This window comes from Neofelis nebulosa, chromosome 3, assembly GCF_028018385.1.
Source record: "Neofelis nebulosa isolate mNeoNeb1 chromosome 3, mNeoNeb1.pri, whole genome shotgun sequence".
NCBI classification, from domain to species: Eukaryota; Metazoa; Chordata; class Mammalia; order Carnivora; family Felidae; genus Neofelis; species Neofelis nebulosa.
In genome coordinates, this window is record NC_080784.1 from 38,420,476 (window position 1) to 38,492,119 (window position 71,644).

Genomic DNA, 71,644 nt, shown 5'->3' on the forward strand with positions numbered 1-71,644 from the left:
AAGCCCCTTCCCCCTCCCAGCACTAGGCTTAGCCCTGCAGCAGTGGCAGCAGGGAACCTAACCACTGCAAGTTGAAACAGGACTCCCCGCCTCCCCTCTCAGCTTTAAATAGGATTAATGAGAGAGAACATGCTAAACACTGCTCTGAGAGGTTCCAGAACAGGCAGTCAGCTACTTCCTCTCAAGCTGCCATTTTGGACAGGGTCCCCTGGCTGCCTCCCCCTTAACTTCAAGCTAGCTCTTTTGTTCTTAGCATCCTAGCTCCGCTGGGAACCCAATTTTGGGATCTCAAGGACAAGATGAAGTCCCATTGCCCTCCCAGGTGACTCCTCTCCCCATGCTAGTGCCATAGAGTTCACTCTTGCCTCATTCATTAGACTATATTCTTTGATAAAATTCAAAGATTTTAGGAAAGGTGGTGGGCAGTGGAGCTAGGAAGGAAACAATATAAACCTATTGGTTTCAGCTTAGTGTGACATGCTCCACTGTATAGCAATCACAGTATCCCCAAGAATTTTAGTAAACATATTTTAATCTGCTTTATATTTGTGTGTGTGTGTGTGTGTGTGTGTGTGTGTGTCCCTCCCTGTGGAATTACATCATCAATACCACTCGAAAGTGCCAGAAACTGAGGATATGGGCAGGAGACTTGGCCAAAGTTTCCCAGCTGGGTTTCTGACAGGGGGAGAAGAGGTATCAAAGAAAATAATTAAAGGGGTTTCTGTATGACAGGTGTGGTGCTAAGCACTGTGAGATAGGTACTAGTACTAGGAAACCCCCAGCAAACTGATGCTATTTGACATTTTGCCTTGATTGTATCATGAAAACAAAACTTCTCAAAGTTTACTAAAAGCCTCTTCTGGATGGAATGCTCACCTGGCTGCTGCAACAATCCTTCTTTTTTGTTTCTAGCAAACTTAGCTAAAAAGAGTCAGAGAATGCTGAAAGTAACCTGAGAGAATACCTGGTACAGCTACCTACCACCTCCACTCCTCTGTCCCTTTCCGTAGCTCCTTTATTTTTTGCAGGCAATAAGATTGAAGCCTTCTCATGGTGACTGCAGTCAGTCTGGGAATAAAGCAAAATGTGTGGTCAACATCTAGAGAGGTTCACATATAAAGTATAGGCAGTGAGGTTAACCCCAGAAGACCTAAGGGGAGAATCACAATGCTTGTTGAGAGGTGCAATGACCTGGAGATTTCAATGAAAAAGTCAGGCAGGCCAGCAGTAGCTTCTCATCCCAGAAGACCAGTGTCTGATCCTACCAACTCTTAAGGTACAACATCAGCCTTTCTGTCTGGGACCCCCCCAATCCCAGCAGCTTCCTGAGAAATGACTAAGTGTGTGAATTAAATTTCAGCACACAGGGTCTAAAAAGCCTCTGTTATCCCCTCCACCCCCTCCCCCTTGGGGGAAGGAAATGATCATGCCAGCATTCCCCATAAGGGATCTAAATGTTTCCCAGAAGCCATGCTCTCATATGCTCTGTTTGTTTAAAAGAGTTCAGGGATATGAGTAAATGTGAGCCTGACAGGGTCCATTTGCCAAAGACCTCCCTCAGAACTGACAAAGGTCATGTCAATTTCTTCATCTGCATGCGGATCCTCAGCCCTAGGGAGAAATTAGCCCAAGGTCAATTAGTCTGTTAGTCACCACCCATATGCTCATCGGCAGGCTATTATTAGGGATATAGAAAAATAAGAGGTGGTCCCTGCCCTCATTTAGTCATTAAATATTTGTTGAGTGCCTATCAGGTGCCAGGCATTGGGCTGAGCACTTAAACATCTACCAGGAAAACAAGATGCATTCACCTGAAATAATAGAATATGAGTTACAAACTGCACAATAAATGAAAGAATAGCAGGACATAGGTGGGCTATTTGATAGGCTTCAGTGAAGTGGGGGTAGGGGACCCAGGAGGATTAAGTGAGGGCTTGGGGAGGGCCTTGAAAGACTTCTATTATGGTTTGAAGGAAAGCAAGGGAAAAGAGATGAATGTGGCTTTGATGAAGGTGGGGAGCAGTATAGAACCAAGGAGACATACATGCTGAGCAAGAGGGAGAAATCAAGGTGAATAGGTAAGGAAGGGGGCATACAGGGAGGTGTTGGAGATACTAGAAAGCTATTTTATCTCTTGTGCTTATAGTGGTTCCTGGAAGACTTCAATTCATTTCGGGGGTCTCCAGTCTTGGGTAGAGCTGAGAAGGGTCAACCTGGAAGTCAACTGGAAGAGATAGCCTGGAACAATAGAGAGAGGAGAAGCTTTTGATGAACTTGCATTCCAGTCCTTTTTCCTTCACTTACTAGTGGTGGGATTTGGCATACATTATTTAATTTACTCATTTGGAAAACAGAGATGGTGATTTCTGTGATTTTTAAGTAAGACGCTGTAGATAAAATGTCCAGCAAAGATGAGATACATCATAGGCAAGCAATGACTGTTCTTCTCCATGGCTTCCTCTTCCCCTTCCCCTTGTATACAAAGGTGAAATGTACAGGTATGTCCCAGTATATATTCCACCCCAACCAATTGGCCAAAGCCAATTATGGCATTCTCCTTGAGTATGCCAATGGTTGCTAGATGGTGTCTCCAATCCTATCCGGTGTCAGCTGAGAGCCTTCCAGGAAAGGTTTTCTTGATCTTAAGAAAGAGATGCAGGGAAAAAAAAAAAAGGTCCTTTATTTCTCAGCCCATCACTGGTTCTGGGTATGACAACTAGACTGGCATATCCAACCAAAGTCATGAAGCAAACATCCTGAGGGCAAAGCCCATACTCCAAGAATGGCAGAACAGAGAGATGCAAAGACCTCATCTATGAGGACACTGTGAAGCCAAGGTATGAACTAATCTGGAAGCTAATCTCTTAATGTATTAATTCATGAGATTTTTGTTACCTATTGTTTAGGCCAGTTTGATTTAGGCTTTTTGTTACTTATGAGTGGAAACATCCTCCTCATTCACAGTTTGAGACAAACTAGTCAAAACCACAGAAGAGATAGATTCCAAAACAGGTGATAGGCCAGACCAGAATTAGAAATAGCCTATTGCATCCCACTGAAAATGGTATTTGAGGTGAGGCAGGACATGTCAAATCATAATACTTCCTCCTTATTTCTCTGTAATCTAGTTCAACCCTGTATTTACATTGAAGGGTTTGCTAAAGGATTATCACATGAGCCTTGTCAGCTGATGGATGAACAAAGCCTATTTACACTAGAAGCTAGTTAGCACCATTTGAGCCCTGGTTTTGCATTAGCCAATGTGGCTGTTTCACTACTTTCTGCTCAGGGGAAGGCTGCCTGCCTTTGGTCTCCACTAACCAAACCAAACCACATTCAGGCACTGTATCAGTTACAAGGCTTCTGAGGCAGCAATAGGATACATGCCTCAAAACCTTGGGGTCCCAGCTCCAGTAAAGCTGGGTCAATTTCTCACCTTGCTCTTTGACTCAGTTTTCCTTTCAATGAAAGAGTCGGATGGACAAACTTCTTGAGATAACTTGAGCATGCAAGTGTAAATAAGTCTTCATTTGATAGGAATTCTAACATCAGCATGTTCTCCCTAGGGCTCCTAAAGGTGTTTGTTCCCTCTACAACTTCCCTGGTCTCTTGAATACAGATTAAGTACTCAGAATGAAGTTCTACATGATAATCCTCCTGATGATAATGATTAACAATTTCTTGGAGTCATTTAGTACTTTCTAGGAAAGGAAAAGCATTACTCGCATTTTATCCTATTTGTCTTCATAACACCCAGAGAAGTCAAGGAATAGATGTTCCTCCCAATGCAAATAAGAGTTTACTAAGGTTCAGGGATAAGAGGTACAAGGTGTCCAGGGACAAACAGGGAAGGAATGTAAATTCTGGTTATAAGAACTAAACATCTGGAAAATTCCAGGGGAACTGTTTCCCCCACCCCCCAATCATGGAAGGAGACAGGACACTGGTGGGGCATCCTTCCAGGTCAAGAGGCATTAGATTGGCTTTCAGAAAAATCAGCCTTCCTGTACTTTCCTGGGTAGCTTGGATATAGATGCAGTAGTGACTCAGTAATCTAGCACTATATTTTCTCATCTACTTTTGGAGATTACCCAACCTCAGTTAAATATAGTCAGCTCTTTTTTTTTTAAGATTTTTATTTTTTTAAAGTAATCTCCACACCTAACATAGGGCTCAAACTCACAACCCTGAGATCAAGAGTCACATGCTCCACCCACTGAGCCTACCAGGCGCCCCTATAGTCAGCTTTTCTTACTGTCTAACATAAGTATCTGGAGTTTTAGACTTGAAATAATATTAAACAACTATTTTACATGTTTTGCTTTTCTTTCCACCTTAAACTTCATTAATTCTTTTCATTTTTGCATCATTGCCACAAGACAGGTGAGGATAATGTTAATAAGCCCATTTTACCAATGAGCAAAACAGAGTCTCAGAAAGGCTTTAAGAAGACCACATATGTGAAGAAGTGGGACTAGATGTGATTCTTTTGTATTTGAGTCCATTTCTCTTTCTAAAATATCATCTTTCCCCCCTCTATAGACCTCATTCAAATATTTCTGAGTGCTTTCTGTATACCAACAATGTACTGGGCATTCAATGTTGAACAAGAAGGATATAGTCTTTTGAATGAGAAGTTTACAGAAGAATTGAACACACAGACAAGATGGACAATTATTTAAGTTGTAATAGGTGAAAGTACATTGAGAAAGGCAGAGGTGTATCTAGTCCAGAGAGGCTGTTAGATTAACTGGTCCATGGGCCTGGTCCTATGTGATCAGTCTGAGATCCTAAAGATAGAAGCCGGAATGGCAAACTACTTGAATCTTAGGTGGTGAACAGATGAGGAGGGTAGGGAATTTTTTACAAAAAAATGCTTTGTGACCCATCTTTCCAGACTAAGCTCAGGCAAAGGAGAGCCTGAAGGATGCAGAGGTCCAGATGGGACACCTGGGGCCCAGTTAGGGCAGTGCCCCTTCACCAGAAAAAGGAAGAGGAGCCACATCGAGAATCCCAACAGGGGTGTCAGGGGCAGACACAGCAAGTCATTGTGTTACCATACCCAACAGCTGAATCAGGGAGCTAATTATGGCTTTCTGCTTCTGGAGACCACATTCCTGAGGCTTTTAGGAACACACACACACACACACACACACACACACACACACTACCATGGCAGCTCTCCTCCCCTTATTCTGTTTCCTTACTTCCACCCCCACTTTCAATGCACCCCATTCTATCTTTGAAGCATCCCTTGCACAGAGCATTTCTGTTATTTCATACTGTATCCTGGTTCTACCAACACACCAACACACTGCCCATACCCTTTGCCTAACTCAGTCATTATAAGAGCGCTACACATCATGCTTTATATTCTCCCTAGAAGATCTCTATCAGAGAGTCACACTATGTCAGTGCTGGATGAATGCCCTTAAAGAGTCTCATCCAAACTACTACAGATGAAGAAACTGAGGACTAGTCAAGGATGTGGCTTATCCAAGAGCATTTAAGTAGTAACTGTAGGGCCAGAATGAGAAACAGACTTCCAGGACTTTTTTCCCCTTCCATGGAATTTCACATCTAAAAACACAAAAATTAGTTTGACTGAAGTCTGAAGCCAACCTGATCCCTTATTCTACCTTCCAAGATAATACCTTTTTTTTTTTAAGTGCTGAGATGTTTGGTCTATATTAAACCACTCAGCAAATGTTTCTGAGAAACTCCCACCTGTGAGGGAGCACACCAAGTCCCCGACTCTACATAGTTCATGGTCTAGAGAAAGACAGACCTGCAGTAACAGCCGCCATGCAAGCAAGCTTACATATGCTGTGTCAATGAATGGGACACAAGAAGCATGGAGCTTTAGAGAAAGGAACTGTCATTTTGACTGAGATGATAGAAGAAGGGATAAATAAGGATTGTGTTTTAGGTCTCAAATTCTGACAAGTAGAGAAAGACTTCTCAAACTGAGTGACAAGTATACACAGAGGTGAAAAAGAAGAGGTGATGTTTAGAGAAGGCTGAATAGCCTTTGGAGTTGATTCAAAAAAGTTGTAATGTTATTTGTAATAGCTACCATGTGTATGTACTTATCACATGCCAAGGATTCTTATTTAATCCTCATAGCAAACCTATGAACTAGGAATTGGTTCATTTAACAAGCAGTTATTGAATGACTACTATATGCTACCCAAGTTTTAGGTATTGAGGATACATCTGTAAACAGAGCAGACCAAAAGAACAAAAGAGAACAAGTCCCTGCCCTCAGAAAGTTTACATTCCAGGAATTGTTACCCCCATTTCATAAACGCAAAAAACAAAAAACAAAAAAAAAACAAAAACAAAAACAAAAAAAACTGAGATATAAGGAAGTTAATGCTCTAGCTCAGGGATGCAGAGAAGACAATTAGCAGAGCCTGTCTGTGCTCTTAAACTCTATGTTGTATTGCCTTCCAGGAAGCCTGGGATTGAGAGTAGGGGTTTTCAGAAGTAGTAAGGATCTCTTACAAAGTTTTGAGCAGTGGGGTGGCTGAAACAAAATGATGTTGCTTCTGTTAGGGCTGTCTTTCCCCACTCTACTTATAATCAGAGATTAGCCATCTCCATCTTCCCTCCTCCACACATACACACCTCTTTTGGCTGAAGATGGCATTCCCTGGGTAGAGCTATCCGTGGTTTTAGCGGATTAGCCTGGGTGAACTCTCAGGATCAGAGCTTCATGCCACACCCAGCACCCCATTTAACTGGTCTTTTGTCCTACCAAAGCTTGTAAATTGGGTTTCCTTCCTAGCTCAATTGCTAGAAGTTAAAAGTGGGAGTGGTAGAGAAAATGATAGCGTTAAAAATGCACTGGGTGAGAATTAAAGCTATAAACTTGAAATAGGCCTCAGCTATCACCTGAAACCGAGTCCCCGCGAGGAAGCTGAAAAAGTTTGCCTTTGAAATGTCTTAGGAGTGGGAGTGCCAGTGCTCCGGCCTCCAGTCTATAGTCCTAGCAGGGTGAAGCAATGCCCTTCACCAAAGCTGCGGGTCCCTCTTTGAACCTAGAAATCCAACCTTTTTGCGGGATTTGGGGGTTGCTGTAGGGAGACCGTGCTGGGGAAAGGAAACTGGCGAGTAACTAGAAGGGGTGATAAAGAAGGAGAGGAATACGGGAAAAAGGAGAAAGCGAAGGAATGGATAAAGGAAACCGGAAGGAATAAGAACGGAGTGCACACAATAAAAGGAAAAAAAAAAATGAAGGGAAAAGAACAATATAGAACAGTAGGAGAAAGGGAAGGGCGGGGTGGAGGGGTGGGTGGAGAGAAAGACTCAGGGCCGCCCGGCGGGGTCTGCTGGAAGTGAGAGCTGAGAGATGGGGGACGGCGGACGGCGGACGCCAAGGAGCCCAGAGGTCCAGAGCAGCCCCAGCTGTCAGCGGTGAACAAAGGCCGCCGAGCCGCAAGTGAGAGGCTGCAGGCCCCGCCCCAGCCAATGAGCGGTGCCGGCGCTGGCCCCGCCCCACTCCGCTCCGCCCCGCCCCGCCCCGCCTTCGGCTCCGGGACCCCGCGCGGTGGCCGGCGCGCGGAGAGCTGGCGGGCGGCGGACGCGCGGGGAGGCCGAAACTTTCTCTGCCCGCCTGGTCCAGCTAGCCAGAGCCGCTAGTTGTGGCGGCGCCACGGGACCCGCTTGGCCGGCAGCTCTGCTAAGACAACCGGGAACACACTGCGAAACACACTGAAAAAAAATTCTCAAGTCAGTCCGAGGCTCAACGGGGCAGGTAAGGTGCGGTGGACGAGGGGTCGCTCCTGAGAAGTGTCTGCAGCCGCGGCACCCGCACCAGGGCTCCCAGGGAAACTGCACTCCCCCCGGCGTGCCAGTGCGTCCGTGCGTCCGTCGGTCTTTGTCTATGTCAGATTCTGTCTAGGTGTCTTTGTCTCTGCATGTAACTGTCAGGGTCTCTCCCTCTGCCGGGGTGGGTGCTGCTGTTCTGGTCCCAGTCTGGAGAAAAGGATGCTGCGTCTGTCCTCTGTCTTTGTCTCGGTCTCCCGGAGACTGGTTTTATCTACTCCAAGCCCCGAATCTGATCTTGATGGATATTAAGTGATGTCTGAGATGAGGAAAAGGGGAGTGTGCGTGAGCCCTGAGGGGGCCAGGTCCTAGACAGAGGGTCTGACAGCTGGGGTCCGGTCACTGCACTTTGACTTCTGGAACTATGGAGATGGGCTGTGTCTGCACTCACAGGGTGGCAGGGATGCGATACAGTTAGGTTTGTAATGTTTCACTGAAGGAATATGTCACAGGGGCTCAGGTGGGTAGAGAGGGGGTTAATGAATGAAGGTAAGTGGCACCCTGGAGTTGTGGGTCACCAGGATCAGTCCTTGAGTTGCCATTTAGCCAAATTAACACACGCACAGTTCCACACCCACACATACTACATTCACTTCTTTTTTTCACCCACCATAGGCAGCCAGCCCCCCACTCTCTACACCCCCCACCACACCCTTCAACATACTTAACTCCATCTTTCAGAGCATACAACTCAGCAGCAACAGGCACCAAAACACCACAAGCCAGGTGAGCTTTCTCCTTCGTGCTCCGAGTGGAAAGGAGTAAACTGTGGAGAAAATGAGTGTTCTTCTCACCCACAAGTATGTCAGGCCTAGGAAAGTGCTTGAGACTTGTTAGCTTCAGAGCACTCAGTTCCCCAGGAACAAAGAGTGTTAGGGATCTAAGCATCTAAAGTTCCTGGGTCCCTCCTCTCCCATTCCATCCACACCCTCCTGCAACCATCAGCCCTGATCTTGGGTCTTGGATGCTGGCAAACTAGTGTGGAGGCATTGAGTTCTGGAGAGCTCTTGGCAAGAGCTGTACCAGATAAAGGGTCTCCTGCTCTGCTGGTAGTGCAGCCTAATTGCAGTCATGGGAGCTGAGCAGCCCAGCCACAGAGAGGTGAGCCGTCTGCTTGGCAATTCTTCCAGCACCAGGTACCCTTGAAGTGATTCTGTAGGTAGGAGCTAGAGTTTGTAACCTGAGCTTCCTCTAAGTTCAAAAATAATTTTCTGTGGGCATTCTGCAGAAAATACAGGTGTTGAAAGTGTGTATATATTTGTACATACATGAAAATGGGTATTTGAGACTGCATTTACAGGCAGGAAGGGTGTTTGTGTTCAAGGGTGGAGAAGAGCAGAGTGTGTGGGTGGAAATCTGTGGGCAGAGGCATACACACTAATCAGGTGTGGCATTTACACCTTATATTTATCCAGTGCCTTTCTTCTGAGGTGCTTTCTGCACATCACAGACGTTATCTCATTTGCTATCTCCTTTATCCTCACAATGTAACTACCAGGTTGGCATGAAGCATTGTTAATTCTCTGTTTTACCAGTGAAGAAACTGAGGCATGAGAGGGGCAGGGATTTCCCTGAGGTCCACTGCTAATGGGAGCAAAGTTAGGAAGTCAAAGGATAAACTCTCAGCTGAGAAGATGTGAGTGTGGACATTCACTCTTCATGAGGTGAGAAAAAACCCAGGTGGAGAAAAAAAGGTTGTCTCTCAAAAGTGTCTATGTGAGAGCAAGAAGGAGGATGGGACATTTGAGATGGTTGTTATTTAACATTTATGGCAGCCTCTGTGCACTTCATGAAGTAAAACCTGCTTTAACAATCCAGCATGTGCATTTGTGTCTGCAGGAGGAGCCTCCTGTCTGTGTGTGCCACAGTAGATGTGTGTGAAATAGTTGCTGTCAAAGGTGTGTTTTGGGAGACCCAATGCTTTGGGAGTATGTGAGGGAAAGATTTGCCATGCAGTCTTGAGAAGCCATGCGTTTGCCTATGTCTGTCTGTCTGGACAAAGAGGTAGATGGGCTCCAGCCATATAAAAAATGGCTTTCTAATCCTGAAAATTTATTTATATGCCTTTGTACTTATTCAGCATTCACTTAATAAATATTCATTGGATACCTACAAAATGCAAGGCTTTGGGCCAGGCAGTGAGGCTACGAAGATGAATAAGGTAATGAAGGCAAACCTATGGTTAACCAGCTTATAGTCGGTGTAATGGGCAATAGTTAACATTCACTGAGTATACTATGTGCACAGTACTTGTTATGCATTATCTCATTTAATCCTCAGCACAGCCCTGCAGGGTGTATGATTATTAGACCAGGAAATTAATAACGTAGCTAGGGTAGAAAATGGAGGAGCAAGGAATTGAACTCTGCTCAGCTCAGCCCTGGCTATTTTTTTTTTTACTTTTTTTTTAATGTTTGTTTATTTTTGAGACAGAGAGCATGAGTGGGGAAGGGGCAGAGAGAAAGGGAGATACAGAATCTGAAGGAGGCTCTAGGGTCTGAGCTGTCAGCACAGAGCACGACATGGGGCTTGAACTCACAGACCACAAGATCATGACCTGAGCCTCAGTCAGACGCTTAACCAACTGAGCCACTCAGGCACCCCTTCCCTGGCTCTTTCCATATTCTTCTGCTTTAAAAATAGAAATACATGTTTCCTCTCTGCAAAATATTCTTGCCCTGTCCCTCTCCCTCTACCTCCACCTAACAAGCTCCCACTTGCAATTCTGGTTTTAACCATGAGAATAAACACCTTCAAGAAAACTTCCCCTCTCCTTTCCCTGAGTTTTATTGGGTCACATGGCTTCCTCTGAGTTCTTCCATGCTATCCTGGCATTTACTCACTGGTCCTGAAGAGCCTGCTAAGTTCTTAGAGGCAGAGATAGTGTTGTGAATGCCTAACTCAGAGTATAGTTTGTGGCTACTTTGATTAGGCCCTTAATAAATGCTTGTTTAATAAAGTAATGGGAAGGAAAAGAACCGTCAGAGACCATTGGCAGGGAGCATTTTCCCAATAGCAGGTTACTGCATGGACACACTTCGTTGGTGTGGCCTCTGCTTTCCTGCCTTTATTATTGGGTCACCTCCTTCAGGGCCGCTGCCTAGACAGGGCTCCTCCATCTCAGTTCCTGACTCCAGTTTGGAAACCTAAGGAAAATCTAGCTCCCAGCCACCCTTCCAACATAGGCACTCTATGTCAGGTTCAGTCAACCCACAAATATATATAAGCGGGAGTTGCTAGGGTCTAGAATTGAGGTTTTAAAATTGTGCATTTGGAACCCCAGGAGGGCAGTGGTTCCAGGGCAATGATGGGGTGTTTCTAGGGGTTTGCCAACAAAGTAGTATCTAGCTGTCTGGGGAATCTTTAGGTAATTTAAGTGGTAGGACTCAGAGGTAGCTTTTGAATAGATCTTTATGCTGCTACAGTTTGAAAACCACTGATCTAAAATAGACACTCATAAGCTGCTGTTGGGAGTGTGAATTGCTACCATGTTTGGGGAAGTAATCTGGTCATGATTTGTCCAAGGTCACATGATTACAGTCTGGTGACTCCCTTCCCATACCCTTTACACAACCCTATTATTTCTCAAAGGTTGCCACATGCCTTCTCAGAGGTCTGAGATTATTTTAGTTTTCCTAAAACTGCATTTCACTATTTATTAAAGATTTTATCCATGCAAGGTACCAGGGAGTTGGGGGATTTTAAGAAATGTTTCAATAATGCCTTGAGAATAAAAATTGTGATGAAAATTGAAAAGAAGAACCAGAACACATGAATCAATGACAAGTACATTGAAAATTGGATTGTACTAACTTTGAACATGGCAGCTGCACAGCATGAGGGAGGTGATCTCAAAGACACCAGGGAAGAGGTGGTCATGAACTAAACCTTGAAGTTGAGCTTCAGGAATGTGTAAAAAGAGTAGACATAGCAGCAGCAAGGTTATAGTTTCAAGATGCAAGCTGAGACCTGAGGAGATGGAGCTTTTATTCCCAAGGGGAATCCTGGTGGGAGCCTGTTTCCTCCTTCCATGCAACTCAGGAAGACACTGAGAGCAGACAGAGCTGGGAAATGAAAGATATGAGGTAACTCACCTCTAACAACTGCCTTCAGCAAAATGAGTGTGCAGAATCACTTTGGATCCCCTTCTCCAAGTATTTAGAGAAGTGGGTGGGGATGTGTCAAAAATCAAGCATGGTCGCATTGAGCTTCAGGCTAACTGCCGTTTGGCAAAGCTGTCCCTGTGTCTGCAATCTCCATCCTGCTTCTGTTACTCTGTTGCTTCCTGACAGACATCAACTTCTACTTGACAGCCTATCATCATCCCTAGGCTTCCTATAATAATAATTTTAACAGCTCTTTTTATTTGTACAGGACTGTCCACTTGAAAAGGGATATTAATGTTGCTGGTGATGGTGTTGTTAGTATAATCATCATCAACCCTGTAAGAAGATATCTTCCACAGTTGGACATATGGGAAAACTCAATGAGCTGATCAGAGGTGAAGGAGCTCACCCAAAATTTTAAGTGGAATGCTGGGATTTGAACTCAGTTTTCCTGACCCCCAGTCCAAGGCTATTACCACCTTATCATTAGGCCTGATGGCAGACAGAATGTGAGGGTGTATGTGTGTTAGCTATCAGCTAAAACTAATTGTTCTAATCAATCCAGTAGAGTGGTGATTTTTCTTATTAAGTGACAGGCAAAATTGGTGTCTAAACAGACGTGATGTGGGTTTTGTCCAGTACCTGGAACAGAGGCAGTAAGGAGCTGCCCTATACAGATCACCTACAGAATTGCTTCCAAGTCAGTTAATCACTGTGGGAGAAGATAACTGCCTTAAGGATGACTGCTAGCAGGCAGACAGACACACACACACACACACACACACACACACACACACACACACCCCAAATTCATTCATTCGTCTCTCCCACTGAGACATGCTCTCCTCTGATATCCACACTCACAGTCACATCCCATAGCATGAATCCTCAGACATTCCCAGATGGCAGGACCTGGAAGATCCACACCTGTGTCTACTTGGGTTGGTCTCTCCATGGCATTATCTAAAGTGTACTTGGCAGCACCCCTCCTTGATGCCACAGAACCTCAATTTCTGCCATGCCCAGAGCAGTTTTTGAATTGCCATCAGCCCTTCAGAGCTGCAGAAGTTCCCAGGCCATAACATCCACCAGAAGAGGGATAAATCTAGGTGAGACTCTCAGACTAAGGGGTACATAAGGACACAGACCCCTCAAAAGTGTCAAAGTGGAGTTGAGATCAGGGGTGAAGATGGGCATTGTTCTGGAAATCAATTGATGTTGAAGGACAGACCCTGTCCTTTGCATGAATGTAACTGCAATGCATAGACTGCCAGGTGGCTGAGGCAATCCCTGCCTGAGGCACCAGGGTGGGGCTGTGCACTTGGCTCACTGGCCTGTTGGCTTTGGGGGCATCTTCACTCTCCTTGCAGTTGCAAAGCCATTTGCTGCTAAATCACCCTCCTCCTGGCATCCTGGACTGCTAAATTGGTCTCAACTTGCTGTACTTCCACCCACCACCTTAGTCATTATTCGCTGGCAGCATTCAGAGAGTGGGTGTAAAGCAGCTGAACATTATATTCCTGCTGAAGAGAGAATTGAGTATAGGCATGCAAGGGAAGGAGGCAAGAGAAAGCTAAGGAGGCAGTGAAACAAAGCTTGGGTTTGCCAGCACCTTTCCCCAGGAACTCCAATAACTCTAGATGGTGGGGTGGTGAGCAATAGGTGAGTGTGTCCTGGCTCAATAGGAGGAGACACGAGGGGTATGCTCACTACTGAGGGGCTGCACCTGCTTGGTCTAGAGGGAATAAAGGACATCAGCTATGGGAGAAAGACCGCCCCCCTATTGGCTCCCTTTTCCTTAAATTTGCAATATGTACTGTCACACCCATTGAGCATCTGTTCCCATGTATTAGTATTTAGCTTCTCTATCCTTCCTCCCTGCCTAGATTATAAATCCCTTGAAAGGAAAATATGCCATGCCTCACATGTAGAGCACCAGGTTCTGAATTCACTTAAGGTTCAGACTCAAATGGCTGAGGGTAATGGTAAGGCCTACAGTGGCCCTTCCTTCTCAGATCCTTCTCAGATCTCCCTGTGGTGCCCAAGGGCCACAGAGTTTGAAAACCCAGGCAGGCAAGAAAAGAAGGAATAACAGGGGAACTTTCAAGACTGGTTCTCTCTCAGCTTTCAAGGAAGCTTCAGGGAGAGAAAGGGTTATACCACACAGGAACCGACCAGCTAGGGAAGCAGAAACTTAAAGACTTTCTGTCCTGGTATAGCGAGACTCTACATGATCTCCAGCCAACAGAATTGTGCCCAGAATTGCACTGAGGCTGGTAGGAGGTGGAGAACAGAATCAGTTCTCATGTCAGACAGCAGAGATAGCATCAGGCAGAACAGGGTGACCTTGACAGAAGGTTCTCTGAGTCACTGATAACATACATTTGGTCTCCCAAGCAGAGGTTGGAAGGGGAATACAGTACCAACACAAGCTGGCCTGGAACCTGATGGATCCCCCAACCTTGGTTCCTTCCCTCCCACCCTCTTATCCATGAAGATAATGAAAAAAAACCCTGAGAACAGAAGCCACCACACAGCTAGGGAGGCAGAAACAATGGGGAATTAACTGAGCTTGTCAAGGGATGGAAGTCTGGGGGAATGAGCCCTGAGGTTGCTCTTTACCTTCTGCTGATCACTAAGAGGCAGTCTGACCAGAGTGTCTGGAGGATGCCTGTGCTGGATCTGCCCTGGCCACCTCAGCAGCAAGGTCAGAGGCCAGAGGATTTCAGAAGTACCCTTTAAGCACTCGGAGAACCTCCCATATTTATTGCAACCTTCAGACATTCTAGCTTCAGCTCTCTTCTTCTTTTTCCCATTGAAGTGCATCTCAGCAGTGCACATGTGGAGGAGGCTGGGTAGGATTAGACTGTGCTCACATCTTGAGGAGACAACCTCCTCCAGCCCCAATACCACAGTGGCACCAGCAGGCAAACTGAACTGCAGGCAGGTGGGGAAAGCAAAAGCCACCAGGCAGAGCTGCAGCCTCCACCTGCACTAAAAAGGCAGTGCTCCACTTAAGGGAGCTGTCTGCTCCCAGCTGCCTGCACTTCTCCCCTCCGTGGGTCTGCAACTGCCCTGCTCACAGGCATTGCACTGGCTTGGAGTGGGTAGCTCTTGCTACAGACAAGACCTCCAAACCCAAGGCTCCAAGATTTATCAGGAAACTAAAGAGTCTGTGTTGAAGAAATGTCCAGTGTTCTTCATAGAAACACAAAATATCAGAGTTGAAAGGATCCTTAAATTCTATGCTATCCACTCCTCCAACTCCATCCAAAACCTTCTTCCCCAAGTTGCTGTCTTTACTCACCTCCAAGAACTCCTGCTCTGGGTCCCTGGACCCATTTTTTTCTATTTTAGTTGCATTCTCTTAAAGTTGCATATACTAGGTTCATATCAAGCACTCTACCAGCTCCTGGCAGGACCCACAAATGAGACAGAGACTGTTCCAGACAGCCTTGGTATTAGGGGAGACAACAGATGCATTAGAAAATATCCCTATACAAAGCTAAACTAGTCTAAAAAGTCTTCATGGAAGATATAGAAGTTGAGAAGCACCCTGTGATCTGGGTGTGATTTTATTTTTTAAATATTTATTTATTTGTTTATTTATTTATTTTGAGAGAGAGAGAACATGAGCAGGGGAGGGGCAGAGAGAGAGAGAGAGGGAGAGAGAGAATCCCAAACAGACTCCATGCTGTCAACACAGAGCCCCTGGTGGGGCTCGACCCCATGAACTGTGAGATCATGACCTGAGCTGAAATAAGAGCTAGACACTCAACTTATTGAGCCACTCAGGCACTCCTGGATGTGATTTTAAGAGATGGAGGGAGGGTGGCAAAGATAGGGGACAATAGGTTGTGGGGAAACAAAAGCAGGTTGAATCAGATTGAGAAGGACCTTGTGCACCCCTTGGGAGTTTGCTTGTTATTTCGTAGGCAGTGGTAAATGACAAGTAATAGGTAGACAGTGGCTTATAGTAAACCTTGGTTTTAAGAAGTTAATCCAGCAATGGAGAATAGAATAGATTTGGGGTTGGAGAGACTTCTTTCTAGAAATAACATTATTTAGTAGAATGACTTTCTTTCCTCCTTCCTATCTCCTGATTGATAGCACATGTTCCTAGAGATCTCCCACTGCCTGGAAATGTAGGGTAGCTAAGGCTCAAGGAGAGGAAAGTTCCTAGTCTAGGAACTTATTTATAAGAAGATACATGGGTAACACCTTGCTTTGCACTGCTTTAGACCTAGACAGAATCACAGGAGCCTTTTTGTTTTGTTCTGTTTTGTTTTGTTTTGTTTTTGTTTTTTTAAACAGATGAAGGCATGGAGGCCCAGACTGGGGAGGAACTTGCTCAGGGTCCCACAGCTGGTTAGTTGCAGAACTAGGATTGGTGCTCCCACTTCAGACTCTTTACATTAACCTGCTGCTAACTGTGGACAAAGATGGAAGGGCCAATAGAATTCATTAGATCCTCATATCTTTAGTGTTAGGCAGGTTTGCCCCAGAAGACATATGTCCTTGTCAATAATGGGATATTCTCAGTCTTTGTGGGTCTCTCCCCACCCAAGTCAAGGGAGTCCCTGGACTTCCACTGAATGGACTTCCACAGCCTCCATTTTTCTCTCCTGTATTCCTCCTTATTTTTCTGGGGTCTTCAGATGTTTGATTTCCTTCTTTTCTTTTGCCTTTTTCGTTGTTCCAAGAGCTCTGAGAAGCTCCCATCTAATGTGATAGTGAAGGTTTACTATGCCAGTCTCAGTTGTGACCAGTTGTCACCTTTCCAAAATGAAAATCAAGTTTGCTGTTTGTGTCTCATATGTGCCCAATTTAAACCAAATCTGAACAAAATGAGAAGGCTGTGGGTGCCGCTGAGCTCTGCTAACCACCCAGAGAGTTGATGTCACATTGGGAGAGATTCTCAGCCAGGAGGCAGATGTCCATTCCAGTGCTCAGAGAGTCAGATATGGTCAAGTAAGGACCTTCTTCAATCTCAGAACTGGGTTCCAGGGGTCCTCCTGCCCACAGCTCCAAAGATCTCAGAACATCATTCCCTATCTTCTTCTACTTGCCCAGGAGCTTCCCTTGTGTTTTCTAGAAGCCTGACTAACCAAGGAAGGATAAGGCCATGGCAGTGTCCTGTGACATCTCCAGCCTCCAGTGAGTCTTTCCTCAGGAAACACTTCAGCTCATGCCATATGCCTTTAGTCTCCAGAGAAGTTCATCCTCACCTGGATGGCAACCTACGGCCCCGGTAGAGCAGGTGAGCCCCACAAGTGAGGCTTGGGTTTTTTCATGCTTGTCAACCCTTAAGGCAAGTTTGGGAGTGGAAAGCAGAAAAAACATTGTTTTTGGCAGTGTTTGACTCTGCTACCTAACAGCTGTATGGCATCAGGCAAGTCACTTAGCCTCTCTGAGCCTGCTTTCTCATCTATAAAATGTATTGTGTCCTAGGTAGAATTTTTGTGAAAATTACATGACCCAATATAAGTAAAGGCACATGAAACATAGTAGGAGCTCTATTTCTGTTAGCCTCATCTCCTTCCTCTCAGCCAATGGAAGGAAGGCCAGCATGAGACTAAGATGTCCATGCAAGAAGGCCATGAGCCCTTCATATAGACATGTCCAGGATATCAGGAAGGGGAAACTTTGGAGTCAGCCAATACTGCATGACAACTACGCCCTGTCTCTCTCCTCTCTCTCTCTCTCTCTTTTTAATGTTTATCTAGAGAGTGTGTGAGTGGGAAAGGGACAGAGAGAGAGAGAGAGGGAGACACAGAATCCGAAGCAGACTCCAGGCTCTGAGCTGTCAGCACAGAGCCCGATGCAGGCCTCAAACTCACAAACCGTGAGATCATGACCTGAGCTGAAGTTGGACGCTTAACTGACTGAGCCACCCAGGTGCCCCCTCTCTCTTTTTTTTAATGCTTTATTTTTTTGTTTGTTTGTTTTAATGTTTATTTATTTATTAAGTTTATTTATTTATTTTGAGAGAGAGCATGAGTGGGAGAGGGGCAGAGAAAGAGGGAGAGAGAGAGAGAGAGAAAGAGAGAATCCCAAGCAGGCTCTGCACTATCAATGCGGGTCCAATGTGGGGCTCAATCCCACAAACCATGAGATCGTGACCTGAGCTGAAACCAAAAGCTTAACTGGCTGTGCCACCCACATGCCCCAATGTTTATTTATTTTTGAGAGAGAGAGAGCATAAATGGGAGAGGGGTAGAGAGAGAGACAGAGGATCTGAAGTGGGCTCTGTGCTGACAGCCTAGAGCCCTATGTGAGGCTTGAACTCACGGACCATGAGATCATGACCTGAGCTCAGTCAGCTGACCCACCCAAGTGCCTCCTCACAACTGCTCTCTTATTTGCTTACTCTGGCACAAAGAGACAGTCATAACTAAAAACAATACGGGAGAGGGGGTGAAACACTTCCACCTTTGTCACTCTGGTTCTCTAACTACATTGTCAATTTGACTAAATTAAAATTGGTTAATGAAATTATGTACAACAGATGAGTGTGGCATCATTGAATGTCCTGAGGCAGAGATTCAGTGTTGAAGTAGATCTCTTGCTCACATTGGCTTATGCCAAATGTGTGGAGGACAGGAGGCAAGGGACGGGAGGGCTCAGAGACCCTGAAGGGCCACTGGATTTTCTCTCTGCCCTCAAGAAGACTCCATAACACCATCTGGAGCATGTGTGGAATGGAGTTAGGGGAGAAAGATTTCTCCCCAGGGTGATCGGCTGGATACAAGGATTTTATACTGTACCTCTTTATTTTTTCCTCCTGCCTCTTGCTTCAAAGCCAGTGCCTTCTCGATCTGGGTCATTTTCTGGATTATGTAGCATATAAGGTCAGGAAAAGGGGAGAAAGAAAAACAAATCAAATGAAACTTCTCTCTGCATTTAGTTCATTGGGAGATGAACAGATGAAAGAAGGCCCAAGTTTGGCCAAGTCTCACATAGGAGAATGAAAAGCTGAAAAGTCCACCTCTGTCTTAGGAAATTAGAGCAACATTATTCTGCCTAAATAGCATCATTAACAATATGGGGCAGGCAGCCTGGGTGGACCAAATCAAAGCTGCTGCTGTTTTGACACACATTCTATACCAGGGACAGATACATGAACCCTCCCATGTGAAATGAGCAGTCTGGCATTTAGTGCACCTTACACCTGCCTTCTCAGCTCCTTCTCTGCTTTTTATTTTTCTTTTTTCTTTGTGTGTGTGTGTTTTTTTAAGCTGTTTAAGCAGGGGAAACTTCTCCACTTTGATGGCGTGGTCCAGAAAGTTGAGGTGGTTTCTTCCATGGCACAAGCACACAGCTATTAGGTCTCTGATCTGACTTTAGAACCTACATCTTCAGAGTCTAGCAATTTCTCCATTCTAGTATGTTGGTATCTGTTGGGGAGAAGGCAGTGCCTCCAGTGACAAGAGGCTCTCATGGCTTTTAGAAACATCTGGGAGAGAGGTTGTTAGCTCAGTTGCAGGGCCATCTGATTCTAGGGCCAGGACAGCTTGAACAGATCTTAAAGAGCTGTCCATGAACAAAGGCATCCACAGGACTTCCCTCCAGCAGCCTCTGCCCTCCCCCATTAGACAGCAGTGGGAACCTCCTGTCTTCAGAGAAAGACAGAGTTCAAAGGCCTGCCCTGGGCACAGTCCCTGAGACAGCAGCTATAAACTCCCACTTGACTGCACTTCATGGATTCAGAAGCTGATGAGAGATGTGGAACCTGTTAGAGAGACACAAGGCAGCCTGGAATTAGGCCTTACTCTCATCAGCATAAATTGGTTTCAGGAAAGCCTGCCAAGGGTCAAAAATAATGGTGCTATGTTGAGGTCCCTACTTAAAATGTCTGCACTCAGCGGGGCCCTACAGAGGTGTGTCCCAGGATAGGAAAACAGGATGAAGGGTTGGCGACACAAACCAAGAACTCTCCTCTTTCTCTGTTCCTCATACCTTTTCTGCCAGTTACTGAGGACCTTGCTCTATTGCCTGGCCCTGGAGCAGCTCCAGAACAGGAACAAGGAGGCAAGTGGGATTTCTGGGATCTGGTCTAATTGAAGCGCCATTTCCCTGCTTTGCCCAGACCTGTGCTGGATGCACAGCACTTCTCAGGCATTCAGGATTGGAGTCTTCAGGGACACAGTGGCAGGAGGACCCCAGGGATCAGCCACTTCTCTTGTTGACCAGAAAGGGCTCTTAGGATCTCACTCTTTACAGGCATATATATTTCCACATTGAGTCATATAAAGGTACTAGTAGAAGGTAGAGTCTTGTTTCTATGACTGGTGTCTATGAAGGTTTCTTTTGCCACAGTACCACAGGTGCTCAGTATGCACCAGATCCAGTGCAAGAGTGGACATTTCATGGTGCAGACCAGCCTCTGTGCTGCTTCATGTTTACTCCCCTTGTTCCTAGCCACTGAGTTGACATCATCCCTTAGATTCTCCCACTCTCTCTTCTTCCTCTAGCCGCTCCATGGACTCAGGTGAAAAGCCCTCCCCATAGGTGCTCCTGTTTCAGGAGGTGGCAGAAAGTGTGGGCCTAGCAGTAACAGCAAGAGACAGGATAGGCCAACATCACATGCTTCAGTCCAAGAGTATTTTAGGGCCAGAGACCCACAGAAACGCCTCTGGGGAAGACAGAGGTATCTGATTTCATCTACACCCTGGGGCCAGGCTGCTGTTAGCTGGCTGTGACTCAGAGAACATGCAGGGGAATGAGGAGATGTCTCTAGCTAAAAACACCCCATCACTAGCTTAAGGGGTTGTGTCTGCTCCCCCCTATTCATACCTGTGCTTCTGACTATCTGCTCCTTTCCTTTAATGTACTGAGTTCTTCTGGGCAAGGCTCTATGGTAGGCCCCAAGGATACCTCTGGCATCCTCAGTGACTTTACTATCTATTTGTTAGTGATTTCTAAGCACTTTAAGAACAATTTCTACAAAAAAAAAATCGATACATGTTTACCCATGTTTAAAAAATACCTAATCTCTAAAGGCCCTAAATGGAAATGTCCCAGTTCTTTAGATAATGAAAGAAAAGAAGTAGAGCCCAGAGAACAGCAATGTTGGAGAAAAATATATGAAGAATTTGAGTCTAGAATTAGAGCACGAAAATGCTTTCAGTCACAAAGTTCTATATGTTAAAAAACAAAAAGACAAACATAGCTGCCATTTACTAATCTCTCAAATATGTCCCACTTCCTTTACAAATAAAATCTCACTCGATATATACAGAAACTTTGTGCGGTAGGTACTACTGTTAGCTCCAATTTACAGGTAGGAATGGAAGCTTGGAGAGGCTACAGTGTTAGTCCAAGATTAGGGCTGCAAAGGACTAACAAGGATTACAGACAGAACCCAGAGTATAGGAGGAGGTGAAGCAGGAGGAAGGGGCAGGGGGCAGAGTTAGGATGAGGTCTGGAGGAGCAGGTAAGCCTGTGGGGAGAAGGTTGGGCAAGGGAGCAGGAGAAACACTGGCTGGTGTTAAGGTCTACAGAGCATCAATACCACTAGGGGTAAACAGATGGTGTGTGTGGCTAAAGCTCTGTTGATGGCAGTCTGGGTTCAAAGCCAGGCATTGCCCCTTGCTAGATATAAAACCTGAGACCTCATTTTCTGCATCTGGGGTACAGATTACTCCAGATCATGTATGTATAGTCCTTCATCCAAACCTAACAAATGGGAGGTTAAGAGGAACTGTGTCCTCCAGATTGACATCTAAGGGATCTGGACTCTGCTATTTCAACTTGGGCACCTACCTCTGGCCAGAGGCAATGGTAATGTTGGTAAACTATCTCCCCACAGCCTTTCCTGGGCAGTGGCCACCTTCTTCTTGAGCCATGGGAGGCTGGCATCAGCCTTTTCAGAGGAGACTCCTGACAGCATCCAGTTTCTGATTCTTCAGTGAGGTGGAAACTGAAGAATACCTCAGCTCTGTTGGGGAGGGAACTCTGCACAGGGCTCTGCCAACAGGGACAGTTTCTCTCTTTAGAAAGGAGGGAAGATCGCTTCTTGGCCTTTCAGCTAAGATCAAGTGTAGAAAGGAGGAAAGAGCTTGGAGGCTGAAATGGAAGTAGAGGAGTCAAGACCAAGTCCTGGGGACAGAGAGAGGTGGGAGCTGAGGCACACCAGTCTGGCTCCCCCGTCACCCATGAGGGTCTTTCCAGGAGTAGGCGAGTGGAGGAAACTTCACCCTGCTGGTGATAGCCTGGCTCTAGAGGCCTGAGGGAGAGGAGCAGGTCTTCTGCTCCAACTCTGCACTGCATTCTGGGAGCACTGCTGAAGCCATTTTTCTGAAACCACCCTGCCAGCCCCATCCTAAAGGTAACACCACTCTGCCAAGTAGGGGGCAGAGTCAAGAACAGGCAAGCTCAGGAACACTCTTTAGAGTCAGGAAGGAAAAGAGTAGAAGGTAAGGAAGGAGGGAAAGTGTAGGTTGGAAAGTTTATAGATTTAGCTTCTGGCCTTCTTCTTCCTACTGAGTGTCTTTGTTTGACCTGCTATAACAAAATACCATAAAGCAGGTAGCTTGAACAATAAATGTTAATTTCTCACAGTTGAGAGGGCTGGGTAGTCTAAGATCAAGTTGCTGGCAGATATAGTATCTGGTGTGAGGCCACTTCTTGGCTTGCAGATAGCTACCTTCTTGCTGTGCCTTCATGTGGTGGAGAAATAAGGTTCTGGTCTCTTCCTTTTAAAAAAACACTAATCCCATCATGCAGGCCCTATCCTCATGACCTCATCTAAACCTAATTGCCTCCGCAGGCCCCACCTCTAAATACCATCACATTGGGGCTTAGGGCTTCAACATATGAATCTGAGGGGACAGAAGCTTTCAGCCCATAACACTGAGCATCTATTGGGCTGCCATGTCCAGCCCTGTGCAGGCAACAAAGGGAGCATGAGGCAAGTAGGATTCAGGGTCCCTGCTTGTGAAGAGACAAAGCCCCAGTGATGACTAGATGTAAAGTCAGGAGAGGGTGTTAAGGAATGCACACAGGGTGGGCTGTGCATCCACCTCTCTGCCTCTGTGAATAGCTCTCTGACTCTCATCCACCTTATGACATCGGACCAGTTCCTTGTTCCCTCTGTGCCTTGTATAGTCATTGGCAAATTGGGAGGTAGAACCACCTCCTGGGGTCAATGTGAGAATTTTTTAAAGTGAAAATTGTACTGAAGTATATGATATACATACAGAAATATGCACAAATCATGTATGAACAAACTGATGGATTTTCAAACAAATTTTACATACATAGAACCCAAGGCAAAAGGTAAGAGTGTTAAAAGTACCCCTGAAACTCCTCTGGCCCTCATACCCTTTGTCCTTCTGTCCCTCATCCTGACACCATAACTTTACCCTCTTTACCAACATCTTATTAATAGGACCATATAGCATTTGCATTTCAACATATAAGCTGCTGGAATTTTCATTGGTATTATATTGATTCTATAGACCGATTTGGAGACAATTCAAATCTTTAGAATATTGAGTCTTCTAATCCATGAACCTGACCTATGTCTACATTTGTTTAGATTTCTTTATCACATTTATCACAAATTACTTCAAATAATTTAAATAATAATTTAATATATATAATTATATAATTTAATAAAATAATTTAAATAACATTTTAAATAATTTAAGCAATATGGTTTTCAATGCAGAGACCATGTATTACTTCAGTTATTTTTGAAATGTACATTTTTTTAAATGGTAGTTTTTAAAATTTCTTTTGCTGTTTATTTGTTGCTAGTATATACAAGTGCAATTGATTTTTGTATACTGACATTGTATCCAGATACTTTGCTACATTTATTGCAAGGATTAAATGAGACAACGGATGAACCCTAAGCACATTGCTTGGTGGGGGCTCACTAACTCTGACCTGCATGCAGAAGAACCGAGACCGGTCAGGGACTCAGTACTAAGGGTATCCTTAGTGAAGGAAAATATCACAATAGGAAGGTCATTGAGCTCTGGAGGGAAGGATTTGTCTGGCTAGTTAAGGGAGTGAAAATCCCTATAAATAGAAATAATAGGAGAATAAGAAAACAATCTTGAATGAACTTTGAGAGAAATTCAAGAGATCTGAATGGATTCTAATATTGGTGCTGCACTTTATAGTTTGTAAAGCCCTTTCACATGCACTGTGTCATTGATTCTCACTGCACACCTATGAAATCACCACATGTGAGATTTTTATACCATTTTCAGAGATAAGGAAAGGGGCTCAGAGAGTTAAGGTGCTTGGCCAAGTTGTTTCTCTGAGGAAGTGCTGGTTAGATAGGTTTCAAACACAAGCCTTTTGACTATATTACTTAATGGGAAGGTTTCCCAACACTGCCAGATGGTAACATTGGTCTTGATGAGGTAGACCATGGGAGCAGGAAAAGGTTATCAGAAAGATTAGTGTGGCAAGTGTTGAAATCTGTATTTAGAAGACCTTTGTGCAGAAAGGGTTAGTGGGAAGAGAGGAGGCAGGCCTTCTTGAAGGTTACACGACATGTTAGATATGAGATGATGTAGACCCTCAGGGAGGGAAGGGAGAGCAAATGCAGAGGAAGGAACCACAGTGGGCCAGGTACCCATGGGTCAGATCAAAGCTCCCCATGAGCAACACATATAAGTGAGGAATTTCCTTTGGGGCTTTTAGATCTCAACTCCCCATTTAAAAAAGAGTGAAACTTGACATGTGTTTACCTTTCTTGGATAATCTTATGATTAAAACTACAACCAAATAAAAACAATGAACTCTTTCTTCTTCACCTGCTAGACCCTCTCTCCTAGCTCCTGTTATATACTGACCTTGGTAACTTTTGTAGATCAGCTCCACTCTGGCCCCCCAGAGGTGGCCCACCTTGGTCTGTTCTCATACTGGGAGCTCAGTCCTTTCAGCCAGTGACTACCTTTCAGATGGCTCTGATATGGCCTGTTCTCAGCATGAGACTGAACTTGGTGGTGGGCATGCACCAATAATTCTTTCTTCTCAAAGCATGTTTGGTTGCTGATCTCACCAGAGCCTCTCAAAGTCTTCCTTGGAAAGAGCAGTTGCAGTGCTGCCCAAGAGCAGATGATGAAGGGGAGCCCCAGAGAGAATGACTCACTCAAGACCACACAATCAATCAGTGGCCCAGAGGAGCAATTTAAGGCCCTAGTCCATTGCCCTTTCTACTCCGCTATTAAAAAAAAAAAATGAGTTGCTGGGGTGCTGGGTGACTCAGTCAGTTGAGCATCTCGCTCTTAATTTAGGATCAGGTCATTATCTCAGTTCTTAGGATCAAGCCCTGTGTCAGGTTCTGCACTGACAATGTGGAGCCTGCTTGGGATTCTCTCTCTCCTTCCCTTTCTGCCCCTCCCCACTCTCTAAATAAATAAATATTTTAAAAAATTGAGTCGGGGTGTCTATAACTCAGACAACTCTGAAATTTCCTATATTGGGTCAATTTTACTTCTCATAGAAGCTAGAAGCTGGTTGTAGACTTGGAAGATTTCCATGTATCCTAGGCCTCAATGAAATACTACTTCTGGAGACTTTTCTCCTTACTCTGTCTTCCCACCCTAGTAGAGATTCCAAGAGCTGAGCAGGCAGAATATGGCAGCTGCAAAGGCCAGATGCACTGAGGGCAGGGTGGGCAGGAAGGCTACCCTCTGGGGTCTACAGTTATAGTCAGCTTCCTCTGAGTCCTTCCTTCCTGTGCTCCAGCCAGGCTAGTGTCTCAGCAGTATCTTCCACATTCTCTCCTTGCTAGTACAAACAGCTTCTCTACATAAGCGATAGTCCTGCATCTGAAATGGTCCATGTATCTCCCAGAACAACCAGGGGAGAGGAGCACATTGAAGCACAAATGGGCAGCCTGCTTACAAAAAAGGCTCTCCAGAGAAACTACTGAACCCATGTTCCTCTGGGCCTCCAGCTACATCACCCTTTTCCCTGGAGACACTTCTAAGACACACCTGAATGTCCATAAAATGTCTGAGGCCATTGAACACCCTGGAGAGATCACTGGACTTAGACACCTTCTACTGAGCTTCCTTTCTAAAGCTACCCCCACTCTACCCAACTAGCACTCAGCACTTTGAGGCTCCAGGGACATTCCATGGTGGGTGAAGATAGAAGGAAAACTGCCTAATTCTACTTAAAATATCTGATGGGACTAATATTTATTGATTCCTTATTATATGCTAGATGCTGTGGCAGATGCTTTACATATGCTATCACATTATCTAATCTTTAGAACAATCCCAAGGTGTAAATACTAGTGGTTTTTGATCACTCAACTGGGAATGATTTTGCTCCCCAGGGAACATTCAGCAATATCTATGACATTTTTAATTGTCACAACTGGGCAGGGGAGGGGGGCAGAGAGTGGGTATAATTGGCATCTGATATATATATATATATATATATATATATATATATATATATATATAGAGAGAGAGAGAGAGAGAGAGAGAGAGAGTGAGAGAGAGATGAGAAAGTCTCTTACAATAAAGAATTATCTAGTCCAATTTGTAAATAACACCAAGCCTGAGAAGCCCAACTGCAATGGACAAATGCAAAAAGAAAATTGGGGTTCAGAGTAGTGAAGTAGCTTCCCCAAGGCTCTTATAGCTAGTTAGTGTTAGAGCTCTGTCGCAGTCCACATCTATCTGACTTGAAAGCCTGTGTTCTTTTAGTTACAAAATGCCCCCTTTGAAAAGCAACTGCCTACCAGGTCCTATCTTTCCTGAGAGAGAACAAATGTCACTGTCTCTTATTAGGCAAGCAATTTGCATCTGCCTAACCAGAAGCCCAGTAAGCTCAGGAAGCAGCTGCTAAGTTGCAGACTTTTCCCTTGGGGTGCTCTGGGGGATTGCAGAGGTATGAGCCTCTGCCGGATTCCCTCTAGAAATTTTGGGTCTCATCTAAGTAGGTATGGTATGTGCACATGCAGAGGACTTTTGAGTGCTAGTTGATGGTATTGCCAAGAAGCCCATGGGCATCAGAAGGATAGTGGGTCCTGGTGGGGAACAGGGAATATCTCCCTCATGGAAAGGCAGGGCTAGATTAGGTCCTGGAAGGCCTGGTAGTGGGATTTCAGTACTAAGAGGAGAATTGGGATCCTAACATCAGGGAGAAATTAGCCTGCTTCTTGGGCCAGGCTGGGAAGAGCAGGGACTATATTTTGGTGGGTAGGTGATAGACAGTAATGAAAGCACCACCATTCCACTGCCTCTTTTCTCTTGTATCTCTTACTTCACAGTTTTACTTTTGGTGTGCTTCCTCTAATGACTTTCTTCATGGTCCTAACAACCATCTTGTTAACCATTAGTTTAAAAAATGTTGGGGTGCCTGGGTGGCTCAGTCGGTTGAGCATCTGGCTTCGGCTCGGGTCATGATCTCATGGTTTCGTGAGTTCAAGCCCTGTGTCAGGCTCTGTGCTGACAGCTGGGAGCCTGGAGCCTGCTTTGGATTCTGTGTCTCCCTCTCTCTGTACCTCCCCTGCTTGCACTCTGTCTCTTTCTCTTTCAAAAATAAATAAAGATTAAAAAATGTTGAAAAGGTACCACTTTTGCTGAATTGCTGAGGTAGAATAACAGTTCTCCAAGCCATTGCAACCACCTGGCCCCTAAGCAGTGGTTAGGGAAAATATATAAGCAAAGCATGAGCTAAAGATCATAGGAGCAGACCTGCTTGGTTGGAGTAGAATTCAATTCAAGGAGGATATAGCAGATAAGACTGGTGGAAGGTACTTGAGAGCCGTCTTCTGCAGAACCTTGAATGCCAGGTTAATGTCCAAGAGGAAGGCAGAGACTGGATCTCTAGAACTAGCTGGCTCTGGGAGGAATGGGGTTAGGGGGAGGGGATGAGGAGCAGTATCTGTCTGGGGTGATGTAGCTGATGGTGTTTTAGAGAAGAGAGCTGCCAGGAACACCCCCACCCTTTCCTCCCTGCCTGTTCTGCAGAGGCCACCAATTTTCCTGCTACTTCTTGAAATAACATTAGTGCAGTAGACTCCCCAGCTATTAGAGGGGGAGGGTGGTCCCCCATTCAGGCAGTACTGCTTCTTATTACAAGTGTACTCACTGCTAATGAGAAGTGAGGTCTGAACACATGTGCACGTGCCTCTATGCATGTGGCAGTGAGAGGAATTATCCCAGTGAATGTTAATGAATGGACAGGGACAATGAAGTACAATGAATGAGTGAGTTGTAAGAGGCCTTTCATGAGGCCTGAGTGACAGTTGAACTCCAAAGGAAGGGTGCCAGCAAGAATGGTATCCACAACCAGAAATTTAGAGAGGACTTTTACACCTGACAAAACAAGGCTGCAGAAGGAGCTGAAGTTCCTTCAATTAGCACTATTACTGGGCATATTAAAGCAGGAGGAAGGGCACACCCTTAGTGTGGGATGTCTGAGAAGATCAGGGCCAATTCCTAGAAATTCTAGAGAGGACTGAGAAAAGTAGAGGACTTCCACCTCATCTCTACCCTGATGACATTTGGTGGGGTGGGGTTTGCCTAAGGGAATGAGAACATTTTCCTTGGCCAAAGGGCCCTCTGCTCTCCTCCTGTGGTCAGTAGCAGTTCTACTCCTACTGGAAGCTAGCTAGGGGAAAGGAAACTCAATGCTGATTGCAGAAATTTCGGAGGCAAATGGCTAGGTATCTGTCATTTTATATTTTCCTAACATCATACCCCTAACATTCCTTCTTCCAACCTCTTTGAGCCTCTATGTCTTACTTCCCTCCTTCATTTAACAGTCATTGAGCTGAATATGTGAAAACAAATCAAAGTGTGAGTCTTCAAGAACCCCAGAGTCTACTGGGGTGATAGGTAAATAACTAGCAACTTGAGAAGTTACATGAGATCAGTGCTGCCATAGCTTCAGGCCCTCTCTTGTGAAACCACAGGCAAAGAAGCAAGAAGGACAGGAAGGCTTCATGGAGGAAGTGATATTTGAGTGGGACCTTGAAGAGTAGGTTATCACAGGCTTGGGTCATAGGGACAAGTTGTGAAAGAAATTCTAAATTGAGCAAACAGCTGAGCAAGCAAAGCTCTGAGGGTATTATGTACTGAGTGGTATTAGAGGAAATGGTGAAGAACAAGTGGAGGGTGAAGTGGGGAACAGGACTGGAAAGGGAGACTGGGACTCAGGTCATTAAAGTCATGAATGAGAGTGCAGGTCTCTGAGGAAGGAAATTAAGACAATTCTCCAAAGGGGAGAAGGTGAAAAGGACTTTAACATGAACTGATCAGGTCTGTGTTTTAGCAAGGTAACTTCCAGTTGCTTCAGTGTGGAAGATCTATTTGAGCTGGAAGAAATCTAAGGCAGGAAGTTCATTCAGTGAGCATTTATTAAGCTCCAACTGTGTACCAGGCATTGTGCTAAATGATACCATGGTGAGTGAGACATTCCGAGGAACTCATAGTTGATAGCGTTATTTCCACAGATCTTTCCCAATGCACCCCAGGACACTCCTGGTTGCATGGAGGGACTTTCACACACATTCTCCTATTGCCAGCTTCCCTCCAGTCCCAGAATTCCCCAACTTTGCACCAAGCCAGAATTGGCAGTAGACAAGGATAACCCCCCTGGGAAATTTCCAAGATACTGACAAATCCTGTTGTTTTGGATCTTGCACAAGATTCTCACCTTTGTGATGGGTAGAAACATAGAAAAGGGTGCTTTTAGGATAGTTTTACCACCTGGGGTTGCAGAAGTTTTCTGCCACTCTCCCTCCCTTCAACTCTCTAAGGGAAAATCCTCCTGAGGTAAAACCTTCAGAATGAATGTCCCCAGTTAAAACTCCATTCTTAAGTCATTTTGTGTTATTCTGTTAAAATTAGTACCAGCTTTATATACTTACCTTCAATTGTGATATCCTATCCTGGGCACACTTTTAACAGTCCTTAGTTCCCTCTTCAAGGCATTGTATATTAAAATGTGTAAAACAAAACAAATCTATTCCAGGATTGTATTACTTCTTGATAACTTACAGGCAATTTACACATTTTTTTTTTTTTTTTTTTTGGTGGTGGTAGTAATGGGGTTAGGGATAAGTGGCTAGTGGCTTTAAATACTGTTCTTTCTATTAAAATGTGGTCCAGTCCCATGCTTTCTTCTATCATGCTAAGATGCATTCAACCACATACCTCCTTTCTACTAAGCCCTGACTTCTCTCATTTAATAACAGCTCACCTGCCACGTGACACTTGCACAAAAGAAATCAGATCTCCATAACCAACAGCTATGATATATTCTTTGCCTTCATCTCCATGGCTGTTTCAGCACAGTACCCTCCCCCTTCTTCACTCAGCTCCTACTCCCTTCCCAATCAATGCATTTACATCACAATGAAGGCCCTTTCCCCTCCTTCTGCTGTTATCCACTTTCCTTCTCCCCTCTTACTCTCTCCTTCATTCTCTTCTCCTCCCCCCAGGCTTCCCTCCTCCCCTTGGGATCTCTCCCTTCCCAGATCCTTTTAGACCTCCTCCCCTTGCTCAGGCTTTTACCCCACTCCCTGCTCACTTCACTCTGGGGTCCGTGGGAAAGCAGGGAATTGAGGAGGAGTGGACTGGGAGCTAACAGATATGCTCAATTCTTCTGTTTCTTCCCACCTGCAAATTAACTCACCATTCCCTCCATACATTTTCTTCTTTGCCCTCCACTGTGGCCCTACAGACACTTCCTTCCACAAGCCCAAAATCACACCCCTGAATGGTAAACCATTTGAGACACACACACAGGTAGCCATTCTTTGTTTTCTTTAGCATCAGCCTAGGGAACCACCCAATGAGAAGCCAAGGGCCAAATCAAGGTGTCACTCAGGACTAATTTCAGTCTTCTTTGTGCTAATCCCAATTTCCTAGATAAGGCCATCAACTCATCTGGGTTTTACTGGGACTTTCCCCATTCTAATACTGAAGTCTACTCTCCCAGGAATTTCCACAGTCCCAGGCAAATCAGCAAAATGTGTCTCCTCACAGAATTCTCTTTATAGAATGGAGCTCAGAGTACAGATGACTTAGAAAAATATAGCATCATTAAAGATGTTGAATCTAATGCATGATCTTCATCCAAGCAGGTTAGGTCATTCAGTTGTACTCTTACCATGTGAGGAAGGTCTAACACACAAGCCTACAAATGCCAACACATCCAAAGCCCTGGACCAGACTAGGGGGCCACTGAGGTACAAGTGCCACACAGAGAAGCCTTCTTTAAAGCACAGTGCGGGGAAATGTCACATACATTCCAGGCTACTTAGTATGTTCCAAAAAGACCCCTGGGCATGGAGGTTAGGGATGAAAATGTTTATAAATGTCCACTATGTAGTGTTTTGTGGTATTCTAGCTAGGAAAGGGTAGCTCGTGGAACCCATGTACCAAAATATAGAATATGATTTTTATTTTTATTTTTTATTTATTTTTCTAGAATATGATTTTTAAACACATGCTATCTATCAACAAACATTTATTGAGCTCTGGGATGGGAGAACAGTGTATAAAAGTCTTATAATCTGTTGAGAAAGGTGTATGACTACAAAGGACCTGCACTGCAGTGTGATTAACACTGTTAAAAGACTAAACAGAGGGTGTGTTGAAGGCATAGGAAGGCCTTCTAGTAGAAGCCCTGTTTCAGCAAAGTCTCAGGAATTTAGGCCTAGAGAATAGCATGGGAAAACCTGGGAAGTGGGTCAGTGGAAGAATACTACATATTTATAGAACTCAAGTTAGTCAAAATGGATGTAGGGAAGGGTACATGAGGGAAGGGATTGACGCCATATAATATGGAGATACAAAGATGAATAGTTCTAATCATGAAGGCCTTCTCTGCCACGTTAGGAAATTTTGATTTTATTTTTTGGACAACAGAGAAGCTTTGGGAGAGGATGGGAAAGAGCAAATAACAGACCTATTGATATCCCAAGGGAAGTATGATAGAAACGTAGATCATAAGACTTTGGAAGTGGAGTCAGAGGGAAATGCTGGTTTTTAGGAAAACCAGGAATAACACATCTTAGAGACTGGTCAGTTATCAGGGTGAGAAGAGGGAAAGGGTTCTCAGCTTGGTCAGGTTTCTTGGAATCAGATTTCTGGCTTGGTCACAGTTGTACCATTCTCCAAGACTAAGAACCTAGAAGGAGAGACATGCTGGGGGAAGGTGGGTAATGGCAAGGAAGAGAGAATGGTGAATTCCATTTCAGATATGTTGAGTTTGAGATGTGGTAGCTTATCCCAGTAAAGTTGGCCAGCAGGTAGTTGAATGTTCAGGTCAGGAGCTCAGGAGAGAAGTTTGGCTATGGACACAGATCCAATCATCACCATGTGGATGTGACTACAGCCATGGGAAAGTGTGAACCAACCAGGACCAGAGGAGAGGGTCCAAGATGGAACCCCAAATAACACCACCTTTTCAGGTCAAAAGAGGGAAAAGTGACAGAGGGAGAGGCGAAGGGGATAGGAGGAAAGCCAAGAGATCATAGTATCATATAAGCCAAGGAATGAGTGTCTCAAAAAGAATAGAGTAAGAAAAAAAGAACAAACAAATATGGAGTGACTGAGAGGTCAAGTTTGTAACTGTTAGAAAGTGTCAGTTGGATTTATTAATATCCCTGGAGAACATTTCTAGTGGATTATCAGAGACAGAAAACCAGGCTTCTGTAGACAGAGGATAAGTGGGAAATGAGCAAGTGGCAATAGTAAGTAGGACCTTCTCTTTCAAGAAGCTTGTCTGTGAACAGGAGGAAAAGGCAGTGATTTCTAGGTGTGTGTGGGGGAATGGAGTTCAGGAGCTGGTGTGTTGCTTTTAATTTGGCAGACATATGCATGTTTAAATGGTCATGTGAGAGAATAATGGAAAGCCATGGGGCATCTGAGTGGCTCAGTCAGTTAAGCATCTGACTCTTGGTTTCAGCTCAGGTCATGATCTCATGGTTTCAGTCGTTTGAGCCCTATGTAGGGCTCTGCAATGACAACATGAAGCTTGCTTGGGATTCTCTCTCTCTTCCCCTCTCTCTCTCTGTCTTCCCCTCCCCCATTCATGCTGTCTCTGTCTCTCTCAAATAAATAGGTAAACTTTTTAAAAAATTACAGAAAAAATAGAAAGTCAGAACTTGTAGAAATAGAGGAATAGAACATAATTCTTAGTGCCAGACCCCTGAGAAAGTTGGAGTTGATGGAACCATGCCATAGCTAGAAGAATTAGCCTGATATGAAGACATTCCATTTTGACAGGTACAAAGCAGGCAGGAATCACTTCAACTCTAGGTAAGTTCATGAGTTCAGGGAATTGAGGGAGTTTGATCCCAGTGCTTCTACTTATCTCTGTACTATAGAGATGAAGTTATCTGCAGGGAGTAAGATGCAGAGGTGGTACAGAGCTTACAGAGTGGAGAGGTTTTACTAGATGTGACTTGAGAAATACAAAACGTAGCAGTAAAAGCCCAAGATTGCTAGGAGATCTTGATTCTTTGGTGTGGATGTAAGCATCTGGACTCAGAAAGAGTTTATTATCCATTTGGGTGACAAAAGCACTATTTAGCAATATACAGTGCTGAGCAGAAAAAGGCAGGGAGGGCTGGATCCAGCAGAGGGGGAGGCACTGTGCCTCAGATGAGAGGGTGTAGCACAAGCAAAGGCATGGAGAAGGGGAAGGACTAGACAGGACTCTGGGCACAATCAGGGATGCTAGCAACGAGGCCATTCTAAATGTCAGATGCAACCCTGAGTGTCTATGACCCTAAGTTCTGGGACTAGTTGGGAAGAGTGTTTCACTTGCAAAGCTTGAGATAGTGGGACATAAAGTTAGAAGGCAGGTTGAGGTTAGATTGGACAGGATGTTGAATGCAAGCTAGATCTGTTATTACATGTCTATAGGGGCTGACTCCATTCTGTTCACTGCCATGTCTGTAGAGCCCTGATAGTGACTGCACATAGTAAATGCTCACCAAATACTTGTGAATGTAAGACAAAGGCACAGATACTCCCAAAAGCTCTCCCCAACAGTTACAGATATCTCTTTCTGTCAAAGTGACCACTGGTACATATACTGGGAGGTGACACATAGCTGTGGCTACTCTACCAGACATTTCAATCCTGTTTTCACCTTGCTTGCCCCATGACTAGGCTGTGTGAGGCAATAGATGAGTTCTGGCCTTTGAACCCAAGTCCTGGGTCTACAATCAGTTTTTCTACCTGTAACACCTGGAACTCTGCTTACCAATACCTGTCCAGGGTGTGGTCAGCACAGATGAGATAAGAACCCAATGCAAAGATGATTGAAGTATAAGGTCTCATAGCACTCTACGTATCACTATAGATAAAGCACCTGATAAGTGGTCCATTTAGCAGGACTTACTACTTCCTAGTTGCTTCCTGTTCCTTGTTTCTTATAGTCAACAGAACACTTAATAGCTGAGGGGAGGGGATGGGGGCCAAGAGATGCCAAAACTCTTTTTTTGACATCCTCATCCATGGCCTGGCCCTCATTGGGAGAAATAATGGCTGATACATAAGGTGACCATATGCCTCAGTTTATGTGTGCTGTTCTGATGTAATTTATACTAGTGTCTTCTTTTGCTCTTAAAAGTGTCCAAATTATATGATCTCCCTACTATAACCTGTAATGTGTTCACAGTTTCTGTGTTCCCTGAGAAGACTTGTGTTTGCAAGTCACTGACTTTAGTTGGAAACAGAGAAAGTCTTGCTTGGCAAGTTGGCTAAATAATATATTTATGCAAAATATGTATCTAATTGGCCACAATCAGTGCATCTTCTAGTTATACTACCCACAGGGCAGAGAGAGAGAGCCCCATAGCCAGTACAGCAGGATGGAGAAGGTACTAAAGGGAGTTCTCATACTCTCTACTCTCTTCCACTTTGCTATAATGCAGTGGGTCACAGTGTAAGCAGGCTACCCAGGGGTATCCTTGAAGGACTCTGTGTACAAGGGGGTTTGGGCCAGACTTCTTTGCCCTGGTTTTGCATTTTGAGAGATCAGCCCCACCTGAGAAGCTCCTAGGTTTTTAAAGTCTTTGCAATGTTACTGGGTCAGGGACAATATTTCATATCCCTAATCCAAACTTTTTCAATATCTGGAGCTTTCTGATGCCCCAGAAGTACCCTCTACCATTACTCTACATTCACTGTCAATTTCATGAGCCCAAAGTGGATACTTGGGAAGATGGAAGTAGGGGAGGGAGGAAAGAAAGGATGCAGGAATGACGGATGGAAGGTGGTCTTCTTTCATTGAAGGCAGGTAAGATTTCCCTCAGCACCTTGGGTGGATGAGAAGGTTGAAAGAATCAAGAGACAGGGTCAGGGAGGAATGGGAAGTTACAAATTACTCAGATTAAATCTAATTAAAGTGCTAACCTAAGTCAAATTCACAAGGACTTCCCCAGAACTTCCTCAGAATATAAAAGGTCCCTACCCTCAAGGAACTTACTGTGAAAATTTATGTCAGGCTATGATTAGTACAATGATATAATACAAAGAAAATTCCACAACAGTGGTTGTCAAACTTTTGTTTCTTCTGGAAGTCTGTTAAAACACAGATTGTATGGCCCCAGGCTCTGGGTGGCCTGAGAACATGCATTTCTAACAAGGTTTCTGGTGGAGCTGTTTTTGGTGGTATGGGGGTCACCCTTTGAAAACCATTGCCAAAGAGGATCTAGAGATTGACATGCCTCCACTTTATGTGGGAAGGTCCACAGAGGAGGCAACACTTGAAGTGGGCCTTGAAAGATAAATAGTGTTTGAAATATCATATGATGATAGCTGACAGTTATTGAGAGCTTACAGTAAGTTGGGTGTTGAGTCTAAGTGCTCTACTTGCATTGCCAATTTACTCCTCAGAAATACGGGATGAAGTAGATATGGTTATTGTCCCCAGAGGCACTGAGGACACCAAGTATGCTATTGCAGCTCAAAATATTTAAGGGACACAGCATAGGAGATGTCACCTGGGGTTGTATAAGAGCCCCTAGCTGGAAGTCCCCTCCTCCTGCCCAGATCTCAGCTTCTTCTCCAAGCCCCCCAGTATAACTGTGGTATGCCCAACCCTCTCCCTCCCCTAAAGTGTAGGTAATGGATATTTGTGTCTTGGGTTTGATTTCCTAGCATGGCATAGGACTGGCATTCCTTCCTTATGACACAGCCAAGGAAGGCAGTGGGAGGCAGAGGTGCTTGTCTACCTTTCCCGGTGATTCAAAGTCAGGGAGGTCATCCCTGACAGAGGGAAGAGTGTGTGAAAAGCACTGAGTGGCAAGGATGGCAAGTTGGGAAACCATGAGCCATTTAGCATCACTGGAACATGATGGGCAAGGAGGGACAGGACCAAGGCTGTAGTAACCCTCAAGTCCCAACATCTTTGGGTAGCACTTCAGAGTCTCTTTATGTGTAACCCTTACCAGAAGGTGTCACAGAGGTGGTGGGGACAGTAATGAGGAATTTAGGGGCATCCATGGGCCATCCTTCAGGGTATCTAGACTTTGGAGAGAGGTTAATTATCTCACTTTCAGGACCAGTGGGGGCAGGTTCCAGGAAGGCAGGGGGATTGCCTTATGTTCACCAGAGGCTCCTTTGCAAGGTGTGAGGCTTCAAGTTCACTGACAGGAACACTCCCTGGGAAAGGAAGGAAGGAAGTTGAGAAATCAGGGCAGAGGTGACACAGAAGTCAAAATTCCCCAGCCAGACACATCCAGTGGTACTAAGAGAAGATTAACTCAGGACATGTGGAGACTCATCAGGAATGGTCACAGGATTCCCATGTTGTGCACACAGATCCCAAGAGACAGACCATGCCATTGAACACTCACAAACACACTCAGATATACACGGACAACTCCAAATCCCAAAAGCCACACTCCCTAAAGGACCAGGTTGAACTCTTCAAGCCACTCTAGGTCATTTCTAGCATCCAGAGGTCATGAATCTGAGCTTGGCCCTCTGCCAGGGCTTCCCCAATTCCAATCTCTTTCTGAGTACCAAAACCTTCCAGGTATCTTCCCTGTCCCCTAATACATACTTTTATATACTGGATATAGTCGTTGGGTATAAAAGCCAGTAAGTGGTGGGGATGAGGGGGAAAGGTGAGGAGGGAAGGGGAGCTTTTTTAGGACAAACACTCACTTTCTTCCTCCACTTTATCCACCCTCCATCCTTGTCTCATGCACCCCCACCTTCTGGAAGAGTCAACGCTTTCTGTTGTAAGATCTTACTCTTCTGTTCCCTAAATGGTGCTCTCACAAGGGTCTTGTAGGTGGAAAAGTCTTTCTGCTCTGCCTACTTCTTTCTACTCTTTCTTCCTCTTATTTCTTGTCATACCCTCACACCAACCATACTCAGATGCTCCACTTATCCTTTGATTTTTTATGGAACAATACTGCTTTTCACCTGGCCTCAGCCCCTGTTTATGGCTGGTGATGACACATGAAGTCACAGGTTGCTGGGGTATGTGGATTTGATTTCATCTTTGATTTGACTTTTTTGATCTGAGCAATTTTAAAGAGTATATCTCAACATAGAATAATTCCACTCCAGCCCTTTTTCCTCTCTTGTTTAACAAAGACCTAAGTGGGAAGAACACCAGCTAGGGAGACAGGAGGCCAAGTCTCTAGCCCCAGTTCTCCTCCCTTGCTGTGTGGCCCAGGAAAAATCACCCAACCTCTTTGGGCCTCAGTAGCCTTTTACTGTGGAACATTGAAGCAGCACCTCTGGGCTTCAAAAGCTTTTTCCCTTCTGTTTTTCTACCTATGATCTTGTGCCAACTTGTCTCTTATCCTGATTGCCCTGAGGCTCCTGCCCTCTTAGGATGGGTTTCATGCATAAGTAATTAGATAGTTGTCTCTGTGATGCCACTGAAGGGTCTTAAAGCCCTTTTACTGTTCAGGTGGCCCTTCCCCTCCCACTGGCTCCTTGGATGAAATGGTGATAGGTCACCTGTTGTATTTCCCTCTGACCAAGGAAGTTGGTCTGGAGAGTGAAGAGAACCACAGTATGGAGCTGGGGATAGATGAAAGAAGAGTTGGGTTTTTGGTGAGGTGGAGCCACAAAGGCATTCCATAGAGTTAGAAATCTGTGGGAACCTCGAACATCTCCCATCCAATTCAAGATGCTAGGTTGTCTGATTTGCCAAAGGCTAACCAGGCTCCAACTTTGGTACCTGGACCAGGGATGTCATGTAGCTAATGGTGTGTCACCACACCCCTTTCCTAAACCATGACCTGCATTGCTAATTTGTTACAAATTCTTCCCTACTGAACCTAAATTTGACCTCACAATACTTTAGGCAGCCACAGAGATGGCAAATAGACAAAACACGTTTCAGTCACTGTCTGAGTCTCAGTTCTGACCATCAGTCAGTCACTCAAACACAGACCTATCTTCAAACCCACCCTTCCAGGAGGTACCCCACTTAGTGTGCACTCTAGGGTGGTAAGGATTTGGCAGGAAGGGGAGCTGTCTGTACCCTGCATTCTGGCCTCCAAAGTCCTAACTGGTCCGGAGCCCCTTATGTCTGATCAGGTGAGATGGAAAGGAGCCTAGGAAGTTTCCCAGCCCTCTTCTAGATATCTCACCCAATCTCTCATTTAAGATCTGAGCCACTGTTCTTTAGATGCTTCCCCCTTTACCAGGAAGAGAAGTGACTCTCTTCACTGGGTGCTGCCTAGCTCACATGGGCCCTTGTGCCTAGTAGCACCTGAGTCATGAGTGTGGATGAAGCTTGCCTTCTGCTTTCTCACGTGGGAGCAGCTGCTGCACTAAAAGCAGCGGGGTTAAATTTGCATGAGCTTTGCGTGTAACTGTGGCGTTATTTTTGGAAGAGAGAAGGGCAAGTTGGGATCGGTGGGTAATCATATTCCTGAGGAGAAATGTCAATCATCACTGCTAAGACACAAGCTGCCCACCAGGATGGAGGAAGGCTCAGCTACAGCTGAATATTGACGACCTGAACACAAAAGGCTGCCAGGCAGAATGGCTTTTGATTCCTCCTGAGCAGTGGGAAGCAGCATTGCTTCCGATTGTTCACCCTGGTGGTATGACTCAGCCTGCCAGTGATTTCTCTTTCACTTTCTGCCTTTCCACAGACCCAAGTGCACTTAAGTGAGAACTGCGTAGGCTTCTGCTCCCAACCCTCAATCAACATGCTCCCCCTCAGACCTCAGCCACTCCTCATGCTGCCCACACTCCCCCACCCTCTTTCTCCTCCATTCTCTCTTCCTTTTCATTCACCCATTCACTCAGAAAATATGTACTGAGCTTTGCACATGGAGCCCTCCAGGCGTCAGCAAACCAAACTTCAGCAGGCTTGCAGACTGAGCTGAGATGATTAACCTGCCCCAACCCTGGCCCCAGCCCCAGCCCCTGACCCTCGTCTAGAGCAGCAAATGGAAGGAGAGGTTAAGGACAGGAATACAAACATTGGAATTCTAGACAAGGAAAGCTGAATCAGACAATATACTAGAGGAAGGAACAGAGGGTCGGGGGAGAGTCATCTTGAAAGGAGAGTCAATTAACTCTGGGTAAGTGTCCCATTTAGCCCCAGAGAGACCTCTGCTGAGGAGCTGGCTATGGGCCCACCCACCAGCCTGGTGCAGCCAGGGTCCCCTTCCCCACCCTCATCCCCAGCTGGCAGTTGCCACGGGGCTGCTCTCACATCTCTGCAAGCCCCAGCTGCCCTCTGGTAGTCAGAAAGCAGGTCTAGCTGCTACAAGTCCCCATGAATCCAGCCCTGCCTGCCATAGGGAGATGGGGGTGGGAGTGAGGGGTGGCAAACTTTCCCTAAAGGTCTACTTTAGGTTTTGGGTTTTTTTTGAGTGTAGTTCACACATAATGTTACATTAGTTTCAGGTGTACAATATAGTGATTTGACAAGTTGATACTCACCACAAGTATAGCTACCTTCTGTCACCATACACTGCTGTCACAGTATCATTGACTATATTCCTTGTGCTGTGCCTTTTATTATCATGCCTTATTCATTCCATAATTGGAAGCCTATATCTGCCTCTTCCCTTCATCCATTTTGCCCATTGTCCCATCTCCCTCCGCTCTGGCAGCTCTCAGTTTGTTCTCTTATTTTTAAGTAAAACCTGCTCTTTTAACTTCAAGACATGTGAGGATCTAGTTCTAGCATCTTTCCACATTGATTTGTAATTTCACAAGCACTTGGTTTAAATTCATCCCATGTGTACCATTCTTCTTACTGGGGCCAAGCATTATCATGTATGTGATTTCATTTAATTCTGTGAATACCTGATCTGTCAGGTAGGTATAAGCTGCTGTGTTGATCTAATGCATAAGGAGATAGAGATGCTGGAAGATTAAATCTCATGCTGGATGACAAAACAGATCCACCAGTCTGTGAACCTTTGTTGAGGCCTAATGTGATAATGCAGGTAGAACACACCACCAGGTAGGGGGCCTAATGAATGGTACCTGATGGTTATTCCTATGGACCCACAACTGTGCAGGCACAGGTCCTGTCTTTGGGGAGTTTGCTTAAAGGAGCAAACAATTTACAGCAGGTAGGGACAGAAAGCGAATGTTTTGTGTGTGCCAGAGCTGGGTGAGGTAGAACTAGAATTAGAACTACACTTCCCTTGGGCGCCTGGGTGGCGCAGTCGGTTAAGCGTGCGACTTCAGCCAGGTCACGATCTCACGGTCCGTGAGTTCGAGCCCCGCGTCAGGCTCTGGGCTGATGGCTTGGAGCCTGGAGCCTGTTTCCGATTCTGTGTCTCCCTCTCTCTGCCCCTCCCCCGTTCATGCTCTGTCTCTCTCTGTCCCAAAAATAAATAAAAAACGTTGAAAAAAAAAATTAAAAAAAAAAAAAAAAAGAAATCAAAGAGTTTCCAAAAGTAATTGTCAAAAAGCATGTTAATAAATATATTGGGGCGCCTGGGTGGCGCAGTCGGTTGGGCGTCCGACTTCAGCCAGGTCACGATCTCGCGGTCCGTGAGTTTGAGCCCCGCGTCAGGCTCTGGGCTGATGGCTCAGAGCCTGGAGCCTGTTTCCGATTCTGTGTCTCCCTCTCTCTCTGCCCCTCCCCCATTCATGCTATGTCTCTCTCTGTCCCAAAAATAAATAAAAAACGTTGAAAAAAAAAAAAAATTTAAAAAAAAGAACTACACTTCCCTGACTTCCCACCAAGCATCTTGCCATTATAGGACTCTCCCCAAAGAACAGATCTGTGTACTTTGGGACTATAAACACTATCAAGACAGAGAAGCAGTAGGGAAAACTATAAAGACAATGCCAGAAACAGGGTAACCTGATAGCCTAGGCAGCATTTTCTGCCAGGGTGTCTGGTGTGTGGGGAGGGGGGAACATGGGGTGGCTAGCTCAGGCCACTATAACAAAATACCACAGACTGGGGGGCTTAAAACAGACATTTATTTCTCACGGTTCTGGAGAGTGTGAAGTCCATTATCAACGCACTGACAGATTTGGTCTCTGGGGAGAGCTCTCTTCCTGGCTTGCAGATGGCCACCTTCTTCTTGTATCTTCCCATGGAAGGAAGGGAAAGGGAAAGAAAGGGGGAGAGAGATTGAGAGTGTGTGTGTGTGAGAGAGAGAGAGAGACAATGAACAGTTCAAGCTTTCTGGTCTCTTCTTGTAAGGGCACTAATCCCATCATGAGGGCCTCATCCTCAAGGTCATCTGAGCCTACTAATATTATAATAATTACCTCTTAATACCATCAGTCACATTGGGGGTTATGACTTCAACATTCAATTTTTATGGGGGCACAAACCTTCAATCTATAACAGGTAGATGTAGGGTGAGAACCTTTATCTCACTTCTATACAAAAGAAAAAATTTAAAAACACTCGTGTGCTGGGGGTAGAAAACACTGGCTCTAATTCAGCCAACTACTGCCAGTGTCTCCTGTGTTTTCAATTAAACCAGTGCTGATTTTTAGACTCTTTATCTAGGTGTATTTGTCTTGCTTCTCAACCAGATTCTTAAAAACAGACACTGCCTTATATTTCTTTGTCTTGGTCAAAAACTTTGGATAGGACTGGGGAGTGAAAGAGAGGGTAAATTTACTCTGCTCCAAGTGACCATTTGACTCAAAGTCTAAGAAATGGAAATTTGGATTGAAACCAGATTTGGATTCTAGTTTTTCATAGACTTGCCTTCCTATCTACCTGTTGTGGGACCTCAGTGTAAGTCATATGTCTTCGTTATGCTTCATCTTCCCTTCCAGAAGCTCGCTCAATAAATCCCTATGTTCCCTGTGAGCTGATTTTATTAAAAATGTACCAAGCACCTTCTTTGTTCTTAGCACTGTGCTCAATACCAAGGGGGATACAAAGAAGCTTCAGCTCCATCTCTGACTTCAGGAAGGTTTAAAGATAGTTGGAGTGGGGCGCCTGGGTGGCTCAGTCGGTTAAGCGGCCGACTTCAGCTCAGGTCACGATCTCGCAGTCCGTGAGTTCGAGCCCCACGTCAGGCTCTGAGCTGATGGCTCAGAGCCTGGAGCCTGCTTCCGATTCTGTGTCTCCCTCTCTCTCTGCCCCTCCCCCATTAATGCTCTGTCTCTCTCTGTCTCAAAAATAAATAAAAAAAAGTTAAAAAAAATAAAGATAGTTGGAGAGATGACCATTCATCTCTGAAAGATTAAATGCTGCAGAAGCCATCACTAGACCTTGAAGTCAGTAGGAGGTCATGCAGGAGAAGGTCTATAACATGTTTAGTGAGAGGTTCTATGGATCCTTTACTTTTCCTCTCCTGTCCTTCTTCCCTCTTTCTTTCCCCTTCTTGAATCTCCATGGTCAGTGTGATTGCTTATTTTCACTGCAAGTACATACAGTACTCTGGGCCAGGAGGGTTTTGTTTCCCAGTAATACAAATGTGCCCTTTTGTCTTGTCCTTCCTGAGGGCAGAGGTAGCAAGTCTGGCAGGGTTGGGTAGATGGAAAGACCTAGGGTTTGGGAACTAGGATTGATCCACATTTCTGTAATGCTCTCTCCAATTTGAAAACAGAACAAGCCTAGACACTTAAAGGTAATTAGTTTAGCTTCAAGTAGATCTGGGGATAATCTCAAACTTCAAAGCTCCTCTGTGTGTCAACAGCTAGGAAGTGGAGAACAGGGTATCTGGACCTACAGGACAGGAATAAACTCAGAGGACCAGAGACCACCATCCTAAACCCACTCCTCTCCTTTGCTCCCTGGCATCACTAGTCTTCTTCCTCTCGATCCTGTAGAGCCTAGCACAGTGCTTGTGCATCAGAGGTGATCCATACTGCTGCTCAGGTGAACCAGGGAGCTTACCTGTCCCTAAAACCTTGTTGTCATCTGCCAAAGGGAAACAAAGCTATGGCTAGAGGCCATGGACCTTGATTTCTCCTCCAGGCTTTCCTCCATCCTTGGAAACTTACTTTGCCATCCTAACATCTCTGAGCCTTACCTACAGTCCCCATGAACATTGTGCTGTAGCAAAGAGATCATGGAGTTTGGGTATAGGTTAAAGTCCCAGTTTGGCCACTGGCCAGTTAATTGACAAGGACCACATCATGTAACCTCTTTTAGCCAATGCCTCACTTCCTCATTTTTGTTCTAGGAGCTATAAATTTGAAGTCTTTGCTTTCATAGAGCTTACATTCTGGTGGAGATGCACACAATAAACAAAAAATAAGATTATTACAAGTTAAGCAATTGTTATGAAGGAAATAAACAGGCTGGAATAATAGTAATGGGGACATAGATTTTTTTCCAGCATAACCATAGAAAGCCACATGCAGGGGTAATATCTGAATTGAGAACTGAAGGATGAGAAAGATCTGCATGAAGAGCTAAGGAAAGAGAATTGTCAGCAGAGGCAACAGGAGATGTGAAAGCTCCTGAGTGGGAAAAGGTTTGGTGTATTCAACAACAGAGGAGAGACAAGTCTGGTTATACTTGTGGATGTGAGCAAGTAGGAAATGGGGTGAGATAAGATTGGAGCAGCAGGCACCAAGCTCTTCCCAGTGCCTTATTCTAGGAACAATTAGAATCTTTGAAGGGTTTCCATCAGGGAGCATGATACTGTGACACTTCAGATGTTTAGAAAGAACAGACTGGGGAAAGACAAATGTGGAGGAGGGTCCACCTGAGAGGGGATGGTAGTGGAGCAAGAGAGCCACAAATAGATTCATGCAATATGTCTACCCAATATTATAGTTATACTCCAACTATGTTATATACTTCTTGAGGACAGCACCCTCATCTTGGACTTCTGTTGATCACACATACATCTGTAGAACACTGATCATGTACGAAGCACTGCACTTGTTAGTTTGCTTCATCCTCATGTTGGTCCTATGAAATAGTTATTTTTTTTCCATTTTATAAGCAAAGAAACCTCACAGAGGTTAATTTTGAAATCCATATCTGTCTGATGCCATAGCCAACTGTTGTATCTCTACAACTTTGTATATATAAATATTCATAAATGTGTACTGGGTAGGTACAAACTAAGTCACCCATTACCCAAGTAGTGTAATGTGCAGAGTGCAGGCGAGTCTTTGGGCCAAAAATAGCTTTCCTCACTCTGGAAAACAGTATGGAGTTCAAAAAATTAAAAATAGAACTACCCTACGACACAGCAATTGCACTGCTAGGTATTTATCCAAGGGATACAGGTGTGCTGTTTCAAAGGGACATATGCACCCCAATGTTTATAGCAGCACTATCAACAATAGCCAAAGTATGGAAAGAGCCCAAATGTCCATCGATGGATGAATGGATAAAGAAGATGTGGTGTGTATACACACACACACACACACACACACACACACACACACACACACTGGAGTATTACTCAGCAATCAAAAATAATGAAATCTTGCCATTTGCAGCTACGTGGATGGAACTAGAGGGTATTATGCTAAGCGAAATTAGTCAGAGAAAGACAAATATCATATGACTTCACTCATGAGTTTAAGACACAGAAAAGATGAACATAAGGGAAGGGAAGCAAAAATAATGTAAAAAACAGGGAGGGGAACAAAACATAAATGCAAAAATGGAGAATAATCAGAGGGTTACTTGAAGGGTTGTGGGAGGGGGGGGATGGGCTAAATGGATAAGGGGCATTACGGAATCTACTCCTGAAATCATTGTTGCACTATATGCTAATTTGGATGTAAATTAAGAAAAAATAAAATTAAAAAAATAGCTTTCCTACATTTGGACAACTTCTTAGGATCTGAAGTCCCAGCTAAGCAAAAGATAGATGATGTGGGGGACAAAAAACACAATTTGTCTTTGTCAGCTGTTAAATTAACAGAGGAACTCTGTATTCCTAAGTAATACCATTAGAGATTGGGGTGCAGGAAAGTTGCATTTGGAATTGAGAGCACTAGTTCTGGAAAATGAGGTGAGGCATTGAGGATAACATAGGGGTGATGAATGCTGGAGAGAGCAATGATAGATACCAATGAAAATACCTACCAGTTGTGGAGTGCCTATTAGGTACTGGGCATTCAGTAGGCATACCAGACCTGTTAGATTATTTTGGTGCTTATAAACTTCTCATAACAGTCCTATCAGTAGACATAATTGTGTTTCCTTGATTCTAAAAGGCCATCAATTTAATAAAAAGCTTTTCAAAGAAAACATACATTGCACTTACACCATGATGTTGTATTGTGTTTAGTTTCTACTAATGGAATATAGAATGCATTTATTCATAACATAACTATTTTATAATTCATGATAACAATGCAAGTTTGAGTTCAAGCCTTCATATTCAGAGTCTAAAGAGTCTTCTTGTTCTTTTTCACTGTGCACGTACAGTGCTCTATAACCCACCTGGAACTTCTTTCACAACTTTAGGATTGACAGTGTAATTTAGAGCAGAAGAAAGAAGAAAGAGTTTCTTCTGCATTTCCCATTTTATTAAACTTATGGTTTCCCTCCCATCATCTGTCTTTTGACTGAGAAATACTCCTTCACAATGCATGACAACCACAGTTTTTCCCAGCTTTGAAAATCATGTGACCTATGCTTAGAGATTTGTCCAAATCTACAAATATGCTGGTGTTGACATCCCAGTGTATTCTTCTATGTGGTGACTGGCAAGGTTATTGTTATGTTAAGCATTGATTATAAAATACATTCCTTTAACTTTTAAGTTTTTTATTTTAGTTCCAGTATAGTTAACATACAGTATTATATTAGTTTTAGGTGTACAACATAGTGATTCAGCAATTCCATATATCACCTGGTGTTCATCACTGACAAGTGTAGTCCTTAATCTCCATCACCTATTTCACACATCCCCCCACCCACCTCCCCTCTGGTAACCATCACTTTGTTCACTATAGTTAAGTCTGTGTTGTGGTTTTTCTTTTTCTCTTTTTTTCCCTTTGTTCATGTTTTGTTTCTTAAATTCCACATATGAGTGAAGTCGTATAGTACTTGTCTTTCTCTGACTTATTTAACTTAGCATTATATCCTTTAGCTCCATCCATGTCATTGCAAATGGCAAAATTTCATTCTTTTACATGGCTGAATAATATTCCAGTGTGTGTGTGCATGTGTGTGTGTGCGCATGTGTATATCACAGCTTCTTTATCCATCCATCCCACTTAGGCTGCTTCCATAGATTGGCTATTGTAAATAACACTGCAACAAACATAGGGGTACATGTATCCCTTTGAATTAGTGTTTGTATTTTTGGTGTAGATACTCAGTAGTGAGATTACTAGATTGTACATTCCTATTACTTTTAAAAACATGTTAAGTGTGTTTCAGAATCACTTTGCGAAACTGAAGATACTTCTCAATGTTTGAGGGTACAATTATTTCCCTCCTCTTTCTCTCCTGAACGCTCTCTGGTAAAGTCTTTTTTTTTTTTACTCCTTCACCCAAACTACTCTCATCGAGGTCAGTACCTCCACCTGGCCAGATCCATTGACCAATACAGTCATCATCGGCAGCACTTGACACCATCCTTATGAAACAGTTTCTTTCTTATGTCTCCTCTATCAGTTAGAGCCTTGTCAGTTTCTCTTTCTGATTCTTCCTCACCTTCCTGACCTTCATTAACCAGTCCTCAGACTTCCCTTATCTTCCTGCCTTTACTTTTGTAGTGAAGTCATCTAGTGACATAGCTGGCTTCTAGAACAAACAACTTTTACATGGAAATCTACAGCTCCTCACCCATCCTTCTGCCTACCCTACAGCACTCTTTGGATGCCTAATTGACTCTGCAAACTTAATGTCTTAAACCAAACTCCTACTTTACACCCCATCTCATCCTAAACTGGCTCTTTTTGTAGTCTTTTGTTTCTCATTAAATGGCAACTTATGTCCTCTAGTTGCCTGGATAAAAACATTGAAGGAGGCACCTGGGTGGTTCAGTCAGTTAAGTGTCTGACTTCAGCTCAGATCATAATCTCACATTTCGTGACTTCGAGCCCCGTGTCGGGCAATGTGCTCAGACAGCACAGAAACTGGAGCCTGCTTTGGATTCTGTGTCTCCCTCTCTCTCTGTCCCTCTCCTGCTTGCACTCTCTCTCTGTCTCTCAAAAATAAATAAACATTAAAAAACAAAGCATTGAAGTCATTCTTGACTCCTTTCTTTCTCTTATGTCTGGCATCCAGTCCAGTAGCAAATCCTATCAGCTCAACTCTAAAATTATACCTAAAACGTAATACACTGCTACCACCCTGGCCCAGCCATGTTAGTCACTCACCTAATGTAATTGGCCCACCACTTCCATCCAGGCCAATCAGCAGCCCACTGTCTCCAACCTGCAGCCAGAGTGACCCTCCACAGCCTAAGTCAGATCAAGTAATAAGCTTCTCAGAGTCACTCAGGGGCTCCTCATCTCAATCAGAGTAAAAGTCCAAGCCCTATGGCCAACCACGCTCTATGTTTCCTGGAACCTGCTAGTTCTCTGACTTCTGACTACTGTACACCGCCCCCATTGCTAACTATCCTCCAGCCAGACTGGTCTCCTGGATGATCTTACATATGCCAAGCACAAGCTACCACAGGGACTTAGAGCTTTTGCTCTTGAGGCTCCTGAGCATCTCTCTTCCCCAGATTTCCACATGGCTGCTCCCTCATTTTCTTGAGGTTTCTTCAAGCAGTACCCCAATAAAGAGGCCTCCCTTGTGCCACCTGTATAAAATAATGACCTCCCAGAATTCTATGCTGCTCACTGTGCTTTATTTCCCCGCTCCCAGCACATATATCCTAAGGATGGTAAACATTGATTTGTTGATGGCTTGTCCACACTACATTGAACACAAGCCCCATGAATGTGGGGACAATAGCCATGTTAGTCACTACTGTATCCCAGGACTTAGAGGAGGGCCATCCCAAAGGAGGGTCTCAGTGATGTTTGTTGAATTAGTAGACAAAGGAAGAGTGAACAAAAGAGTCCAGTAACAGAGTCAAGGCTGAGTTTTTATCAGGAGAAGCATACATTTCTCTACTGCTCAGATCTGGCCATCAGAGCAGCTCCTCACGAAAGTCACCATTGAGGACTGTGCCGTGGCTTGCTCATCTCAGGCTGACTTCTACCTTTTGTCCCCTTACAGGTCTACAGCTCTCCCAGGTTCTGTGAGGCTTCTGCTATGACCGCAGCTTCTTCTTGGTACCAGGACTGCCCCTTACTGCTGCAGCCACATCAGATCCCTGCTCTGCCCTGTCTGTCTTTAGCCCCAAGTCAGCATGGGTAGTGTCAGTAGCCTCATTTCTGGCCACAGCTTCCATGGCAAGCACTGCCGAGCTTCACGGTACAAGCTGGGCAAGTCCTCCCATCTCAAGAAACTCAATCGATATTCAGATGGGCTTCTGAGATTTGGCTTCTCCCAGGACTCAGGCCATGGCAAGTCCAGCTCCAAAATGGGAAAGAGTGAAGACTTCTTCTACATCAAGGTCAGCCAGAAAGCCCGGGGCTCCCACCACCCAGATTACACTGCACTGTCTAGTGGGGACATAGGCGGCCAGGCTGGGGTGGACTTTGGCCCGTCCACCCCACCCAAGCTTATGCCCTTCTCCAGTCAGCTAGAAATGGTAAGCAAGTGTCTTTGGTAAGAGTGGGTGGGTTGGAAAAGCAATAGAGAGCAAAATGGGAAGAAGAGAGTGGGGGCAAGGATGGGAATGAAGGCAGTGATACAAACATTTAAAAACCCAAGAAGCCAGGGCAGTGGTGGTGAGGGTGGAAATGCGCAGTCACACCACAGAGATCAAAGGCTGGACGAGGGAATTGAAGCACTGGTCATGCCCCTAAACTGGAAGTCTTGAGTGAGCCCTTACACAAAAAGCAAAAGAGAAATGAAAGCCTTTCTGAGCCCTACTGGAATGGAACTCTGGATTGTCAAAACAGGACCAACAGCAGCATTTTCAAGTACATGGCAAGGGGAGGGAGCTCTATTATCATCTGGAAGAGCCAATGGAGAGTCTGCTTGTAGAGAGCTAGCAGCTTTGCTGCTAGCAGACTCCTGGAGGTGGGCCTTTCCCTCACTTGCTGCTGTTGTGGTGCAGCAGCTCCTCACTCAAGCCAGGCCTTGAAAGTGTCTTCGGTGGGATAAGAACTGAGTTTGTTATCATCAGCTTAGCAGGGATGAGGTAAAAAGAGGCCTATAAAGTCAGAAATCCAGCCCTTATGCCAGCTCAAGTTCTCATGGGCCCAACCAGTGGACTTGAGAACAATTTCCCTAGTTAATCACATGCCCCCACCTGGGGGGATGAATCCATGACTTTGATATGCTAGGAAGTGACCCACTTAGTTTGCATAGAGCTTTAAGCTTTCCAAATTTAAAGGGTTTGTAGACTGCAAGGTACTCTTCCAATGAAAATGACAGTTTTAAGAAAGGATTGTTGGGGCACCTGGGTGGCTCAGTCAGTTGAGCGGCCGACTTTGGCTCAGGTCATGATCTCACGGTCTGTGAGTTCGAGCCCCGCGCCGGGCTCTGTGCTGACAGCTCAGAGCCTGGAGCCTGCTTCAGATTCTGTGTCTCCTTCTCTCTCTGCCCCTCCCCCACTCATGCTCTGTCTCTCTCTGTCTCAGAAATAAATAAACATTAAAAAAAAAAAAGGATTGTTATTGCAAGTGGTCTTCCCAACCCTTTGATATTAGTCACAGCCAGTATTCTTGCTTCTGGCCTACTGGAAGGGGCAGTGAAGGTGAAGAAGGGATGCTTGTCGACCATGCTTGTTGAGCCTAATGCCCTTACCCTACACCACACAGAGACCCAGAACCAGAGCCCTGGCCTAGGGATCTCAGCCAGGGAACCTAAAGATGCTATTCATCATCTCACAAGGTCTGGGACAAGCTGATGACAGGTTAGTAATTTGTAAGACAAAGTAACTCAGTGATCCTTAAGTACATCCCCTACCCACAAAGGAATTCCTCCTTCTTGAGAGAGACTCACCATATTCAGCTGCTTCATAGCAACAGGCAAGATTGCCTATGGTTATTACCAAAAAGGATGCTGTGTGGCCAGCACACACACCCAGCAAGGGAGGGAAAGGTGAGAGGGGAGTTGAAGTGAGACATGGAATCAATATGGTTGTTTTCCTCACCAGGGGTCAGAGAAAGGTGCAGTGAGGCCCACAGCATTCAAGCCTGTGCTGCCACGGTCAGGAGCTATCCTCCACTCATCCCCTGAGAGCGCCAGCCACCAGCTGCACCCTGCCCCTCCAGACAAGCCCAAGGAACAGGATCCAAAGCCCAGTCTGTGCTCTGGGGCACTGTCTGACTCTGGCCGGAACTCCATGTCTAGCCTGCCCACGCACAGCACCAGCAGCAGCTACCAGTTGGATCCACTGGTTACACCAGTGGGGCCCACCAGCCGTTTTGGGGGCTCAGCCCACAATATCACCCAGGGCATCATCCTCCAGGACAGCAACATGATGAGTCTGAAGGCTCTGTCTTTCTCCGATGGGGGCAGCAAGCTGGCCCACCCAAGCAAGGCAGACAAGGCTTCCTCATGCATCCGCTCCCCCATCTCCACAGATGAGTGCAGCATCCAGGAGCTTGAGCAGAAGCTGCTGGAGAGGGAGGGAGCACTCCAGAAGCTGCAGCGTAGCCTTGAGGACAAGGAGCTGGCCTCCAGTCAGGCTTATGAAGAACGGCAGTGGCGCTGCAAGGAGGAGCTGGATTGCCTGGAGCAGAAGTGCAGTGGCAAGTTGAAGCAAGCCTCACAGAAGAGCCAGCGCACACAGCAGATGCTGCACCTCCAGGTGCTCCAGCTCCAGCAGGAGAAGAGGCAGCTCCGGCAGGAGCTTGAGAGCCTCATGAAGGAACAGGACCTGCTGGAGACCAAGCTCAAGTCCTATGAGAAGGAAAAGACCAGCTTTGCCCCTGCACTGGAAGAGACTCAGTGGGAGGTGAGGCTTATGGTGGGGGCTTGGGGTGGTCAGCTATTTGATACCAGTCCCCACTTCTCCTCCAGGTTCTAGCCCATGGTGTGTGTACACAAATTGCCCAGACAAAGTGAGCCAGAGTGCCAGCCTTGTGACCCAAACAAAGGGCTCCATGGTTAACCATGTCGGGAGTACAATTAGTGTGAGCTTCCTACTCTCTCCCGCCTCAGGGCCTCATGGCCTCCAGAATTCAGTTTGCTAACTGAGTCATTGACTGAGGAGCTGGAACTGAGGGAATAGAGGCCTCACTGGGCTGAGGGCCGACCCACTTCATCTGCTTGCAGAAAGCTCAAAAGAAACACAAGTCATGCCTGAGCATGAATTCACGCTGGTTCAAGAGCCCACAAGAGAGCAGACTTTGTTATTTTTGAGAGAAGGGACCCCACGCACTAGTAAGAGTGACCTCATTTGTGGCAGGTATCACTGACAGAATGGGCCATTCTACACAGAACTGTAAGTGGGGCTTCTAGTTGGTGGGCTGCAATGGAAACATAGAAGAGCAAGAGAAGGGCACACCATACCTGGAAATGAGGCATCTGGACCTGGCTTAGCTGGAGAAGCTAACCCCCACATTCTGATCTCCAGAAAATAGCTTTTCTCACCTGAAGGGCCTCTCAAGGTGGCACAGGGGACAGATAGGGGTATGGGCATGGTGGTTCTTTTATTCTCCCCAAAGACTCCTACCCTGGAAAGGAACTGAGGAGGCATTGTGTCTGATTAGACCAGTGCCACCCCAGGTCAGGGTGACACAACCTCAGCAACATAAGCACCTGTTTGCACTGGAGCTTTCTGTACTCATTCTAGAAATTAGAGTGACAAATGTTATCAGGAGTAGAGAGGAAAATGATCCTTTCTATGAAAGAGATGAATGGGGGTACTGGACAGGTGAGAAGGGAAAATCACTTATTTGCCAGGCTTCCCACAGAGGAAAGGATGCTGGCCATAGGGGTCTTTCCTCTTTCCTATTGATGATGGCACAGAAGACCCCACCCTAACTATCATTTCTCAGCCAGGGATCAGAGACATTTTGGGGCACCTCAAAGATATAAGCTCGTCCTGGTGCTAGGCATCCATGCTTATTTGTCCAATTCCCAGCTAAGCTAGACATCACTGTGACCTCATTCCCAGATTGTCCAGTCTAGACAGTAAAACAATGAATAAAATAAGTATTTATAATATCACATAAATATATTGCAAACATATTTAGAATAGTAATTTATCAAGTGTTTATTAAGTGCCAAACCCTAGGTTCTCCCATTTAATCCTTATAATAACCCTATGAAGTAGGGTTATTATAAATAATCCTTAATTTAGTTAAGAAAACTGACAACACAGAGGTTATAGTAGCAAACAACTAGTTAAATGACTTGCCCAAGATCACCACATAATAGGTATCAGAGCCAGGATTTGATTTAATGATTTGGCTCCAAAGTTCACATTTTTAATCACTACCCCATACTATCACCAAGATCAGCCAATCATATACATATGTGGTTGAGCCAGGATTCAAAAGCAGGCCCATGCCTCAACCATGACTCTATGTTGCTCCCTCCATGAAACAAACACAGGTTTTGCCTTAGAAAGACATTCCTGGTCCCACACAAGCATTGTGGATGAGGTTATGCATTGCTTCATAAGTGGCTCATGAGAGCAAGGAGTTGGGGGTTCCTACTATGAGAGAATTGAGGAAAAATTAAGGTAGCTTCTGGTCTTGTTCCAAGAATCCATTCTGTAGAGGCCCAGGCTCTGACCTTCATTCTGTCCAGCTTTCCCACAGGCCAGCAGGAAACATTCTTGTGACACAGCCAACCAGACTGGTCTAGGTCATCTTTTGAGCCACCCATGACCCCAAATGGTCAAGACCCCAGAGATGCATGGGTCTGAATCAGTGCCTTTGATTTTGTCTGCTGCTTTTGGCCAACTTTCGAAGGGGAATAAGAATAGAAATGGTGGAGGGGTGGGGCAGGGGGAGAACATAGTAGCTTGCCATTTGGCAGATCTGAATTGGACACTGTCTCTGAGGCAGGCATGTTGCTGGTCACTGGCATGTAGCTGGTCATTGGCGTGTAGCAGTTAATGCTTGAAAATAGTCTTTATCCCCAGTAGAGAAGGAGGGGAGCCAGGTATGCACAAGGGTGAGGTCAGAAGATGTGGGCACAAACATGAATGACAGAAGTTTGCCAGACATGGAACTCAAGGTCATTAATGTTAAGTGTGGATGATGGAGCTACCAGTAGTGAGCATTGGTTTACACACAACCATGGGTTTGGGTACTGATTGAGATATAGACTCTAATTTGGGGTTGAGACAGGCATGTGGACAGACTAAGACTACAGAATGACAGGAACCTCAGAGAGGGGCTTGGCCTTCACGGGTCACCCAGACCATCATGCCTGGGAACTCTCTTGAGACACCATGTCAGGACCAGCCTAATTCTTTAGGCAGTTAAGATGTTACTCTCCCCAGATAAGGACCTCTTATATCTTATCACCTTCTCTTCTTCCCAACCCAATCCTTGGCAGGTGTGCCAGAAGTCGGGTGAAATCTCTCTTCTGAAGCAGCAGCTGAAGGAGTCCCAGACAGAAATCAACACCAAGGCTAGTGAGATCCTTAGTCTGAAGGCACAGCTGAAGGACACACGGGGCAAACTGGAGGGCATGGAGCTGAAGACTCAGGATTTAGAGAGTGCTCTGCGCACCAAGGGCCTGGAGCTAGAGGTCTGTGAGAATGAGCTTCAGCGCAAGAAAAATGAGTCTGAGCTTCTCCGAGAGAAGGTGAACCTGCTGGAGCAGGAGCTGCTGGAGCTGCGGGCCCAGGCTGCCTTGCAGCGGGAAGCTGTGTCTCTGGGGCCAGGGCTAGGGCCAGGGCCTGGGACTACCTTCTCTGAGGACATCCCCGCCCTGCAGCGGGAGTTGGAGCGGCTGCGTGCAGAGCTCAAGGAGGAGCGGCAAGGCCACGACCAGATGTCCTCAGGCTTCCAGCATGAGCGGCTGGTGTGGAAGGAGGAGAAGGAGAAGGTGATCCAGTACCAGAAGCAGCTACAGCAGAGCTACCTGGCCATGTACCAGCGGAATCAGCGCCTGGAGAAGGCCCTGCAGCAGCTGGCCCATGGGGACGGTGCAGGGGAGGCCTTTGAAATTGACCTTGAAGGGGCCGACATCCCCTACGAGGATATCATAGCCACTGAGATCTGAGGGGCCTCCTGGGAGAGGGAGAGCCTGGGACCTGACATTGGGAGGCAGGGGTACAGAGCCTGTCAAGGAGGGGTCCTCTCCCCACTACCCTGCTCAATAACTCATGTCTCCGAGAGAAGCCTTCCCCAAGGCACAGACCTGGGACCCAACAGGGGAGGAGAGAGAAGGAGAAGGACTGCTACATGACTTTTCCAACCCTTGCCCACATTCCAGCATTTACCATCCCTCCAGCCCACCAGACCTCTAGCTTTCCCAACAGATGCATCCAGGGATCTCCATCATTTGGTTAATAGATCCCTAAACCTTGTCATTTGTTTAAAAATATTTAGACCCTCTCCCAGGGATGATGGTGACTGCCATATTGGCCAATGGCCACCCCATGACAGAAACTCCCTTCTGTGTGTTCCCACAACTACCTTTCTGCCCCTGGACACATTGGGATGCCTTGGGAATAGAAAGAAGCCATCTGTGACCATAAGCCTTGGATCCTGACCTGTTTATAACCTGAGCTATTCTCCTGTGGTCTCCGAATTGTAGGGCTTGTAGTCAGGTGTGGGGAACCTTGCTTAGCAACATCAGAGCTGTCCCAATTCTGGACAGCCACAGACAGGAGGGGAAAGCTGGGGCAGCCCAGGAATGTCTAGAGTCAGCAAAGCCCAGAGAAGGTTAGAGGGAGAAGCCAGGCAGTAATGACCAGACCCTGCTGGGCCCTGCTAACTGGAGGTGAGCAGCCTTGGACAACTGGTAGCCCAAATTTGACTTCAGTGACCACTCTTCTTAAAGCCATAGACACTGAGGCCCTGGGGAGGGGGAGATTAAAAGCACCTGACACAGGGTGGGTGTGGCTTATAGGTCAGGAGCAGTCCCCAGAGCCCCAGGCAGAGAGAAGAGGCACAAATACAGTCTTAATGAACAGCCCCAGGGCCACTGGCTAGCCTCCCTCCACCTGGGCCCTATAGGAGCCCCCAGCTGTAAAGAAACCAGAGGGCTTCAGCTTTCTGGGGGCTGGGCCAGTACCTGGCAGGGGAAGGCGGAGCGGGGAGGGGGTGCTGGTGTTTCTCTTCTAAAGATGTGTAGAGCTGGGGGAGGAGAGAATGGTAGAGTTTCTCAGTTGCTTGGTTCAGAGAAAAAAAAATTTTTTTGGTCTTCTTTCGTCTTTTTTTTCTTTCTTGTCTTTTCAGAAGCAAGCCAGATCTAGCAGGCAGCCAGAACTGTTCCATGTTCTATTTTTGACTCAAGCTACAGCTGCTGTTCTTTCTTAGGACAGCCAAGCCTTGCTGGATTCCTGAGCTTCATGCCTGCTTGCTGAGAGGGGTTCACTGAGGTAGGAGGGATGAGAGTCTGGGTATTTAGCAATCTGAGACCAAACCCCTGGTTCTGCCTCCCTGACCACAGTCTTTTCAGGACCCAGAGTGGGAGTGGGAGCTGCTTCTCATCACCCTCCCCCCACCCCAACTACAGCCCCCATTCCTCCAGAGCCACCACGTTTTTTCTGAGTTGGGCTGAGGGCAGGGCCACCTTCTCTGCAATTGGCTCTGCCTTCTAGTCCCTGAGGTTAAACTGTGCCTGTCCTGCTGCCTTCATGTGACAGAGAAGCTTTTCTGGAATTTCAAGCAATTGCTCTTAGTCATAGGCTAGATTTAAACCTGAAACGGATAGACTGAAAGCCTCCTTCCTGCCTGGAGTGCAGTGCCCTCCACAGGGCACAGTGCAGACCCTCAGGTCAAAGATATCCCATTCCCTAAGCCACACTGTTAGAAAGTGGAACAGGGATGGTATACTATCTCCCAAACTGAGAAGGCACTTTGAGACCAGAAAACAAAGCAGGTGACTCCATTCAGTTTACACAGAATTTTATTCAGGGTAATGTACTGACAGAATAGGGTGGGGGATGATCCAGGCACTCTACACAGCTATTCTCCACAAAGTCTGGACCTTAGTCCACAGATTTTATACAGCCAGGGAACACACAGAAGGGCATTATAGTAATATCAAAGGGTTTGCATGCACCTAATTGACAGCTAACCTTTAATTAGATCTTTTGGCACCACCTGTTCATCAGGAAGAGGAAAGACTGTGTTCTAACAGATTCATGGGAGGCTGAAACAAGCCTCCCCCAATACCAGCCTTGGAAGGCATGTCTAAGGTACGTATGTTAATCTCTGAGGGGCCCAGAACACGTATTCCCAAGAGAGGCCATCAAGTGAACACGAACAAGATGGAGGGCCAAAAATGGAGTCTATATTGTCCGCACTCCTACACACGGCCCTCATTCCCTCTATTTTCACCAGCCTGTGCCTTGTTTGAGTCCTTTTTCTCAGTGAGATTGCCACGAGATAAAGGGGCTGCTGTTTCCTTCCCAGGCTGGAGATACCCCACCACTCCCCACCCCCAAAAAGCAGCCAAAATCCTGGCCGGCACTCTTTGCTCAAGACCTTGCCTGAGAAGAGGTGTGTGCTAAGCCCAGGGGAGGGAGCTCAGGGGCAAGGTTTGCACTCCACCATGGTGTGACACTGCCCTGCACTCTGCATCCTGACCTAAAGCCAAACCATGGATGCCCTACCTGGTCTGCCACCAGCCCAAGGCCCCAGAGTAGCCCAAAGTGGCACCAGAGTGCAACAGTGTAACATAGCGACCTCACTGCCATGTGGTTTTTCTTCCCTTCCCCATGCCAAACTCAGCCTTTCTGGAAGGAGGCTCTGAACAACAGAGGCTGAGCAGGGACTGGGAAGTCAGGTGACAGGGCTTCAGAGCAGAGGGTCTGGCCCAGGGCCAGCCAGCAGGAGCTGGCTGCCCTTTGCTCTGAACACTCCTGCTGGCATACTTGCTCATTCAGTCAGATCCACTGGCTCTGCTCTTCCAAAGGATGCTTGGTCTGAAAATGCTCTGGCTGCCTACAAAGAGATAGCAAGCAGCATCCAGCACCACTTCACCAAGAAGGGGACTCTGCCTCCGGGCCTTGCAATGACCAGACTCTCTCAGGGTTCCCCTGGGGGTATTTCTTCTGGCTGCTGTGTCCTGCTGGCTGCACTCTGGCCTCCACAGGCACTGAACTCTACAGGGACCGGGGAGAGCTAGCTCTCCCCTGAGAAGCACTTGCTGAGCCTCTGCTCCTTGCCCTGCTCTTGCCTCGGCCCAGCTGAGAGGGATACCCAGGGGAAGGCAGGCTGGGGCAAGCAGCTTTGGGAGAGGGCTTTCCCCATGGATCCTGAGTTCTCCTGAGCCAGAGCTGCTGTGGCAGGAAGCTGTGAACCCTGTACAGTGGATGCTTCCCTCACCTGTTGTGTGGTCGGTCTTGTGCTGAGTCCACAGGCAGAGCTAGAACCTCCAGTCAAGGCTGGCTTTGGACAGACTGGCATTTGGAAGAATATGCACATAGTTATTTTTCTCTAGGTGGTTTCTTGTTATTTTGTTTGTTTGATTGATTTGCTTTTGACAGCTTTGTTTTATTTTTGATGCCCAAAAATGGCCATGTAAACTATTTCTGATAATTTTATGTTTCTATTTATGAATAAAGAATGCCATTTCTCATGCCCTCTAGAACCACTTTTGTCTACTCAAGCTACCCTACTTTTCCAGGCTGTGGCATGGCAGCTCCTTGGGACTTCTCCACCTGGAACGGGAAAGGTGACATCTCAACCTGACAGTGAGAGAGGTGCAGACAGCCTTGATGAAGGCAGTGTTGGCTGGTGGCAAAGCACGGGCCTTGGCATCATGTGGACTTCCAGCCAGTCTCTACTACTCTCCAACCCTGTGATTTTATCTATGAACAGACCCTGGACTGATCCTGAGGAAGGAGAAAAGGAGACTAAGGGACATGGTTGTCTGCAAGGCACAGGGTCCTCTCCAAAAGAGAACCCCTCCACCAACCCTAACCTCGGCCTCCCCTTTCTTATGTTCTAGCTGCTCACCTCACCAGCCAATTCCTTGGCCTATTGAATCCAGCCTCTTTGGCAGGAGACCAGGGTGGCTCTTGTTGCTACTACCTCAGAGTCTCCCAGCTGGGAAGGTGCAGTCACCACAGTGGCCATCTGTCTAGCCTTCTCCAAGCCAACCTGCCTGTTTCACCTTGGCAAGCATTCCCAGCTTCTCTGGACTCAAATCCTACACTCAAAGGGCTTCTACTCAGATGGCAGGAGACAGAAGGGACATGTAAAAAGAAAATTGAAAACACAAGGTAGCCTGTGGAATGCATGAGGGGTAGATGGCAATGCCTCAGAGAGGGGACAGATCAGGGTGTCTGGGAAAGGAGGCAGGCAGGAGAGTGCCTGGAGAGCAACCATGGGACATAAGAGGTAAAAGCAGAAAGGGAAAGACAGGAAGCACATCCCAGGACAGGTGTTCACACTTGCCTGTCTATACAGGTGACAGGAGCAACACTGAAGGTTGGAGAGGCAGGAGGCCAGGGTGCAGTAAGCCTCCAAAGCCAAGGAAGGTCAGGCAGCTGAGAAGTGACCAAGCCAGGATGGGAGCCTACATCTATCTAATTTCAAGGCCCAGTACTGGAACAAAGGGGTCATCTCAGGCCTGGAGTAACGCGTCTTGTTCTTCCTCCTAGATCTGACTCATGTTGGGTAGGCTATTGCATTGGTGACAGCCACTGCAATATGCCTTCCCCTAATCACACCCTGGTGGGGCCCCTCCCCTTTAGTTCTGGCAGGCCCTGGGACTCACTTTAACCAATTAAAGTCAGCAGAAGTGATGCCCAACCCATTCTAGCCTAAGCTTCGAAAGCAACCTAAGCTTGGAAGCTTCCAAATGTATATTCCTGGGGGCCCTGAGCTGCCAAGTAAAAAGCCCCTCTGGTATGCTGGAGAGATCATCAGACTGGGTCAGTCATCATCCATTGAGCAGGAGTAATCCTGTTGTCCCAGCTAGGCTCCAGCTAAGTGCAGCTGATCCAGCAGACCCCCCCTTTGAACAGGGGTTTGCTTCCCCCCATCCTGCCCTTCCAGAATCCTGACCTCAGGACCATGAGCACATTAAATGGCAGTGTTTTTAAGCCACTAAATTCATGGTGATTTCTTATGTGGCATAGAAATAGCCATTCTCTAGCAACCCCATTACTTGCTGCTCCAACAAGCCTCTCTCTGTCCACCAGGCTAGGAGTAATAGAAAAGCAGGACTCTTCGAAATGTGTGGGGCTAAAGACTGCTTTAGCTGTAGGAGGGGCAGCAAAGTAGAGAGCAAAGCCTTCTTCCTGCCCATCTTCCCCTGAAGTGCTGTTGAGGACACAAGCCTTTTCTTAAGCCCCCAGACCTCCTTATTATTTTAGAAAAAGGGGGGGGTGAGAGAGAGAAAGAAAAAGAGAGAGGGGCTCCTCCTCTCCAGAAAACAAGCAGCTGGAGCCTCAGCCTGTCCAGTACTAGGAGCACAGTCTCAGGGTCCTCATAAAACCAGGAACATAGTGTGCACACTTGCGCCTGTGAGGTGGGAGGCAGAGCGGCCACTGTCCCCAGGCAGCCTCTGCATCAGGTGCTTTCTGAATTATATGAAGAAGGTCACACTGCTTCCAAACTTCTCCCCAACCCAGGCATCGCAAGTCCTGAAATTTCATCATTTCATTCATTCGTGTTAACATACATGTATTTATTCAACACACATTTATTAAGTTCTACTTTATGCCAAGCCCTGTTCTAGATACCAGAAATACAGAAGTGAACAAAAATAGTGAAGGGCCTTTCTCCTTATGGAGCTTATACTCTGGAAGTAAATCAGATGATTTTCAATTTAGATAAGTGCCATGAAGGAAATTAACAGGGTGATAACAGGCATTGGTGGTACTGTATGGAAAGGCAGCACGGGGGAAATTGGCATAGGAAAAGGAAGGTTGGAAAAACAAAATGTCCTCTTATGTCAATATTTTGGGAGACTGGGTCATCATCCTTTCCTAACTTGGACCTCCCATGCCCACCCCAGTTCCCTCTCCTAGGAATCTCCCCTTTCCTGGGGGCCTCCGCAGACACCTTAACAGGGGACTTACAGTGCTTCTCCCACCTCACCTTCTCTCTTACTGCCCCAAACATCTCCTACAACAGCCCTCACCTCCCTCTCTGTCAGAAACAGTTCCTCCCATCACTTCCAATGAAGATCACCAAAAAGCCTGAAACATCAAATGTCCTTCCACACATGAAAATTATAAAGGAAATTTTGGGTCAGGGCGCCTGGATTGCTCAGTTGGTTGAGTGTCTGACTTCAGCTCAGGTCATGATCTTGCGGTCTGTGGGTGCAAGCCTCACATAGTTGGATAAGTTACTTAACTTCCCTGTGCTTCAGACAGTTGTTTTTGACAATTAAATGAGATAATGCCCACTGAAAGTTAAAGTATTGCTATTATTTTTATTAATACTATAATTTATTGCTATCATTATTTGTTAGTATAATGTTACTGCTTCCAGCTATGCTGAACTACACTGATGCCCAAGACTCTTAGCAGCCTCAGCAAAACCCCACCCCTTGAAGAACAGCTGACTGTCTCCCCCACCCTCAGCTTTTCTCCCCAGCTCTCAACTCCAGAAAGCTGGCTTGTGGGGTAAAACCCCTGGGAGAGACAGAGGGCACAGCTGGGAGAAGAAAGGAACAAAGAAGGAATTGCTAGGGGGTGTGGTGGAGCAGGTCTGTGCTGGAGCCAGCCTGTGACACTGACCAAAACCCCATGCCCAGGGTACCCAGTTACAATCCTATTCACCACCCCACTAAGGGCAGCCTCTCCAGTGCCAGCACCAGCACACATTTATGCACACACCCCAAGTCCCCATTGTATTCTCCCTTCAGGGCCCGCCACCCCCTACCACCTCAATAAGGGCTAATTGAGTTGTAAGTAGACTTAAGATGGTGTTTGTAATCAGTGACAGGTGAGACAAATTAAATTCCTTAAACCAAAAGTAACAGGACAGTTTGAGCCATCAAGACCCATCAGCTGCTGGCACTCTCTTGGCCAGTGGAGGCCCAGAGCCAGGCGGTACACGTATAGCCTGAGTGTTCAAGGTCCAAAGTTCCCTTTGCTTGACCAGTTCTTCCAGGCAAGAAGACAGAGGTACAATAGAGCAGGCTAGGGGGTTAGGGCAAGGGGGTGCTGCCCATGCTAAGCAGAAGGGAAGTTAACCTTTACTGGGCTGGGGGCTAGATGGCTTCTCAAGCTAGCATCTGCATTTACCACTTATAACAACCCTGTATTTTACATATGATAGAATGGTGGCCCCCAGTGTGTGGGACTTAATTGTAGCCACAACACAAGCTCTCACTTTTTTTAAAAAAAAAATGTTTGTTTTTGAGAGACAGAGCATGAATGGGGGAGGGGCAGAGAGAGAGGAAGACCACAGAATCCAAAGCAAACTCCAGGCTCTGCACTGTCAGTACAGAGCCCAATGTGGGGCTTGAACTCATGAACTGTGAGATCATGACACAAAGTCTTTACTCAACTCCCTCACCTCCATCCTAGTCATCACCTGGGGCCCCCTTAGAAGAGGTGTGGCTATGGGCTAGGAAGCTATCTGGAGCCAAGAGCAAATCTCAGAGAGGGACTCAGCTGACAGTTGCAGCCACTACACTCCCAGCAGGTGGGAAATTACCTTCCTAGAGGGGGGTATCTAGGCCATCCACCATGGTCTACATGTTCCCTACTCTGTCTTCTCCCTCTCTTCCCTATACCCTTATTATTGCCACCCACCCTCCCACAACACTGCACCACAAGCAAAAGCATTATGGATGGCATGATATCCATCCTAGTTCTAGCCGTCCCACCCTCCAAGCCCTCATGGATGACACCAAGACCAAGCTAAGAGTGCTGTGTAAAGCTGAAATACAGGCTACCTTCACAACTCCCTTCTTCCTGATTCCAAAATAAAATTGTAGAGATGCTCAGTAATGCTTACTGCCAAGAACCAAACTTGTTTATGAAGTTGGACAAATTACAGAGGAGAGAAGGAACATATGTTAAATATCTCCAGTGTGCCTAGCTGACATACACTTTTTTTTTTTATTTTTTTTAACGTTTATTTATTTTTGAGACAGAGAGAGACAGAGCATGAACGGGGGAGGGTCAGAGAGAGGGAGACACAGAATCCGAAACAGGCTCCAGGCTCTGAGCTGTCAGCACAGAGCCCGACGCGGGGCTCGAACTCACAGACCGCGAGATCAGGACTTGAGCCGAAGTCAGCCCGCTTAACCAACTGAGCCACCCAGGCGCCCCCTGACATACACTTTTTAAAGATCCCTGGATGTCTCCAGCAATTCTCCAGTGGTGGAACTTTAGGCATATGCAGGGCAGCTGGTCCAGCCAGAGTTAGGGTTGGCAAGGGAAGGAGGTCTAAGGGGGATTGTGCTGTGTTGTGTCGTGTTGTGTTGGGTTGCATAGAACCAGGCTGACAGTTCACCTGTGGTTAACCTCTGAGCAGTGGCCTCACAAGCTGGCCCAGCAGCAACATGGCCACAGTGGATGTGGCCTGGATGGGGAGTCAGACTTCCCATGGGTCTCCATTGCCAGTTCCCCCAAGTGACCTTGAGCAAATGTCTTAACTCCAAAGACCCTGGCTTTCTGTACCCACATGGTCCTGGAGATCTGGAGGGTACATGGCAAGTCTCTTACCCTATGGCTACCTGGTAAAGCCATCCCAGGTAGTAAATGACAGAGGAAGTAGACATTTCCAGACTATTGTGCTCTACACAGAGGAAAGGAAAAAGGTGTAGAGACAAATGACTGTGACAGTGGGGAGGCTGGTCTGGGGAGAGCTAAGGGCTCTCCACCCAACAGCCTAATTAGGCAAGCAGAAATCATTAAGGCTGCTTCAGCATCCTAGAAAGAAGGCTGGAGCAGGACTGGGCTGGGGAAGGATCTCCTGCTTTGTGTTCCAAAAAGGGCAGGCATAGTAACTGTCCCTCCTTTCTCTCAGAGTCACAGAGATGAGGGAGCCCAGCAGCTCTGAAGCCTGTGAGGAAAAGCACATTGGCTTACGTGGCTTCAGGTCCATGTCCCACAGGAGCCATGGCAGCTGTGATATATGGTATCCCCATTTCACAGGCATACTGAATGACGGGGACACCACAGAGGTCCCCCACATGGCTAATGACCTTTGGAACAATACTTTCTCCTGGTTCCCCCTTGGTTGTCTCTCTCCCTCTTGTGCTCTAATCTGTATCTCCTGAGCTTACCCAAACTGGCTTCCTTCCCTGGAATGCTAGTGGCCAAAATTTCTGAAAGGAAACTTCGATGAGGGCTGTTCCACAGTAACTAAGGGGGCCTGGGTTGTGGGTGGGGATGTCACCCCCCTACCCCTTGGATCCCAGCACCCTCACTCTGACCTATTAGGACACCCATAGCAGTGGGGTTGAGGGGTCTTACAGTAGTCATATTACAGCCTGCAAAGACCCTCATGCCCCAGGTCGGCAGTGCTCTTACTGCCCCATTTCCTAGAGGCCATAAGAAGACAGCCACATTTCAGCAGCGGGGACAGAAATGACCTCAGGGTCTGTGCTCTGGGCCAGGACATGTCTTGGTACTGCTGCCTTCCTGCTGCTCATGAGCCTGGAAGGAGTCGAAATACATCTTCCTTCCTGGTCTCCTTCAGACTGTAAGCTCCTTGAGGGTGCTAATAGCTTTCAAATCCCAACCACACCCTGCATAAGAGATGAAGTCCGTTAGCATTTACTGAGTGGAGAAAGAGCAGGGGAAGAGAGGGAGGCAGCTTCTGCACTCAGGGCCAATGTTAGGCTGAGGAGACTGACACAGGAGTAATCATGAGGCCGACTTCACAAACAGCTGGGGTAGGGGGGATCCTGGGAAAAAGGAGATTGATCTGTCTAGTCTTTCCATTTCATCATGTGGTTTCAGTGCCCTGGTCACACCTTAATTCCCATGGGGTTAGTCATGGTGGTGGGGGTTGTGGAGGTGGCACCAGGGCTGGTCTCCTCTAGTCACAACAGACTGCTCTGGGCTTATAGGGAGGTCCTTGTGAAACTATGCCGAGAAGAGTGGTATGTGAACAACAGAGGCCCCACAACTTCAGCTTTGGTCCCCCAGGGAAGTCCACAAAGTCATGGTAACTCTCCAGCTTGTTTCCTGCTTAAATAGGGATAATGCCACCCACCTTTTAGGGGTCTATTACTGTACTAGGGCTGCCTAACAAGCACCCCGAACTGGATGTCCTAAAGGAAAGGAAATTTATTTTCTCACAGTTCTGGAGGCCAGAAGCCCGAAATCAAGGTGTTAGCAAGGCTTCACTCCCTGTGAAGCCTCCAGGGGAGGATCCTTCCTTTTTTCTTCCAGCTTCTGCTGGCCCCAGGTGTTCCTTAGCTTGAGGCAGCATCACACCAATCTCTGCTGGCATCTTCCCCTGGCCTCCTCCCCTGTGCCTTCCTGTCTGCACATGTCACTCTCAGTGTCTCTCTCCTCTTGAGGACACAAGTCATATTGGATTAGGGGTTACCTCACCTTAACCAATTACATCTGCAATGATCCTATTTCCAAATAAGTCACATTCTAAGGTACTGGGGGTTAGGACATTAGGACGTCAATGTCTCTCTTTGGGAGACACAATCCAACGCATAACAAGAGGTGTTGGGAGGACTGCGATCAAGGGCATTAATACGGGGTGGGGGTGGGGGGGTAGCTAATCACCACAGCCCTTCATGCCCAGCGAAGACTGAAACAGACCCCAACCAAGAAGAGCTGCAAGACAGAGGAGGAGGGTTCTGGGGAGTGTTTAGGGAGTGCGCTTTAACTCCGGGTGTTTAAAACCGCCCTCCCATTAGGAAGGGGGTGGGCCCCAATGGCTAACTCACTCAAAGCAACTTGATTTTCCCCAGAACAGACACAAGTCCCAAGAGTGGGGAACTGGGGCCTGTCCCCCTTTGAAGTGCAAATGCAGGCCCCACTGTGCAACCCCTGCCCTGAATAATCAGTGCCTAGCATCTGCCACAGCCGGTTCTGCCCCTGCCGGAAGTGCGCCCTGGCCAGCTGCTCCTGTACTCCCGGGTGCCCCACTGACCGAAGTCAGGTGGCTGGAAGGATCAGCCCCCAGGCAGTCCGGGTAATCACCACTTAGTGGGAGAGGGAATTAAAAAAACAGCATTTAATGTGCTGGGCAGCAGCTGCGGTCCTGTTTCACCATTTGCTTAGATACCTGCTGCCCCCGCAGGACTGTGGTGACGGGGGAGGGGAGGAAGGGCTCAAGGGACTCTTTGTTTAACGGGCAGTTTACTTCCAGGCAGACTTGGTGGCATCTGAGCTAATTTATAAGATGGGGACAGGATATTTGATGGTTTTGATAAGAATCAATGCGTGAACTTGGGGATAAGAAGGCACAGGGGGCCCGTTGGCAGAAGGGGCGCTCTAGGGACACCATTTGGCTCCACCTCAAACCCCAGGGCCAAAGTCAGCACCCAAGATAAGTCAGGGTTCTGCTCCAAAAGCCTGGGACTGGGAATCCACACAAATATGGTGACCGTTGTTGGTACTCAGCTTCTGTGGAGCTTTGGTCATGGTTAATTAATTTGAGCCTCAGTTTTCTCATCTGTAAAATAGGAATCAATGCCTACTGATCGATCATGAGAAAGCATATATAACACAGTGCCCATCAATAATAACATTTAACAGACTCTTTCCCCCTAGGACAAAGGTTTAAGCCCCAGAACCACTGTTGCAGGATTCTTTACCTCAAAACCTGGGGTTCCTTGTCTTGCCACTTCGAAGAATGAGGAGGTGGACACAATGAGCAGTTGGCCGAAGTTTATTAGAGTATAAACTCAGAAAGTAAGAATAATAGGAAAGCTCTCCTTAGAGAGAGGGGGCGTTCGAAAGTGAAGGCCCGTGACTGTAGGTAAGGGTCTTTGTTTTATAAGGTCTTTGTTTTATCAGCACCCCTTCCCTTCTCCCTCATTCCTTCTCAGGTTCTAGCCTTACTGGCAGGATAACTCCAGGTGCTGGATTATCCATTCCTGATTGGCTCTATTCCATTGTGTGTGTGAGGAGTCAGACTAGTCATACTGTCCTTCTTATAAGTTTTATGGTTTACCTTTTTTAGCTAGGTATTCTGATTGTTGAGTTCCTGAGGGGATCCTGAGTGGGAGTAGGTAGTGTCTGTTACATTCTGAAGAGGGACCTTATGCCTAAAGGTTTGGCTGTAGTTAAACGCTCCCAGCATTGTTCCAAAAATATGTTTTTCCCCACCCAGGGACCTCAGGTCCTAACCTTTCCCTCTCTGTCTGTTTTATCCTATCTTTCCCTATTATACCACCCCTGGAAGGTGGGCTAAATAAAGTGTGAGGAAAACGTGAGGCAGTATAAGGCTCAGGCTTGGTGCTGAGACATGCAGGAGACATGATTGTTCCCTTCCTTCTTTCTCCTTCCATCCCCTTCATCTGTTCTTTCTCTACCCTGGTCACTTTACTACTGCCACTACAGATGGCAGGGTCACTTGCCTCTTTCAGGGTCATCTGTCTTGGCTGAGGTTAACAGGGCATGGTCCCCTAACAGCTCCCAACCTGAGGGTGAACCAGGCATTACCTGAAATGCAGGGCCCACCCAATATTTTACATATTTGATGATCAAACCATGAGCAGTAGTGGCTGGGCTTGTGGTCTAAGGACCCGGCCAGAGCTCGGAAGAGGACTCCCTCTCTTAGGCTGTCCAACTGCTGCCTAGGGCTGGGCCAAGGCTGTCTTCTGAGAACTTCTTCTTGGGGAAGGGCACCCTCTCTTGGAAGGGACAGTGCTGTGTCACTGAAACTCTCTGGAGCCTATAGTGTAAAGCCTTCTTGGAGCTGATGATACGTGCTTCTGTGCCTTCCCGGGCCCCTCAGGAGCCACAGGATCCTGTCTTGCCTTGAGGTTATGAGGATTCCCTAGTCACTGCCACTTCTGCCTGCTGAGCCCTGGTCCTCAGTGGGTATCACTAGCAGAAATGAGAGGTTTTCTTGGTCAGTGGGATAGTTGGACCTCCCTGGTCCCACACAGCCACCCCCATGGCAGCTCTCTTGAGGTTTCTCTGCTGTGGTGGTGGGTGGGGAGAGAAGGCAGTACTGAGTCACTATGCTTTGCTATTTTGTTTTCCTCTTTTGCAAAAAGTTGCCAGTCCTGACCCCTCTTCCCTTAAACAGTTTTATTTAGGAATGCAATCCTAAACAAGCCCACTTAGAAACTTGCATGACTCACCTTTATGGCTATAGGTCTCATTTTTCTAATAAGACTTAAGGTCTTATTCATGACCTTCTTACCAAAAAAAAACCATTGTCTTTGGAGAACAAACTGTGAATTAAACCCAGGTCAATTGTGTACTATCTATGTGACCTTGGGCAAGTTACTTAATATCTAGCTTCAGTGCTGACATTAATAAAAATGGAAAGTATCTCACCAGCCATACAAGAGATGTATTAGCTTCCCCTGAACACTTAAGGCTTAAGATCACAAATTCTTTTAAGAAACATGGAGTCTTAATATTTCTACATTGTTTTGAGATCATGCACTAGAAAGTAGTTTTTATTTACTTTTGATTTCTATTACCACATGATGCATGATGGTTGTAGGGATGGCCCTGCTCAGATTGATGTACAGTTGAGGAAGCTAAAAGTAATTGATTTAGTCATTGAGGTGTGGGCATTCAATTTCTCCATAGCTGTGAATCATTTGATCATGAAAAAAATAAGTTTTCCTTTCCTTTCCTTTCCTTTCTTTTCCTTTCCTTTCCTTTCCTTTTCAAGTTTATTTATTTATTTTGACAGAGAGAGAGCGAGAGAGAGAGCACATGCACACACGAGTAAGTAGGGAGGGGACAGAGAGAGAGAGGGAGAGAGAGGATCTCAAACAGGCTCTGGGCTGTTATCTGACTTGGAGCTCAATCCCATGAACCATGAGATCATGGCCTGAGCTGAAACCAAGAGTCAGACACTCAACCATCTGAGCCACCCAGGTGCCCCTTTTCTTTTCTTTTTTAAATAAAAGATGTATTACTATAGACATAGAAATGAAGGGACAGAGATAAAACAGTATTTCAATCAGTAAGAAAGGCGCACAGCCAGGATTCAAACCTAGATATTCTGCTAGGTATTTGGGGGTGTTTTCACTTAATCCAATAGTTTAGAGTAGGTATCATCCCCATTTATATGATAAACAGGGTCAAAGATAGTAAATGACTTGCCTAAATTCTTGTAATTTTGTGGTAGAACATAGATTTCCTCTTAGGCCTGTTGTTCTCCAAAGTCCATGATTATCCACACTAGGCTGCCAGAGTCTGAGGACTCCTAACCATAGCAGAGGTACAGAATGACAGAAAGTCACTCAACTAGATTTCAGGATCCATGAGTTCCTGTTCTACCAGCAAATCCAAGTAATTGTTTAACTTGCTTGCTTCCTGGATAAAAGGGAATAATGTTATCCTGCCCTATCTTGGGATGGTTGTAAAGACCAATATGATATGGTGGGTTTAAGTGGGCTTGAAGGATAGTGCTAAAAACAGCAATATACTTAGATCTTCCAAGAATTTCTGAGGAAATCCCTATTTCTTATTCCTTCTCTTTACATGGCAGCAGCAGAGAAATGCTCCAGTCTCCTGAATTTTTGGTGACATCATTTGTGGTATGTTAATTCTTGGGTGTCAGTGTAAGAGGAAGACCAGGAAACAGAACAGATAAGGCAGGGCTGGAGAAAAATGCCTGATCTTCTGAGAAAAGTATCCTATGTTCTCAGACCTGGGAAAATAGTTCTCCCATTCCAGGCTTGTGCCCAGGTCTGTGGGCAAAGAGCAATGGCTTCCTAAGATACTTACTCCATCCTGTTTTAGAAAGGAGTCACCACTTACAGAAAAGTTGATCAGGGGTAGATCCATGAGTTTAGTGGTGGTCTTATCTTGGGTAAAATGTTTCATTCATGTGAAAATTCTATTTCTGGCTTAGAATCCTGGAGTGGTATCCTCTGGAGATTGGCTTGATGATGTATGAGGGGCAGGAAAAAACCCATCATTACCTAAGCAAGATGATAAGAAAGTCCCAGTGGATTCCCAGGAGGGATACGGGACATTAAGAAGCATGGCACACTGACCCAGGTCAAATCTGAGATCCTGGGATTTAGAACTGATATGGCTGCGTTGTTTCCCACCCAAGGTTTGAACTGAAAATAAGGAAATCTATCTTTGCAAAGTATAGGACCTAGATTTCTGAAAGAAACACAAATGGCTAAAAAGGTTAGGGATTTGTGGTAACTTGATTTATTATAATATACATTTTATATGAATTAAATTAGCATAGCTTCCCCACACTCTCTCCATGGTATTAGAAGTTAGGATAGTGGTTTTCCTGGGGAGTGAGTGGGGAATGGTTGGGTCACTGGAAAGGAGCATGATGGTAATTTCTCAGGTGCTAGAAATGTCCAGTCCATGGAGTTGCGTCTGGTTATATAGGTGTGTTCACTTTGTGAAAATTCATCAAGCTATACATTAATGATTTATGTAATTGTCTATATGTTACCTTAATAGAATTTTTTTCTTAAAATCAAGATGCTGTTTTTGATTATATTTAACAAGGAAAAACACTCAGGTGAGTGTGGGCAAAATGAAATGAACACTCATACACTGATGGTGGGACCATAAGTTGTCATAAATATGTTTTAAAAGCAGTTTGCCAGTATAAGTCAAGAGCTTTAGTAGTGTTTGTACTCTTTTTACTATACTTTTGGAAATCTCTTAAGTAAATAGCTCACAATACAATTATTTATATACCAACAAATGCATCACAGCATAAGTGAGAGTTAAAACTATCTCAAGTGTTAAACAATAGAGGAAATATGGTCTATTTATGATAAAGTATTATACAGTCATTAAACTGTCTGAATGCTTGATAAGTGCAGCTTCACAGGCAATTAAGTAAAAAGGCAGGCTGCAACATTCATATATCTTCAATTTCAACTGTATTTAAGCAGTTGGTCTCATAGTAAATAAAGGTCTAATTTTAAAAATGGCATTAAATACATCTTTAAAAGCACAGTAAGTAAGATTTCTAGAAGTTACTCGCTTCTCAAGCAAAACGTTCTTTGGTATTAAAAATCCCACCCTCACACATTGCTGGTGGAAATGTAAACTGATGCAGTTGCTTCGGAAACAGTTGTGTAGTTCCTCAAAAGATTAAACAGAATTACCACGTGACCCAGTAACGCTACTTCTAGGTTTATACTCAAGAGAAATGACATATATGTCTACATAAAGGCTTGTACATGAATGTTCATAGCAGTATTATTTAGAAGAGTCACAAAGTGGAAACAACCCAGATGTTTATCAACCGATGAATGGATAAATCAAAATTAGTATATCCATACAATGGAGTATTATTCAGTAATAAAAAGAAGCACGATACATGCTTAGACATGGATAACCTTAAAAACATTAGGTTAAGTGAAAGAAGCAGTTATAAAAGATTACATATTACATAATTCCATTTATGTAAAATGTCCAGAATAGGCAAATCCATACAGACTGATAGGGTCTGGGGAAAATAGGGAGTGCCTTCTCATTGGTACAGGATTTTGGGGGGGGAAATATCAGAATGTTATAAAATTGATTGTGGTGATGGTTGCACAACTCTGTGACTATACTTAAGAACACTGAATGGCAAGTATTCTAAGTAGGTGAATTGTATGGTATGTAAACTCTATCTCAGTACAGCTGCTATTAAAACACACACACACACACACACACACACACACACACACACACACACACACACAAGTAACCATTCTCCTGCATGACCTACAACCGCATGACCTGCAACAGTCCAGGGCACATTGAGTGCTTCAGGTAATGATCTGTCAAAGCAGATTCTCCTATAAACCATGGCATGCAACCTGAACCTGTGATTAAATTTCTCCACACCAGCCCTTATTGGCTTAAAACACCTTTCATACTTGTTTTTTATCTTTCAGAATCCTTGGCAAAACATACAAGTAACTGCCTGGCATTGTTGAAGTACTCAGGGGTACATTTCATGGGCCAAGTCCCTCTCTGGATGGCCCAGAAATGAGCATACAACCTTTCAGGTTTTACCCTGCCCCTACCCCTGACTTCAAGTAGAGTGGGGGCTTCTAGCTTTACTGGAACCTCAGCCTGCTTTCCTTCTCCACCCTCCCACAGGGTTCAGCCTGACCACCCTGGTTTCTGAGGTCTCATG

The 71,644-nt window shown here is 45.8% G+C and overlaps 1 protein-coding gene across 3 annotated transcripts; it reads left to right on the plus strand.

Annotated features, from left to right (window-relative positions):
* Nucleotides 1–7,523: 7,523 nt before the first annotated feature.
* LZTS1 (leucine zipper tumor suppressor 1) lies at nucleotides 7,524–58,032 on the plus strand. 3 transcript variants are annotated; one of them, XM_058720419.1, is made up of 4 exons: nucleotides 7,524–7,759; nucleotides 48,471–48,810; nucleotides 50,464–51,267; nucleotides 53,826–58,032. In XM_058720419.1, exons 2-4 carry the CDS (start codon nucleotides 48,604–48,606, stop codon nucleotides 54,495–54,497), a joined length of 1,683 nt encoding a protein of 560 aa, XP_058576402.1. In that variant the 5' UTR covers nucleotides 7,524–7,759; nucleotides 48,471–48,603; the 3' UTR covers nucleotides 54,498–58,032. The 3 variants fall into 3 exon arrangements, with proteins under 3 accessions (XP_058576402.1, XP_058576399.1, XP_058576400.1); XM_058720416.1 differs by having other exon boundaries at nucleotides 7,525–7,759; nucleotides 48,471–48,948; XM_058720417.1 differs by lacking the exon at nucleotides 7,524–7,759 and adding an exon at nucleotides 12,224–12,331 and having other exon boundaries at nucleotides 48,471–48,948.
* The last annotated feature ends 13,612 nt before the right edge of the window (nucleotides 58,033–71,644 follow it).

Coding starts and splice junctions, on each gene's coding strand:
- LZTS1 (XM_058720416.1), top strand. CDS start 48,604: ATGGGTAGTGTCAGTAGCCTCATTTCTGGCCACAGCTTCCATGGCAAG. Junction 48,949..50,463: donor TCTCCAGTCAGCTAGAAATG/GTAAGCAAGTGT, acceptor TTTCCTCACCAG/GGGTCAGAGAAAGGTGCAGT. Junction 51,268..53,825: donor TGGAAGAGACTCAGTGGGAG/GTGAGGCTTATG, acceptor AATCCTTGGCAG/GTGTGCCAGAAGTCGGGTGA.